This window comes from Triturus cristatus, chromosome 12 (assembly GCF_964204655.1).
Source record: "Triturus cristatus chromosome 12, aTriCri1.1, whole genome shotgun sequence".
Taxonomy (NCBI): Eukaryota; Metazoa; Chordata; class Amphibia; order Caudata; family Salamandridae; genus Triturus; species Triturus cristatus.
In genome coordinates, this window is record NC_140595.1 from 506,774,525 (window position 1) to 506,846,613 (window position 72,089).

A 72,089-nucleotide genomic window follows, 5' to 3' on the forward strand; every position below is an offset into this window, starting at 1 on the left:
AGGCCAACCTGGCAGTGCTCAACTAAAAGGTGTGACAGGGAATTTACCATTTAAAATTGGATTGTAGAAAACGAGGGCTTGCTTAATGTAGGGTTTTATGAGCCCAACATAGTGCCTTGAATCTGATTCTTGTCCTGACAGTCAGCCAGTGAAGCTCTCTTATGACTTTGGAGACTAAACAGATTTTAGGTAGATTGTTAAGAGCCCTGGCTGCTGCATTTTGGATCTTTTGTAGTTTTTTCAGAAGGCGAGACTGGACACCAAGAAAAAGCGCATTACAGTAATCGATCTTTGAAATCACAAGAACTAGTATAACTGTTTTCCTAGATTCAAAATGAGTATAAGGCGGGGTTTTCTTTAGAATCCTTAGCATAAGAAAGCATGAAGAAGTTACTTGCTTCGAATGATCCAAGAAAGTGAGCTTTGAGTCGAAAATTACCCAAAAATGTTTTGCCTTCTGAACAGGACACGGAAGCAGCCCAAGACTAAGTGGCCACCAGGAAACGTTCCAAAATAAGTGTTCTCTACCAAACAGTATTACTTCCATTATACAAGAATAAATCTTTTTAAATATTTCCGCATCCAGGTGACGATCATAAGCATGAATGATCTAACATTCCCAGCCGCTCTGTTGGGGTCAGTAGACATACACACCACAGCTTGGGTGTCATCGGCATATGATAACACTGAGAACCCAAAGGAACGCACTAGTGTGATTAAAGGAGAGATGTTTGCATTAAATAGAGTCAGACTCAGTGAGGACCAATGCGGGACCCCATATGGATGTGAAAGAGAGTCAAAAGTAAAACGCCTCCCAACTCCACTGACTGCTTTCGGTCAGAAAAAAAAGATTTTAGCAGTCTGAGGAAGGGACTGCAGTACCCATATCTTTTAGAAGATTTTATCAGATAGAAGTGATCCACCGTGTCAAAAGAGGACAAAAGATTGAAAAGGATCTAGGGTGCTTTGTTATCTTTGTCCACTATTGTTTTTATGGTTTCTGATGCAGCTAGTAGGGCAGATTATGTAGAATAAATTGACCAAAACCAGTGTTGAGAAGGGTCAAGAGAGTTAGACTCTTCAAGAAAGGGAGATTTTTTGGTTCATACTCTTTACCAAATTGCAGGCTGGTAATGGGAGCCATGTGATAGGCCTATATTATTTTACATTGGTAGGATCAAGAGAGGTTTGTTTTTTGTAAAGGCAGGATGGATGCTTTCTTCCAGACTACTAGAAAAATGCCTGTCTCAAGTGTAATATTAATCAATGGCATAAGATGAGTTGCAATGGCTGTTGCAACTGGGTGTAGAACCGGTGCGGGGCAAGGGTCTCCTGGGGTTCCCAATTTAATAGAGTTGATCAAGTTAGAGACCTTCTCCTCTGTGAGAGGTGAAACAGATTGCAATACCACAGGGAGAGGACTATCATCCTGTGCTACGGGGTCTTCCACCAAGGCAGATCCTATATTTACATCAGAAATATTGGGAGTTGTTTTAATGTCCTCACAGATATTGTTTCCTTTGGGAAAAAAATAATTCTGCCATTTCATTACAGAACGTTTGACTGGGGGATACTGCCTTTGTGTTACCTTAAGTAGAAAGAGTTGTAACCGTTATGAACAGTTCTTGGGATGAATTTTCAGCTGCTTTGATTTTTTCGGTGAAAATATTAGTTTTAGCTTTTAGAATCAAAAGTTGGTAGTTTTTTTATCATGGCTTTATATATTATTTTTTCTTCCAAGCTATAGGATTTTCTCCAGATCATTTCTTGATTCCTCCACTTTTTTTTTAATTCCCTAATCTTATGCAAATATCAGGGAGCAGTTCATGGGCTAATTTTAGTTTTGAGAGGTGCTACTTGCGTGATCCCCTAACCAGATTTCGTAGCCATTAGCCACAAGCCAAATGTTGCTATGTAAGGAGGGTGTCGAACTGCATAAAACAGTGCTTAGTATCTTATTATCAATTTGTGTCCATGCCTGAAGATTTAATATACTAGTGGCCAGATGTACGACCATTTTTGGCCGTCGCAAACGGGAAATTGGGCTGTTTGCGACCACAAAATAGGTCTGCTGCATGTACAAACCGTATTTTGCGAGTTGGTAATAGGTTACCGAGACGAATAATAAGGTTCGTAACCCACTATTAGGAAGGTGGAGTGCCAAGGACGTCCCTTCCTAATAGCGAGTCACACTTCAATGTACGATCGTTTTGCGACCGCAAATGTGGTCGCAAAACACTCACAGTTTACCACCTACTTCAAGTAGGTGGTAAGCCACTCGCAAACTGGAAGGGGTCCCCATTGGACCCCTTCCCCTTTGTGAACGTATGCAAAAATATGTTTTTAAGAGCAGGCAGTGGTCCCACTGACCACTGCCTACTCTAAAAAATGAAACCGAAATGTTTAATTTTTCTTTTTTATATGCATCCTGTTTTCCTTTAAGGAAAACTGGCTGCATTTAAAAAAAAAACTGCTTTATTTAGAAATCCGTCACAGACATGGTGATCTGCTGACCCCCCGGAGGCCAACATCCCTGGGAGCGCTAGCCATTCCCAATGGGGTCGCAAATTGCACCTGCTTCATAAATATTAATGAGGCAGGCAATTTGCGACCACATTAGGAATCCCAAACAGTGTCTGAGACACTGTTGTAAATTACATTATGCGAGTCGCAAATTGCCAGTTGCAAAACGACTCAATTTGCGACTCACAACTTGTCAAGGTCGTACATCTGGCCCCATATGTTTTAGGACCAAAGAAGGTTTTGAGAGGTGCGAATATTTTAAATACAATGCAGCAGAACCTAGTGGGACAGAAATTGCGACCTACCTCATTAAAATGCATAAGGTAGGTCTATTTGCGACCCACTAGGAATTGTTCTTACCTTAGGAATAGCGATTTCCCAATTGAGATTCACAGGACATCGTAATAAGGAAATAGCTGTCCCTAATCTTCGTTCATCTGGCCCCAAGTGCCTTATTAGCATGGGAAAGTTAATGGATATCCCTCATATGCACTGGAGGATATAGAGGAAGGAATTCTCAACAAAGGAAAATGCAAGATCCACCTACAAGAAAATTCAAATAAATACATTTCAGCAGAGGCTCTTACTATAGCTAGTGACTCGCATGAAAAAAAAAACTAAACCTGCTCCCTCTTTATGAGTAAAACGTTAGCAGACCCTGCAGGAGTTCCTTTTTGCAGGGCTTTGCAGCGTGAACCTTCACACCAAGGAAGATGCACCGCCAACAACAATTAGATAAATGAACTAAATGCAATACTTGTACCTTCATTCATATGCTACTTAACCAGGAAGAGCATGTGTTTAAATAATCATTCGCCCGATTGCAAATGAAACATGATTGACAATGTGTTGTGATGTCTTGTGCAACATGAAAAAGAAATACGAATACACTTGTGATTGTATGAGAGAGCTGCCCTTTCACTTGGGCTGATTTTGTATGCCACTGCACTTGAATGTTTTGTTCAGCAGGAAATGTCAGCAGGAACTTTGAAGTACAAATGGATTCTTTGAAAGACTTTTCGAAGAAAGGAAAACAAGAAAACTAATTAAGTTCAGCAGAACTCTTCTGCTTTATAAAACAACTTCATTCGTCACTGTTTGAAACATCAACTGGCAATAAGTGGTTTGCATGGATGTATGCTTTTGACTTACTTCAAGTCTATTAAGAGCATACTTCTTGAATGAAATACCTAGAACTTGTTTATGGATTCAGAAGAACTAGCAATGCATTTTAATTGACTAAATCATGGCATTTATAATTGTCGTGCTATGCCGAGGTTAGTACCCTAAAAATGATACATACATAATAATATGTCAGAGCTGTTCTTGTTTCATTACCTGTAATACAATAGCGATGAAGCAAAACTTTCTTTATTGTGTCTTTGAACTGTAGAGTATCTAGGAGCCAGGAACATGTTCTGGTCAATAGAGATGTTATTATGAATACTAGTCTTTTATTATATCAGTACGAATATATCCAGGCTGTTCTTCATATGAGGCTGTAGGGATTTTATCAACACATTCATACATTGCAAAGAGAGGAGAATAATTAGGAGAGGTCTTAAGGAGGAATGCAAAAACCGAAATGTTTGAAAAGTATGTAGATGAGGCTTAGAAGGTGTTTAGCCACTCATAGCGACCTGGGATGGGACGAGACGATTCTTGAGGTCTCCAAGAGGGCCACGTACAGCGTTGACCAGTAATTGTAAGTTATAAAATCCTCTCTCTTTGGGTCCAAACTGTTACATTTCCATCTCATTGGCTATTTTAGCTTGGGTGTCAGGAAATAGCCTCAAGATTAAGGAATCCCAGTCCCTGTTACCAAATGGTCCTTGGTTTCTCATGGCATTTCTTTTTTACAAAGTTTCAAGACTCCCAATTCAAACTACCATTCAGTTCTAACAGTTCATCAAAAAGTCTACCCTCTCAACATTCTTTCACTGACTTGAGCAAACAGAAAGTCCGCTGAGGTTCAATGAAAATCCAACTGTTAGACCTGGCATCATTGGCGTGAGTCTCCCTTCCATTTTGTCGGATTGCCTCCTCTGTTTTTTATATGTTTTTGCTGGTTATATGCTTTGGCCGCTGTGCCACTGCTATTCAGTGCCACAGTGCAAGTGACCTCTATGTTAAATTGATGTATTGATTAGCTACTCCATGATTGGGTTATTTGATTTACTTGTCAGACCCTAGTACAGTGCACCATGTGTGCCCAGGGCTTGTAAATCAAATGCTGCTGGTGGGCTTGCATGGATAAAACCCAGATCTGTTGATTGGGTTCTGATGCTCCGTCCATCACCACCCACTTTTGTACCGCTGGCGGGCTTGCAGCACTGGTTGTGTCACCCACAGAAGCAGCTTGTAAAGTGTGTCTCAGGTCTGCCATTGCAGAACCTATGTGCAGTCTGGTACTGCCATGCTGACTGACGAAGTGCACCCAATTGCCAGTCCCTAAACTATCCCTTTTCTTCATATCAAACGCCCCTATGGTAGGGCCAATTGCAAGGCTACCTGTTCTCCATAGGCCAGAATGGGTAGTTAGATTATTACATTTTTTAATCCTAACTGACTCAGGGAACATGGTAGAAATTCGAATTTAGTATGCCTGAACTCAGAATGATAAAATACATATTTTAGTAAAGTTGGTTTTAACATTCTGTATTTGAAAATACCACTTTTAGAAAGTAGGTATTTTCTTGTCTAACTATCCAAAGCCTGCCTTTGCTAGGTTGTGTATTGCTTGTCTGGAGTTTGAGTGACAGGCCTGGGGAGTTCCAGGAGACAGAATGAGTCAGCCCAGTGGTGAATAGGGAGATCTGCATCTAGATGGGAGGGAGGAGTTGCACCTGGGACCTGAATAGGGCTGGGCCTTCCCTCCACAATGCTGGCTCCACCCCTGGGGTGTGACTGATATCTCTGCCCTGCACTGTGAAAGAAGAGAAGGAATCATGTCAACAAAGTGCTCCAGGGCTGTGCTTTCCCTCCACAATGCTGGCTCCACCTCCTGTGGGGCGTCTGATGTTTTTGCCCTGCACTGTGAAAGGAAAGAAGGAGTCCTGTAAACAAAGTGCTCAAGAACTGGCTTGGACTAGGCAGAGGACTCTCTGCCTTCAGAGAACAAAATATTTTTGGGTATAAATATTGGGACCCTGACCCAAGAACTTTAGATCACTTCTGGGAACAAGACAAACCTTTTGCCAAAGAGAAGAATCAAGGAAGCTGCAGTAGTTTGGACTGCCCCTCTGCCAGTGTGCTGTTTGCTGGGGTGGCCTGCAGTGGTGTCTTAATTGCCAAGGAAAGGAGAAGGAACTTTTCATCATCTTACAGAATATTTCTCCAAGGGCTTGAACTTGTGCTTGCCTCCTGCTGAAGTCTCAGGGACAAAAGACTTCACCACCAGCTCCCCTCTGAATTTCCTTGCTGGGAATTCTATCTGCAGAAGCCTGAGTGTTGCTGGGAGCTGGAAGCACGACGCAATGAGAAGAAGCGTGTCGCCGCCGCAGCTGTAGTCGTCGCATCGCCGGAGAAGCGTGCCACCGCCGCATCTCCCAGGAAGCGTGTCTTCGTCGAAGCTGTCTGCTGTCGCATCACCGGAGAAGTGTGACTCCATCGAGAGGGTAGCCATCACATCGCCAGAGAAGCGTATCGTAGGGCCTGTCGCGGCTCCAAAGTACAAAGTCATCGCAAGGCTGCCAGGGTGTGAATGCATCACCGTCGCATCGTCGCATCAAGGGCGCCATCTTCTCACATAGCACCAGGATTGTTGAATCGCATCGAGGCGCCATCTTGTGCATCGCAACCGGGCCGCAGGCCGAGAACCTATGCATCAACCCCGCACCGGTAAGGATCACGACGCATCCCCTACTCTGCGCAAGCATTGAAGCACGATGCGTCATCTCCCCCGGAGCACGGAACCGACGCATCTCCCTCCGCGAGACTTTTGTTTATTTTGCGTTATGCATCCAGGTTCTTTTGTGAGAACTGTGTCGCATTTATCATCAACTTGAACAAAGTAACTTTTACCATCTTTAAGTCAATCTTAAGTACAGTATTGTGGATTGTTGTCGTTTGTGGTCTTGTGTTAAGTATATAAGAAAGCATACTTATTTTTATAAAGCCTGTGTGGTGTCCATCTGTAGTGTTTTCACTGTATTACTGTATGTGCTCACAAATGCTTAACACACTGCCTCTGAGATAAGCCTATCTGCTCGTGCCAAGCTACCAAGGGGGTGAGCAGGGGTTATCTAGGAGTGTAATCCCCTTATCCTGACTTAGAAGCAAGCGTCCCTATTGTACAAAGGTGTATACCATTGCCAACTAGAGACCCCCAGTTCTAATACCAACCATAACCATTCAATCTACCAGCAGTCACGTCACACTAGTAGCAATCCATAAATGTATTCCCCCACATTAGAGGTCTCAGTCATAGGTCTTAATTATGAGTGCCACAGCATGGTTGGAGATAATTTTCACACAGAGTAAAATAAGACACTCCAGAGTTCAACATTTATTGGGTTCAATGATTAGAAACCTTGATGAATTTAGGGCCTGATTTAGATCCTGGCTGTAATTGTCCTGTCATCACTTTTCCGTCAGATTCCCTGCCCGCTCTATTTAGATGCTTGTGGTCTATGGACCAAAAACTGTTGGATTGCCACTGAATCTGTCAGGTATGTTCGACCACATCAACAGTGCCATAGGGAAAAGCAGCCAGAGGATGGATAGCAAGTTTGTTCACCTAGCCAATCATGATGCACCTTCCTCCCGATGTCACTGTGGTGGCAAAACCACCACACCGAGTTAGAGGTTTGGTTGGAATATAAAGAAGAAACTCACCTTTTCTCACTTTCACACTTCCTTTTCCACCATGGAGCCGATATTCCATGTCCTGCCTCTGCTGAAGCTTGATGATAAAGAAAATCAGCCCCATCGTGGCCGGAATCAAAGGAATGCTCCATTTTTATCTGTAACCTTTTGACCTGTCTGTTCTCAATGGTTATGGATGCTAGCATTTTTAAATCTCACAAGCAGTAGCATACCAATGTGCAATGCATATGTGTATATTGTTGATGTTTAAGAAATTTAAAGAAACACACCGGCATGATTACGTTGTATTCTAAATTTGGTGCAAGCTGACTTCAAACAAATGGAATCTTACACAAAAAAGGAGATCAGTCTAAAAATCAAAAAGTGACCATACAGGTGTGGTGAAATAAACTGTGTAAATTGTAAAATTGGAAACATATATATTACACATCATAGTGATAAGTAAAATGTAACATAATGTAGAATTGCACTAGACAAGGTGTAACGTTTGCATTATTAAATGCCTGTAAAATCAATGTCAGTCCCAAACTTTAATCAGTTAACATATTAATCCATGGAACATATCACCTTGTCTAGTGCAATTCCTGTATGTACCAAATTTCAATTGTCACATTATTTTTTAAGGTGTAATGCATGCGTGTTTATTCCTATTGCTTCTCAAGTTGAAATAAACACACCTGTATCAACACTTTAAAAAAATAAAAACATCTATTTGTTGGTGCAAGTGTCCATTATCATGATGAATAATTGGACCTACTTTAAAATGACCAACACATACAATTTTAACAAGACTTAACAAAGTAGACATTAAAAAAATCAGATGCATTTCCTGCCATAATGGTAAATGCAAATATTTACTTCATATTTTAGCCATAAACATTTCTAGGAATCAAACAATTGCAAAGGAAAATTAATGTCAGTACAGACTTGGTGAAATGAAAAAAATAGATTGCACTGTTGTACTCTTGTTGCTAACTTGATTCCTATGGAAATGCCAAAGTGAGCATCCTCAGGAAGGGGTATCTAATGGGTAGAGAGCAGGCACCTCAGTGATCTTCCTTGGGAGGGGAAAGTTGGAAGAGGTAGAATTAGGATCAGGGGGCATGGGTTTGGGTATTGTGGTTTTGGGTTTGGGAGGAGTGGCTTTTGGTTTGGGAAGGTGTATTTGGGTTTGGAAGGGGTGTGCTTTGGTTTGGGAGGGATGTGTTTGGGTTTGGAAAGTGTGAAGATCAGAACATCATTATAAGGTGAACTAGTATAAAGGGTAGGAGGGGTAGGAGAGGACTGGGTTTTGGAGTTGGTGCTCTGGAGTGTGTGATGTGCATGTGGCTGTCTGTTGTGCAGTTGTTGGTTGTGGGTGTGGTGATGGTCATTGGATGAGGTAGTGGGTGTGGTGGTGGCTGTGCTGTGGTGGCTGTGGTGGTTGTGGGGGTGGTGGTGGTATGTGGGGTGGTGGTGGATATTGTAGTTGTGGGTGTGGTGGTGGTTGTGGTGGGTGTGGCCTCTTGTTGTTGTTTGGGTGTTTGCGTGTGTTTCTTGGTGTGTTTGCATTCATGTGTGCTTATGCTGCTGGTGTTTGTTGTAGTGGGTGCGTGCAAAGGAGTGAGTGTGCTTGGGACCAGTCAGAAAATTGGGATGGGGAAGGAGCCTAAGTTGGGGCACAAGGTTGGGCTAGTTGGGAGGCTGCTAGTTGGGAGGCTGCGGTCAGTGAGGAGGATAGTCCTGTATATGCTCGCCTCCTGCCAGACATAGTACTGTGAATGCCTTCCAGATATGTTACCATTTGTTGCATGTGACAACTAAGCACCTGGATGGTACTCAAGAGTACAGTCTGGTCTACAGAGATGTTTTATAGGAGGTCAATAGCCTTCTCACTCAGCGCAGTCCGGGGACAGGGGCAGGGGTTGAGGTGCCTGCAGCAAAGGAGACGTCACCCCTTTTAGGGGGTTGGTTTGGCCAACTGAAGGGGGCAAGAGGGAGGGTAGAGATGGTTCTCTGGGGGTTGGACAAGCATGCAGTTGGTAAAGTTCATGTAGGGTCTGGCATCACTACGGACTGCTCACTTGTGGAGGTATCCGAAGATCATGTTGAGCTGATGACCTCCGTTTCAGTCCCCTCACCTTTCATGCCACTAGGTCCCTCAGTGTCGGTGGTCTCAGCACCCAAACCATAGTAGGCAGTTGCTTCCCCGCCCTCCTGGCCAACGTCTCCTTTGCCTTCTGCTAAGATTCTGTAAAGACATATACAATAGCTTAATAGTACCTCTGTAAATAGAAGTGATCATGAAGTTTTTCCTCTAAACATTTTCATTTTTTTTTTTATTTCACCTGCTTCAAGCCTTACAAACTGTGGGTCTTTATTTGCAGGATCTCATGCATGTAGAGGACTTCTTAAGAAAACATTTGGTCACACTTTTGAAATTTACCAATACTGCTCCTGTATAATATATGACCTTTTTACCCCTCTAAGAATGGTTTAACACCTCTAAATGCTTCTGATATGTTTTTTTAAAAAGTGATCTTATGTCACAAAAATATGCCAAGCGAAAATACCTTTGTGCAGTGTGTGTACAAGGCAGAAAGGAGCTGAATTATATTCATGGGTAAAAAATAAACTATTAATCAATGTGTGCCTACAATTACAGCAATGTTGTGCCAATATTTGTATAAACTGAAAACCTATTTCCTTTGTTTGACCATTTCACAATGGTAAAATTTACTTCATGTGACCTAAGTATATTTCAAATGCTCAAAATATGATATGCATTATGTACTGAATGTGCTTATCAATGTATTATGCACTATTTACATACCTATGCTATTGAAAACATGAACAATAGTTTTGGGGGATGGACAAAAGACTTCTACAGCAGAAGTAAATACATTGGGCTTCATACATTTCTAATCCACTTTAGTGCAGAGCAAAAGATTTGTACATCAGACTCCAAAACATCTCAAATTATTTCCAGTTTGTTTTACAATAGTGAACATTTAAAAAATATACATGTACTGGCTTTCACTTTAGGCCTACATTGGTACAAAAACATTTGTATATCTGACTCCAAAACATCTTAAGATATTTCCAGTTTGTTTTACAATTGTGAATATTTTAAAAACAAATATGCTGGCTTTCACTTTAGACCTTAGTTGGTACAATATCACTGTAAACGTTCCATACACTGATTCATATATAACTTTTAATTCTAAAATAAAAATGCGAATCGCAGTATGCAACAGATTACACCGTGATGCATTTCCAAAAGTTCCTAATGAGTCGTGAGTTGTGGCTGATTGTAAGTTATCCTGATGGGACACCCCAACATATATGTGACAAAACATTTAATCTGCTAAAGTCCCTTTAAGTATCCTATTTTTATGTAGCATTGATTAATCATCTGTACATAATAAAGCACATGTGACAAATGTTTATGGGAATCTGTTACTGTCACCAATGTGTACACATACCTGTCTGTTTTTTCAAAAAATGATATGCCTTGCAAAATATTTTAGCAACAAACAGATTGGCTTACATGCACGTTTGTGAAGGAGTGAGAAATCATGCAAATCAGACACTTTTAACATGAATTCAATTGTATTTCTGATTCAAAACACATTTGGGATAAGTTTGAAATAAAAAGTGCAGCCATTAATTCAGATGTTCCTAGTCATTTGGGCTTACATGATCACTCCTGTCTGGTAATAGTACCACCACTGTGACCTTTGGGGCATCCACTGTAGAACAAATTAATTTTATGCTATATCACCTGTAGTAGGGCTAAATTACCATCATCCACAATAGTGAAGGAGCTTCACACCTAACACAATAATGTCCTGTGGCCTTTTTGGTTAAGCTGCCCCTCATCATACCAAATAATCTCATGTATATTTCTCGTTTAGGCAGGCATGTGTGCTGAAATCAGTTTTTTAGTGATCAGAAATCAGCTGTTAGATCATCCCACAATTTAATATACAAAACACGTCATCATATACCTTGTGCAAAACCTACACCTTCAAGAACTCTTCTTGTGTGTTTGACATGTGTCGACCCTAATGTTGATGCCATATTTTGTTGCGTAACAAACAATGTTATTTAACCTGTTAAACTCAAACAAGAAATTACCCTCTTGATGCTGCTGTTGACCTCCTAACTGCCTATCAAGCACTAAATTGGCCACTGCAAGTATGCAGGCAATTAGGGGTTCAGGATGCAGCGGAAGTGCCTTCCATGTCGGGAGGACTACCAAGCTAGACTGCAGATCACATTTTGGCCTTTTTAGACCTCCAGGGGCCATGCCTACTTGGCAATGGCCTTTCTTATTGTTTTCTTCTGATGGCTGTTGACCTGCATGGATTCAAGAAATGAAAGAAAGAATGTTTTTTTGTGACTTTTTGTTTTTCTGATTTGATATGACATATTTCTCAGAAATCTATCACATGCATTGCTCAAAATTTATAACACAATGTTTTGTTTTCTCAATCTGATAAAGCAATAAAAGCACATTTCTAGAAACATGTTGTGTACCTTTATCCCTTGTCATGTCATAACTTAACAAACATAGGCCAGTCACGTCATCTAGTCCAGGCGTCCTCAACATTTTCTGTAATGAGAGCTACTTCAGTGAATATCACTGTGAAATGCTAAAAGCTAAACAACTTGTATATTGTAATCAGAAACGCCTATGCCCAGCTACATTGCCTTGCAGCTAAATTTCCATGGAGCTGGGTACTATGGTTTTAACTAAATATATGAAGGGCACTATGAAAGGACAACCATGTTTATCAGTGAGAGCGTGGTCTTTGGGGATGTATGAACATGTGTACGTATGAAGGATATATCTTTATATGGGTGACAGAGAGCCTGTTCCATATGTACTTGCAGCGCAGGACATACATTTCTCCATATGTTGCACCATTACATGGATGACACAAACGTATCATTTTATATTTTTGTTAATTTGGAGAAATTAAAAGTGCAGATAAATATCCTACCAAACACTTCATATCATGGAATATTTTCCTGCGCTTAAAAGTTCTCTCATGTTAAAAATGGGCTGTATTGTTCCTATATACCAAAGGCACAATGTATACCAGACCACTGGGAGTAAGGAGCCTGTTTGTAAATGCAACACATTCAAATGTGAGGATATTTGAACTGAAGTGTTAACTCAATAATTATGTAACTCTCCACTTCATGTTTTCTTCCATTTAATAGCATTCATAAGCATAATTTTGTTCACAATTCCAATTTTGTCTAATAGTCAAATACCTCAGTGCTTCAGTTGTTCTCCTCTGTGACTCAGCACCAGCCTGTCCCACAAATATGACTAAGCACTGCCTATTGTCAGGCCCTGCAATCTGAAGCCTAATGATCATGATGTCACATGAACACAGCCTTCCCCAAGCTTTGAAATGAAAATATGACCTTGTGCTCATTTAAAAAATAACTCAAGGCTGTGAGCTACTTTGACGGTGTCTGGAAGCTACTGGTAGCTTCCAAATGACTGCTGGGAGACATCTGATCTAGGCTAAGTGATTTGTGGGATAATACATACATCAAATATTTCCATTTGTATGTAAAATGTTACATGTATAAGTATATTGGTAAGGAAAATGTACATGATGGTAAATTTCTACATTTCAAATGAAAAGCATATATATATATATCTCCACACCAAAATTCCTCTATGATAAGGAAATCACCGCACTCACAGGAAATCTTTCAAAAAACAGGATTTATTTTCTTGTGCAAATGGTCACCACTAACCACCACCAACGTGTTTCAACCAACAATAGGTCTTGCTCATGGTATGTGAGTCTGTTCTCTATGTCCTTTTTATAGTTCCTCCCATTGTAGTTGATTAGGAGGCATTCTGGGAGTCGTAGTTGGTAATTCTCATACCATTTTTTAGGCATTCTGATATGTTTCTTTATCACAATCATAGTTTGTTTGTTTATATTTTGGGTTTTTTTGGGGGTTACTTGGACCAGTTCTTAGTTGTTGTTAATTTCATGCATTGTATTAGCATACATTTGAGGACTCAACGATCGTGCTTTATTGACAATTCACAGTACGAGCACACTAGTTGCTCGCACTGTACCCCACATGTATTTAAAGTCATTGCTGTCAATGCTTGGTGCATACCACAATGGTGTCACTTGAACGCATAGTGCGTCCTTCAGCTGCTTCAATGTTTCACCACTTATAGCTCTCGATGCCCATATAGTTATAGTGCTCAGTGCACACATTTAGGAATGTATTAATTCCATTGTTTGTTATAGCTGAGTGCTAGATTGTCAATGAATGGCACTATTGATTAAGTTTCTTGTATATCGTATCATCACTTAATATTCTCTTAAGTTTCTTAGGTCCACCCTATCCATCATGTCCCTGTTTTACAGGTCTTCTTAGCAACGGATAATTACAAGTGACTGTACAGTTCTTCGTCTCCATTCAGGCCAAATGGAGTCTTGGTCTTGAACCTAATAATCATTTTCGACTCCAATCTGCGTAGTTTCAATGTTCTATTCCCTCCTCGTTCATTTTTGGCCACAGTTATCAATCCAAAGTACTTGATGTCTTGTAGCATTCAATGACATAAACCACATATGTTGATTCACAAGTGATTCACTCTGTGATGTTGAAGGTTTTACCCGTGAAGTCTTTTACCTCTTTCAAGTTCATGCCATATTTGCATGCCTTGCACTTATTTCAGTGTACAAATCCTATTTGTTGATTCAGCAACCAATTTTTCTTCTCTTTCTCTTGATTTTCATGTGACTCTTGATTAGTTTATCCCTTAGGGATGGTGCTTGCCGATATGAAATACTTGGTTTGTCGCCAATCTTGTATCCGATGTCTGGATCTTTCATTAAAATATTCCAATGTTTGTTTAGAATATTTATGATTTGATAATTTTCATTACTGTATGTGAGTACCACTCAGATTGTAGTATATCTTCTTGTTTCTTTTCATTTCTTTCCAAGGTTTTGGCTCTTGTTATAGCCCTTGCTCTCTCTTGACCTGGTTTGATATCTTTCTTCAGATATCCTCTTTGCTGGAATCTATTTTCTGTTTCCTGGAATGATCTTTCCATTTCTGCAAATTCCGAGCAGTTGTGTCTCATACGCAAGAATTCCCCATATAGGATGCTTCTTTTCAGTTGTGGCTGATGAAAACTGCTTCTATGCAATATGCTGTTAGTCGAGGTCAGTTTTCTATACATTTTTGTATTCAGTTCATCATTCTCTATGTACACAGTTACATCAAGTAATTGAATTTCTTTGTTGCTGATATTATAGGTGAATTGCAGGCCAACTTCATTGCTGTTTAAGATATTCCACAAATTCTTTCGGGCTGCCACGCCAGATTGGGAATAAATCATCTATGAAGTGCAGCCATAGTTCTGTTTTGGCAGTGTACGCTTCATTCTCATCTCCACAAGCTATCAGTTTTTCCCACCAACCCATGGTAAGGTTGGCGTTGCTTGGAGAGAAACTCCCATAGCAGATCCGCACGTTTGGGAGTAAATTTGACTATTGAAGATGAAGATATTATTGCGAAGACACAGCTCTATCATCTCCAAGAGCATCCTAGTATGTTTGAGTTGTTGTATGTTCCGTTGTTTTAGGAAGTATCCAATCGCTCGCAATCCCACCTCGTGGTCAAAAGAGGTATATAATGATTCTACATCAATTGTAGCTAGATAAAACCCTTCTGTCATCCTGTGTTGGACAAGATTCTTAAAAAGTCCCCGCTTTCTTTTATGTAGGAGATTAGGTTCATGACTCTTGGTGCCAGAAAGAAATCCACATAATCGGATAGATTTTCATAGAATGAATTACAACTAGACATGATTGGTCTTGCCGGTGAATTAATCAATATCGTGTGTATCTTCGGTAAGAAGTAGATCGTAGGCATCACAGGGCTCTCATTTTTGAGAAATATTGCTTCTTCTTCTGTTAGCACTCCTTCATCATGCCACCGCTTGATTCTTGTTTCCAAATACAACATTAAATAATTTTTCGGATTAGTGGGTAATTTAGAATAGTTCTTTTCATCCTCTAGTTGTCTTCTTGCCTCTTTAATGTAGTCAACTTCATTTTGAATGACTACATTACCCCCTTTATCAGCAGGTTTTAATATTAACTCTTAATTTTTCATAAGGGTGTCAATTGCTTGTCTTTCCATTTTGCTTAAGTTTTCCTTCTTGTTGATGTTATTCACTCTTTACATTGTTTCTAAATCACTTACCACCAGTTCATGAAATACATCTATTTTAATGCCAGGGCTTAGCATGGGACAGAAATTGGATTTAGGTTTAAGCTACCAAGTCCGAACCAAAAAGGTGGCAGGGTCCTGCTTCGGACTCTTACAGGGGCTTAGACCCCTACTGGGCTTTTTTGACCCACCCACACGTCAGACCATCATTCAGGCATCTATAACCCAGATTGGATTATGCCTGCTCTCTGTATTTAGGGCCTAATAAGGCCGAGATTGCGCGGCTACAATGGGCCCAGAATGCAGCAGCCAGATCCCTGATTGGCCTGCATAGGTCATGCCTGGTGTCAGCCACCATCCGTCGGCTACATTGGCTGCCGGTGGCCAGGAGAATTTAATTCAAGGCCCTCTGCATCATTTTTAAAGCCCTGAAATTTAACACCACCAGCATCCTGGCCAACTTAGTCACTCCCTACGTCCCCACACGTCAGCTCCGCTCTCTAGATCAGCACCTAGTGGGGGTTCCAAGGTTTCGTAGAATGGGGGCAGGAGGCCGCTCCTTCTGCAGAAGGGCGGCCCACGTCTGGAATTCACTGCCTACCCACATCCGGAGCCTCACCAACTACTTAGCATTCAGGAAGGCCATTAAAACATACCTGTTTCCCACCGTGTAGCCTTTGCCTCACTCCTCCCTCCGTGTCAGTTGCTCTGCTGTCAGTGCCGGGACGCCCCTTTGCTGCGGCAGCTGTTGCGCTGTACAAATTGCAGTAACATAACATAACAAATCCACTTGGTTCTCTTGCACTCGTGTTTATATTCAGGTCTTCCATAACTTGTGACTCTGTTATGTCTTCATTATTTGTCATAAGTTCATGTGTCACTCTTAAGACAGGTAGATCATTTAGCGTGAGAACACTTGCTTCTGATGTTAAGATTTACTTCTGCGTTTTGGGGTTTTTCAAACTTATTGAAGAATTTTTCCAGTTTTAGTTTTCTAACAAACTTGTAGCTGTCAATTCGAGTATCTACATCATTGTAATGTTGTTCGGGACAAAATGTCAATCCTTTATTTAAAATGTTTCGTTCATGGGAGTTAAGTTCATAATCTGACAGATTGATAATCTGATTCAGTTTTTCTCTCTTCATTTTTGACTTAATTACTTTTTCAGACGGTTCCGTAGTGGGTAGCTTGTTGTTTGTTCCGCCCCCTCTTCGCGTCTTTCTCCTTCTCTTAAGCCTGATTGATAATCTCTGCCTCTTCTTCTCCCTCGACCTCGTCCCCTCCCCTGACCTCTTGGGGTTTTCTGGTCGATGTACATCAACTTCATTTCGTCGAAAAAAGACAAGTGTCCTATTCTTGTTGTTCTTTCTTCCTCACTCAGATCTGACTCTGAATCACTTGTTGCAGGAACATTCAATTCAGTTTTCATAGTTTTGCCCATTTGTTCTTTAAGTACCTCAAACCTTCTTGCGAAGGTAAGATAGCCCCTGTCTCACAATCCAGTTTGTACCTTCTAAATTTTCTCTGTTTCTCTTGCTCCACTTCATTTTCCTGTTTATCTAGATTTTTCTCCATTTCCTTCCAGAGTTGTTTCCTTTCTTCTTCTTTTTTGAGACTGGCAATTTGTTCTTAAATTTCACCAATGGCTTTGTGTAGTTCCTGTAGTAGAGTAGGAGCTGCACTTATGTTGCCCCCACTTCTTTTCTGATGTTTACACTGGTTTCTGGCTATAGTCTGGCGGGGTCCCTGCTAATCAGGGCCCCAGCCTCTCTGTTCTCTCTAAACAACTTGGAGTGCATATTAGATGAACTAGTGATTGGATACTGTGGTACCTTATGAGCCCCTAGTATATGGTACCTTAGGTACCAAGGGCATAGGTACTTCACAGGCCTACCAGGGGCTGAAGCATGTATTATGCCACCCCTGGAAAGCAGACTAAATCTGACACCACAGGCCTGCTACTGCAGCCTGAGTGAGGTAGTGTTAGCACTCCTCAATGAGGTATAGGTTCCTTATATCTCACCTTACACACACATATAAACCTATCAGTCACCCCTAAGGTAGGTCCTATCAATCCTGAGGGCAGGGTGCTTGGTTTCCATGTGAGGGGGTGCCTCTGCCTGAGCAGGGTCCCTCTGCAGCTCTCAGGGTCTATTCTCTGTAGCTGTTTGTGGATGCGGTTAAACCATATACTCTTAAGTGCATTATAACCTAGCGGTGAATGCTAACTTTGGGATGGCTGCATCAAAACATGTCGTGTTTGGTGTCAAACACCTTGGAATCATACCCCCACACCAGTAACTGGTGTGGGAGTATGATCCCACCCTTCTAGAGGGAGAGACATGTACCTACTGTGGAAACACGGTTGAAATCTGAAAGAGCCTGGCATCACAAAATGGATGCCACCAGCACAGACACTGGGATGCCCTCCTGCTGCTGACTGAAACTTGCGGTGGAGGAGGCCCAAAAATAGGCATCCTGTCACAGGGAGGTGTCACAGGGAGGACTCCCCTGCTTGGCAGGCACCAAAACTTTGAATCAACGGTCACAAACTTTCCCGCTCCCGCCAGAGTCCGAAGTCCCTGCAGCCCCAGAAGTAGATTTCCTGACTTCTTGACAACCATTGTGAGTCCCCAGCAAACCTGAGGCGAGTGGACCCCACGAGTGATGAGGAACAGCACTACCCGGGTACTGTGCACTATTGTCGAGTGCAACCCCTTCACGACGTTCTATGAACTTGTTCGTTGGACCACATGTGGTACAAGCCTCCAGCAGGATTTCCCTTCAAAATCAGAGGCCTACCTTGTCCCGAGTGACCGTGGGCTTCTGTGAAGTGAATCCTCCTGAGGCATCTTTGCAATCCCTTGCCGGCTGGCTTGTGGGTCCCCTGGAGACTTCTTCATCAAACCAAAGGGCTCCCCTAGTTGCTCCAGGCCTGCCCTGACTTACCCTTGCTGGGTGAGTCCCTCAGACCTTGCTGGTCTGCACCGCTGACTTTCTTCACATTCCACAAGACTTGCTGTTGCTAAGGCTTGTTGGCTCCAATCTGGTTGCCGACACCTCAGTAAGCTGCAGACTTTGTGAGACACTCCGAATCCAGCTCCTGGTTGTTGTCGATGCCTCCTGGATCTCGTGGCTGAAGAGTCAAGACAGCCGTGAATCACCTGAAATCACCCAACTTCTGTGGGCATCCATCTTCCTGGCCCCGGGTCACTGGAAAGTGACTGTGAACACTGTCCCTTCTGCTTTCAGGTCTTCCTTCTTCTGAATCCAGCCTTGGATTCCCCCAGACACTGCTCCAGTCTTCACAATCAGCAGATCTTCTTCGGCTTCCATTGAATACGACGCCGCGACCCAACACCAAAAGACACCTATGCACCCGGCTTCCCTGGGTGAGGTAACTTGTGCACTCCGGTGCCTCTGTGTGTGTTGGCCCTCGAAGTACTTACCATGTAAGTGGCTTGCTTGTAGACTCTTCCGGAGTACCCTAAAACTTTAAAAATCCAACCGCGACTTGCTCCATTGAAATCAATAGGGAACCCGCGGCTGTGTTCTCACACTGCACGCGTCTCCCGTGGGTCCTTTACTTACCTGCCTTGGGTGGATAAGTGAGGCCCCAGCGATTCTAAAGGCCCTAGGCCTTGTCCCCTTACAAGTCGACATTCCTAAACCTCTTTATTAGTATATGGTCTGGTACGCCCCTAGGGCCCCCAGCCATATAAGTGCTTAATTTGTTGTGAAACATTGATTTGTGCATATGTTCCTGACTTCTAATATCATAAAGAGATTAGTAGAGTGTGTCTAGAAATAAATACATATATATTATATATATATATACCTGTGTGATGTCCTTTCATTTGGTAATTCAAGAGATTATAAGGTAAAACAAGCTGCTTTACATTCCTCTGAGACTTAGCCACAAGGCTGCTCTCCACAGCTACCACTAGGATAGCTTTCTTTAAAAGGTTGTCTTAAACCTATCTACCATAATGTGTGCACTAAGCACTATAACTAAATGTGCATCGAGAGCTATAAGTGGTGGAACATTGAAGCAGCTGAATGACGCACTATGCGTTCAAGTGAGATCATCATGGTATGCACCAAGCATTGACGGCAATGACTTTAAATGCACGTGGGGTACAGTGCGAGCAACTAGTGTGCTTGTACTGTGAATTGTCAATAAAGCATGATCGTTGAATCCCCAAATGTATGCTAATACAATACATGAAATTAACAACAACTAAGAACTGGTCCAAGTAACCCCCCAAAAAAACAAAAATATAAACAAATGAACAATGATTGTGATAAAGAAACATATCAGAATGCCTAAAAAATGGTATAAGAATTAACAACTACGACTCCCAGAATGCCTCCTAATCAGCTACAATGGGAGGAACTATAAATAAGGACACAGAGAAAGGACTCACATACCATGAGCAAGACCTATTGTTGGTTGAAACGCGTTGGTGGTGGTTAGTGGTGATCATTTGCACAAGAAAATAAATCCCATTTTTTGAACGATTTCCTGGGAGTGCGGTGATTTCCTTATCATAGAGGAATTTTGGTGTGGAGATTAATTGTGAGGACTGGCCCGTCCTCGACATCGGCACCCCTTATGAAGAGAGCACTCTCCTATACATATTTATAGGTGTGTATTTTGTATATATGTGTATGTGTGTAATATCTATATATATATATAACGAATACACACCAGATAAAATGTAGAACAAATCAATTGTTCTTTTTGCATTTGTCACCCCGAGTGGGACGGGTATGCCCAGACGTGGGTCCCGTGCTCTCCATGCCACTGGAGTCAAGCTTTCCTGTCTGATGAGGGCTGAAAGCCTGAAACCGGTCCTGGGATGCTTGTTTCCAGTCCAGGGAGGACCTGGCCTGACAGTTCGAGTTGGACTGTTCCCATTGGGCGCAGGGTCAAGACTGATTTGCATATGGCTGGGTCCAAACTGGAATGGCATGGTAAGCAAAAAAACAATGGATTTAGGCCAAGATCTCTGTACTGGGGTGAATGTATGACATTGTTCTGCAGTCTGTCCATCAATTGTTCTTTTTGAACTTAAAACAAATCCCACATATTAATGTTGTTGTTTTTTCTAAATATAGAGTGCTCAAAAATTCATACAATCATTGTTTTATGTAATGTAAAAAATAAATCACACTTCTCTTCAATCCCTACACATCACTCAGGAACTCAAAGGGACATTCTAGCCTGTGTTTAAAAAAACTGACAGATTTACAAATTCATTTTAAACATGTACCTGTTCCTCTGGTGAGGCATAGAGGTGGCAGTACCGGGACAGAACCTCAGTTGCCAGCAACCCCAGCTCCTCTGGTGAGAGAGCTAGGGCCCTGTAACCTGCTCTTCCTTGCATCGTGGCTCACAGAGGTGAAGCATGCTTTTGGGCTCCTAAAGGGCGGATTTCGATGTCTAGATGCGACTGATGAAGCCCTTCTCTATTCACCCAATAAGGTGTTCAAAATCATCATGGCATGCTGCATGTTACACAACATAGCCCTGCAACCTAACTTCCCATAGATTGCAAATGAAGAAGATCAGGAAGTGTCACAGGGTAAAGATGTTGAAATGCCAAATTAAGATGATAGTAGTGAAGAGGAAGGAATTGACGTACAGCAAGCTGTCATTGACAACTTCTTCACATGAGTCTATGGGACATTTGTATCAAGTATTGCTTTTGCGATTCTTAAATAGCAAATTTTACTGATTCGCTATTTAAGAATCGCAAAATGCAATGTATGTAGGATTCTCAAAAAAAATAGCGAATCCTTCATATTCCTTAATAACGAATCGCAAATTGTGATTCCCTATTAAGAAATATCTTCCCATTCATTCCAATAGCACTAGAGGCTCATAGGAATGAACAGGATTGCATTTGCTATTTACGAGTACCAAATAGGTACTCACAAATTGCGCATGCAATTTTAAGAGTGCAATTGTGCCAAAAGACACCCTGTTGCACCCCTGAAATGTGCATGTGTGCACATGTGACACACATACATGCCCTAAGGGCATGCATGTGTGCCACATGCCACTTCGAAAATTGCTAAAAAGTAAATTTTGAAGGAATTAGCAAATTACCACCAACTAGAAGTTTGTGGTAATTTGTGATTTCTTAAAGCCAAGTCGCAATTTTTTCTTGCTTCCTGCATTTCATTTAAGGAATTGCAAATTACGATTCCCTAAATGCATTTAGCAAAATAGGTAATCGCAAAAATTGTGATAGCCTATTTTGTGAATTCCTTTTGGGATGATACATCCTAAAAGGCTTTTTCCCGTTTGCAAATGGGAAAATGCTTGATACATCTGGCCCTCAGTAATTAATTACATTTTATTAAATTGAATTTTAAACCAACTTTTACTGTCATGAGGATAAAAGTCTGTGTTGGAAATGTTTTAGGAAGGCTAAGTATAGTGACATCCAGGGCAAATATGTTTGTTGATCAAAGTTTTGACACATTCAAAAATGTATCCTCAAATATATTCATTTGTAAGGTGTCAACTTTAATAACCTTCTTTGTTTTTCCCTGTTTTAGGACCCTTCACTATGTCTTCTTCATTTGGACTTTCCAAAGTTGTGACATTTGCTGTTATATGCTATTGTTGTGAAATACAAAGGAAACATGGATTAATCCTCTGGAAGACATGCACAGACTTTGTGTGTTCATATCTTGTACTGAGACAACTTACACAATGATTAAATGTACGTTTTTGAGATTGCATTAGACGTTTTTTCTGTTGAATGTTGGTACCAAGCCAATATGTGCTGATTGAATTGTTCTAAGCACATGTGGTAGTCGGCCCAAAGCACACCAATCTCCCTTCACACTGACAACATGTTCTTTTTGTGTTAAGTATCTAAAGCTATAGATTTGTCTGCATCATTATAGAAAGAAATTCTTGTAGCACACCAATTAAAGTTGGTTCAGACATTAACATTAGTGGAGAAGTGTGGCTCAATGATTAGAGCGGCAGACCCTGATGCAGAGGTCTAGCCCGGGACCAGGTTTCAATTCCCCGCCTCGGCAGGTCTTGGGCTCAAAAATTCCACGGACCTGATAATTCTCGCCTCGGTGCCTATTCCAATCATGGAGTCCCACTCTGCAACTCTGGGCAATAGCTTGCTTAATCTCCACAACGGCCCCCACAACTCTAAGGATGCCTGGCCTCCACCTTGGGGGTGCCCAGGAGTGGACGCCTCACAGGGAAAGCCAGGATGGGTTCCACAGCGGTATTCGTACAAGCGCCTTGAAGCCCTTGCGGGTGAGTGGTGCGCTATACAAGTATCAATTTACAATACATTTACATTTACCCCAGATACTGCAACAGTGCAATGAAATGACCCTGTCACCCCAAAATTGAGTACTGCCTGGATTTATGACTGTTGCTGGTATTGTTGTGCAATTCCTATTGTGAGGCAGAAGATCTGGCTCCAGCTGATGACATCATTGAAAATGTAATTGTCTATTGAATCTGATTGTTTTGATTTGATCCCCTTCTTCCATGGTGGCAAGGTGAGGAATTGGAAATGTCAAATAGGCAATGAGTATTTCTGTTATGTATGGTTTTTATGTTTAAGAAATATTTGGCAGATCAATCTTTTTCAAATTTAATAAAATTCTTGTGTATGCGTTGTTGTTATTTGTATTTTGTTGTCATGGTAGACAATTGTGAGAAACATTATTTGCAATTCATTCATAAATACACAAAAATGAATTGCTTACATTTTAAAATATATGATTGAGGAAAATAATGAATGAATAAAGAAAATAACTACAAAATACCTTGACTTTGTTAGTTTTGCTTTTATTAAACAAAACTAAATTAACTAAAACAGGATAAAAACCAAAATGCATACAAAACATGAAAAAGTCAGTCATGGTGAATGAAACCATTATTGAAGAGACAAAATTGTGTGACGTTCAATGCCCAAAATACAACTAGCATCAGAAACATTCATGTGTGCAGAAAATAGTCCATAAAGTGAATGTTAGTCACACACTGGAGGAAATTAGGGTCTGCAACTCTTAGTGGTGGTGGTCTTGTCACCCTCTCTTTGTGGTCCACATAAATGTGTGCTTCTGGGGTGGCTGGTGGATCCACAGTTTCAGGGACTGAGGTGGGTGCAGGTGTTGCCTATTGTGGCAGAGCCTCCCTTTCTGTGGCTGAGGCCAATGTAGTTGGCCCAGATGCTGTTAGAAATGGGAAGATGGTTCTAGAAAAGTCTTGCACATATGTATGTAAATGTCATGCAGCACTCCAGTCAGTAAGCTCAAATTGAAGTTCAGATTCTCCATCTGTACATTGGGCCCCCACTGCAAGTGCTTTATCTCTGGAGCTCTGTAAGGAACTGGCCCATCATGTCTTGGGACTGATGGATGGATCCTAAGACTTGGTTGAATGTGGCCTGGCTGACAGTTAACCCAGTGGCCTAACTTTACTGGCCAACACATTCCCTCCCATGACCCCCACTACCCTCTGCCCTTGATCCAGTGTGCCCCATCACACTGGGTCCTGACTGAACTGTCGGTGGCAGTGTCTCAACAGCAGCCAGGACTAGGGGGCATAAGATTGGCGTGATGTTGGCTTGAACACAGGAAGTGAATGTATCTGTAAGCTAAAGTGGTGTAACAGCTGGGATGGGAGGTGTAAGTGTGGGCCAAGTGAGACTCACAGTGACAGATGTTGGGCCACATGTTCTGGCTGCTGGAGCTATTACAAATGTAAAAACAATAATATATTGTAAAAATCTGTATTACACATCTAATGAGTTTTAAGTAAAAATGTAGCAACCAAAAAGTGAAATGAAATGGCAGATCATGATTAAACTATTCTGTGGTATTGTAGTTACATAAGCAGTTTAAATGTCAGATAAAACTACTATCAATAAACAGGTAAAGATGACCTGAAATGACAAGAATATTAGTAACTATGCCTGAAATGTACCAACCATTCAGCACAACACAGCAGAGAGATGAGAAATGTGAAATTAACTATTTCAAGGCCTAGTAGGCTGGAGAACAGACAGTTACACAACTTAGAAGGATGTTAGCATTAGTCATCATATAAAGAGGATTTTTTTCACATATACCACTTGTATGCATCATACAAATGTACATGCCTTAAACGTTTTAGGTCCACAAACTTGGATTTGTGAAATTAATGACATAAATTAAATTATATGATGAGAAAAGGACAACAAACAAAATTCAATGCAAACAATTTTCAAATAGAGAACATTAAATAGCGATTAATCAGCAAATGACACTTTATGATATGTGAAAATATGATAGAAAAGGGAGAATGAACAAATTAAAATTGCAATATTATTTTCACAAACCAGAAACAAGGCATCATGGTGGTTGTAGTTCTTTCAATGAAACATTCACAACACTTGCAAAATTGTAATTTGAACATACCTATTGAAAATCTGCAAAAAAAAAAGAGAACAGACATTTACTTTATGAAATAAATATGTCATTTGTTAGTTGGTATACAAACACTTACAAGCCCCATCACATCATGTTAAATGGAATGGAGATTGAAACATGTTTTCCTAAATATAGCATAGTATATTCAAACAAACAAGCCAAGGAAGAATTTACTGATATATTTAGGTTTCTATGTAAAAAAAGAATGTGCTGAACACCATAGTAGTAGCTAACCCTTAAGCAGCCAGGACAGTTAGGTTTAGTGACACATTCCAAAGTATAACTTACCAGTCTATACTCCACCAGGGATTGCTGTCAAGCCTTTAGGATGTAGGATCTGCAAAACGTTCTCCTCTGAGGCGAAGAGTTGTAATGGCGGGCTGCAAAAACGACCACCTGTCCTCTGGGCTTCCAGGAGATGCTTGGAGGCCACGGAATGCACTCTCCTCTGCAGGTTGTTCTACTAATTTCCTTGTGTGTACGCAATTTGTTTCCCACAGCAATTACTCGGTCAACTATTCTGGCCCATATTTCTCTTCTTTGGGATATGGTTGTATTTTGGACTTAGCTTCCAATCAATTGTGGCTCTACTCTTATAATTTAATTGACCATGACTGACAATTCTTCCTCTGTAAAACAGGAATTTCTCCTCCCTGGCATTAGGGAGAGGATGTGGTCTGACGGCTAGAGCTGCTGACTTTAGAGCTGGTAAACCAAGCCTCGGGGTCAAGCCCACATCCTGTGATTCTGGGCAAATCACTTAATCTCCCCATGCCTACCAAAAACAAAACAAAATTTAATGCGTCCTTGTGTAACGTAACCGGTGCTCATGTAAAGCGCTCCTTTCGGGTCAAGTTCGAGCTATATAAATGTGCAAAAAAATTATAAGTAAGAAAAAGAAAATGAAACATCCACAAGAAACAGACAGAGCCAAAAAGAATAACTTAAATACTCAGACAGAACTTCTCCTGCAAAATTTTGTGGTGTGCCAGAACGGCAAAGGATCATAGTCTAAAATGGTGTGTGTTTTGTAGTTTGGAAGGGGCAGATAATTAGGCAAAACACATCAGGTGTATGCATCCTTCCTACAGCCACAGGAATAGTGCAATTTTGTCAGTAAACTGCTGCTAGAACACCGCCAGTACAACTGGTAAATCTTAATAGGCTCAGCACATTTCCGCCACCCTGATGGCGACAGAGTAATTAATGTTAGCCAGCAGTGAAGTCTGCTGCGTCGACGTGAATGGAGTTCAGCCTGCATAAATACATCTAAATAGGTCAGGCGGGATTCCGCCACCTTGTTAGAGTATTTGGAAAACTCTGTTGTGGGTGATGACGGTAATTCTGCCAAAATCTAAATCAGGGCCTTAGCATTTAAAATTGATCATCACATGCCGATATTGATGCTGCCCCCTCATAATCTGCATTTCCAATTATTGCTCATGCATTTTCCTCTAGTATATTCAAACAGGTCTGTCCTGCTGGTATGTACATGAGGAAAAATAATTGCACAGATGTGGACTTTGTTTTACAGTAAATAGGTATGTGTGTACGGGTGAGAATTGTCCAGCCAGCTTGTGATCATGGCTAAAGCCTGGTTCATAAATCCTTCAGCATGCAACTATAATCTTGCTTCTCATTCATTTATTTCAGGCATATTTCCCAAATAAATCACAAAATTACAATACATCAATACATATTATGACAATATAAATTTGCCAGGTACGATGAACAATAAAACATTAAGAACAAATAGTATTTACAATATAGTTCCCTATCTGATTTCTCAAAGCAGTCTCACAAAATCGTGGGATAATGTCTTATTCCAATGGTATGACATTTAGGATTTCTTCAGTGATTCCTGCAATGATGATAACTTGGCAAAAGAACAGATGTATTCCACAGTTTCAACTGCACTCTCACATGCAGGAAAATTTTGCTTGAAGCTACACCCAGTGACTACGAAAAAATAATAAAGTTAATAGGTAGACTATCCAACCAGGAATCTATATAAAGATTCTTTGCTAGGACAGCATAATATTTTCCACATACAGTTCCAATCCATGTATACACTTTGAACTCCAAAAAGTGGTCAATGAGTCCCCCTTCCATTGCTTTGCACATCCACTTGCTCCTAATATGATACAAATGTTTACCATTAGAAAGTTTATATGCACCAGAAACAATTTATCAGGGGATGACCAAATTCTATTTTAATACAGTGGATGTAACCATAGTTTCATATGTGCAAGCCAGGGAGGGGTGCAACAGGAGCAACAAGCTGAAAGATCCTTCAGTATATTCCGATAGGGCTCAATATAACCTGGGGGCCATATACAAACAAACTCAACATGAAAAGGGGAAAGCTGACCCACCTCAAAAATCCTATTCATGGCCAAATCAATAAGTAATGGTAACATTAGTGTGCTTTGGAGACGGTTAAAACAAGATCTTATGAATACAATTTTAACCCCCATAAATGGCGTAACAATACCACATCCTCAGATGTCGGCTCCACAAAGAGCTCAAAAAAGACCTTTTGCATAGTACAGATCTGGTCACAGTTTTCCTAAACGCTTCCCTCAGAGCCAATGTTCTATGGTTTAAGACTATTTCACTCTTTGTAATTTGTGGAGACAATGAAAGAGGATCACTCAGTTTGATCCCCAAATAATCAAAAAGTTTTACTCTCCTGAGAAGTGATGTATTGATTCTAAAACTACCATGAAGAAATTTGTGGGGATTAAAGACCATACCTTTAGATTTTGCTGAATTAATTCCCAAACCACACAAGGATAGGGAATCCAGCCCCATGGGAGTTCTAGAGATCAGAAAAATATTATTGCATTTTTAAGTGACAGTATTTTACAGCTTGCGAGTTTCAGGGCATCAGTGTTCTTAGTTGTTATAAAATCAACAACATAAATGATGTAGAGTGAAAATAGGGTTGGGGCATGGATGCATTCTTGTTGGACCCGCCTTTGTACTCTAATATGATCTCATAGTTCACCCTTTGTCTCCCATCTGACATGAGCTATGCATCAATATGTATCTGATCTGTACATATTCTCAATAAAGAGAGGCAAACCAAAACACTTGATCTGGTGTACTGGTTCTTGACCTGAACCCAGCCTGAAAATCACGTAATAGGTGTTGTTTGTATCTACAACCATGACCCTTTTTTAAATTTCCTGGCAGAAAATATTTAGCAAATTATCAAGAAGGCTTATTGGCCTATTGTACGCTACCCCTCTTGCCCAAGTGACAGTCAATGGTGGTACATCCTCTGTGTTTTCTCTACAATGTGGGACACGCCAAGGCTGACCTTTGATTGATACTCATATTTGCCTTAGTCCTTGAGCCTCTAGCAGTCTGGATTAGGCGGGACCCCTTGGTTTGGAAGCTTAGGTTGATGGAAGGATGGGAAGACCGATTCTCCTTATATGCGGATGACATTCTTTTTTACCTCTCTAACCCTCCCCTCTCCATCGACAGAGTAATGCAAATCCTCATAACATGCAAACACAACTCAGAATACAGAATCGATTGGGATAAGTGACTCATATATACCTTCTACATGAGCATGTCCTGAGACTGCCCCCAGATTGTACCATAAATATAGCGACAGATGGATTCAAATACCTGAGGATTCACATCTCTGCAAAATTTGAGACATTCTACGGCAAAAAACTAAGTCTGTCCCTGAAGCGCCTTAGAAGAGATATCCAATATTTGGGGGCTCTGCCTCTGTCCCTCTTAGGGAAAGCTGACCTGTTTAAAATGCTCGAGTTGCCCTGATTTCTGTATATAGTCCAAAGCACATCTTCCCCTGTACCCCCTCCTACTTTCAGACCATAAACAAAGAACTCCATACCCTCTATCTGGGAAGGGGGCCCTTGATTGTATCGCCCTACAGAAATTAACAAGGAGGTGATATGATGGAGGCATACCATTGGGCTGAAAAACTCACTGTGATTAACCATTTGGCCCATCTCCCTGATGAAGAACCAGCTTACCAACTCGACAAGATGGCCATGCACCCGGGACGTTACATCAATGCCCTGTATGGCAACTTACGCCCCCAGACCTTTCATTCGCTTCAGCAACCACTCTTAGCCTTTGGCGTTCAGTACCTCAGGTCCGGGGCTGGAAAGACAAACTGACTTCTGCATCCCCACTTTGGGATAATGCTCTACTGAGAATGCTGGGAAAGGGACAAGGATTTAACAAATGGAATCTCACTTACATTTCCAAAGTGGGTAACCTATTGCGACAAGGGGGAGTACAGATACCTCCAAATCCGCCATGCACTCCAAGCTGCAACACAGAAAAGGGAGGAACGCCCTAAGACCTCCACACTGGAAGATCGCCTCCTTCATGAACACATGCCTAGAAAGGCAATTTCACTCACTTATAAGAAGTTGCTCCACAACAGACCTGATACACTAGTTTGATTACAAGAGAAGTGGGAAAGAGACATGGGAAGGATGGAGGATGAGGTCTGGCAGGAAACGCTAGCATCCCCACGAGAACTGGCCATTAGGGCCAGATTATGTCTTGTGCAATTAAATATTTGACATTGAAGCTGCTATGCCTATTCCACCCTGGTACAAATGGGCAATGCGACCTCCTCACATTGTCATCGAGGTTGTAATCGGAATGGGATATTTTTCCATATGATCTATACCTATTCAGAACTATTGGTGTTCCATGGTTCCTTTTTTAAATTAGGTATGAGGGGGGACGGGGTGGAAACAGTGGAAAGGTGTTAGCTCAATGTGTGGGAGGCCACAGACCTCACCCTCATGGACCAAATATTCCTGACTGTGGAGTTGATGGTGGTAAAACATAAAATTGCACATGAATGGAGGGCCTGTAAAAAATATATGGATTGGTGCATGCTGGCGAAAAGGGCCGTCTACGAAAAAAGGGGCTGCCCTGAGAAATGTGTCACGTTTTGGGGGAAATGGAACGACTTTAGAGGCGGCTTGTGTCCTATGCCTCTCCCTCCTGATGCTAATGCTTAAGGCTTGGGACCCCCCACATACATCAGGCTCTGATTTTCAGCAGGGGATGGGCGGGGCACAGAACTGGAAAGTACTGTATGACCTTTATACATCACTGACTACCAAAATGTGCTGTGTTGATTCTTCTTTCAATAAAAAGATACACATATAAAAAAGAAGGCTTACTGGTTAACAATTAGCTGGATTGTATTTCTCCCCTTTTTATGAACTGGAATAATCATCACTGCTTTCTAAGAGTCTTGAATTCCTGCACCAGCCATTATGGCATTCGAAAAAATATTCAGGTTCAGGCCCAAAACAGTAGGTTGAGATTTATAGAAGTCCCTCAAAAAATCTGGGCCAAGTGCTTTCCCTGATTTCACATCTAAAATTGCTTTCGTAGTATCATTCAACAAGAACATTTCCACTTCATAAAAAATAACTTTAGGTGCAGCAATGGCCTTTTCCTATACATTAGAATTAGTATATTTAGGGGTCTTGTTACTTGAAATATTTCTAGAAAATGAATAGATCTCAGAAAAGACCATTTGACATCTCAGCAGCTGTTTATAATTGTCATGGGGTCAGAATTCTGTAACATTTCAGCATTGCTGTTTAAAGTCCTCTTTTCACCTGGCAACAAAACAAGGGTTTTGTGGTCACTGTCTTATTCTTTCATCAACACAAAGTTCAACAGGTAAAACCAGAGACGTAAACTTGCAGTTTTTCCAGAGAACGTGATGAAGAGGAGGAGGGCGGCCCAGGGATGCCCCAGCTAAGGTAAAGTGTTTTTATTTACTTTAAAGTCATTTCATTTAACTTGTTAATAGGGCGGGTGGGAGGCGGGTGGCTCCACGGAGTTCCACAGAGTTTGTTCTCATCTCCGTGGTCCCCTGAATAGCCCCGCTACGCCCACTATGTCCAGAGTTAATCTTGTGTATGTCGAGCACTAATTTTGTGTTTTCCTATATTTGTATCCCAAATATAACCGTCATGTCTAGTAAAGCTGTAGAGACACTACCTTGTTCTGGAGTCCGTGATCCAACATATGAGTCTTTTGGTTGGATCCCCGTCTGTTATTTATTTGTAAATTAACTATGGAATCATTATCTGAGGCTCTGAAAGGAGTATCAGAGACCAAGGTGCCGATTACGATCCGGTAAAAACCGGGTAAGAACCGTCGGTCGGAGCGTTTTCTCCGTTCGACTCGTACCCGGTCGTAAAACTTTACAAACATGGAATTACGATTCGCACGGAAACACCATTTCCGTACGAATCGTAAAAAACACCGACCGACGAAAATATACATACGAATGTGATCCGGGAATGCTGCGACGTGACGTCGGGACGCTTTCAGGCAGCGTTTTACGACCCAGGAACCACGATTCGAACCGACAGCAGTCCGGCTGGCAATATTTTCACAACACCCAAAAAGTGCCGGAAAAGCGAAGTACGGCGCGAAACGACCAGAGTAGGTGGCCCGGTACGTGCCGTACCCCCCCCACACGTACGCGCTGACCCCTCCCGCCCCCGTATGTATGTGCCGACCCCCCCAGCCCCCGTATGTACGCGCCGACCCCCCCAGCCCCCGTATGTACGCGCCGTACCCCCCCAGCCCCCGTACGTTTGAGTCGTACCCCCCCAGCCACCGTACGTTCGAGTCGTACCCCCACCCGTGTACGTGTCGAACCCCCGTGTATGTACACCCTTGTACGTGTCGAACCCCCGTGTATGTACACCCTTGTACGTGTCGAACCCCCCGTGTATGTACACCCATGTACGTTCGAGTCGTACCCCCACCCGTGTATGTACGGTGCGTACCCCCAGCGCGTAGCGTACAAGGGTGTACTAGGGTGTACATACACGGGTGGGGGAACGACTCGAACGTACACGGGTGTACATACACAGGGGGTTCGACACGTACAAGGGTGTACATACACGGGGGTTCGACACGTACAAGGGTGTACATACACGGGGGGTACGACTCGAACGTACATGGGTGTACATACATGGGGGTTCGACACGTACAAGGGTGTACATACACGGGGGTACGACTCGAACGTACGGGGGCTGGGGGGGTACGACTCGAACGTACGGGGCTGGGGGGGTCGGCGCGCACATACGGGGGCTGGGGGGGTCGGCGCGTACATACGGGGGCTGGGGGGGTCAGCGCGTACATACGGGGGCTGGGGGGGGTCGGCGCGTATGTGGGCACATGTCTCCATGGTTGCTATGGGAGTTCGGTGCGGACTGTGTTTTTTCCATACGGTTGTAACATCGGACGCACGGGATGGATCGTAATTCCGCGGTCGGACTTCACTTTTCACATTTGTACGGTAAATCGTCCGGAGACGTGTCGGGCACATTTTCCGACCCGAGGACATGTGGGGAATAATTCCCAATGCGATTCGTATGGACTTTTTACCATGCGAATCATAATTGGCAGTTTGTACGGCACTTGTACGATTCGTACGGTAAAAAGACCGGATACGAGTCGTACGTGGAATTTTTTTACCGGATCGTAATCGGCACCTATGTGTGTTTGCTTTGGGGCACCTTGTCATTTGATAGTTTTTTAACTGCTATACACCATAACTTTGAATGTAATGCAATCTTCATTTCTTTCAGTGCCTAATCTCATTTTTCAGCTCTCCAATATCCTTCAGAAAACAAAACAGGGTAGGAGCACACTGCCTTGAAATCCCAGCACCATGTTCTGGTAAATGCAGTGCATGGTGAAACTTACTTCCATTAAACACTCTTTTGATTTTCATTAAGCCTGGGCAAAGCACTACGCTACGCTCGCGTAGTTTGCGAAGTTCGCGCTACTTCGCACTACGCGAACTGCGGTAATTTTTTGCTTGCTCGCGGTCCTCAACTTCAAGTTGGCGACCGCGAGCAAGCTGCAAAATGACATCCTGCAGAGACTTTTTCCTTGTTCGCAATAAGCAACATCAAGTTGGCGATCGCGAGCATGGAAAATAAACCTCCGGGCGAGATTCCCAACGCGAGGGGGTCAGGTTTCTCATTGCGGGTGGTCGCGTATGCTCGCGACCGCTCGCGATGAGAAACTACCAGTTCACGTTGAGAAAGTAAAAATCTACTCGAGCAGCAGAAAACTACAGCTCACACTGTGCAAGATGCCATTTTCAATGATTGCACAGTGCCGGTTGCTTGTCCGCACTGTGCAATCATTGAAAACGACATCTGGCACAGTGCGAACAAGGTACTACGCAGTTCGCGAAGTGCTACGCGTAGCTCGCATAGTGCGAACTGCACTTTGCAAGAGCTTCGCGAAGTGCTACTTCACGAACTACGCCCAGGGTTAGTTTTCATGATGGTTGGTGCAGCCAGTGTCTCTAGGCATAAGCCCATGTGTAAGGATAGTTACCCTTCATCAGTAGAGAGTAATACATACACTTAGCAGTTCTGGAACTACTGCTCAACAGAAATTGCTCAATTATTTAGATTGGCTTCCATTGGATCTGATTTTATATTGGAGAGACATTGTGGCTGCCAGTACAGGTGTGAGTTTAGGGTCAGTAAATGTGGAAAATCTATTTAACAGATTATTGCTCAAACTGCAGGATTTTCAATGACATTAGGGCTATCACTGTGAACATAATTTTTTGGGACAGATTGGTCACTAACATCACAGGAATGAGTTTGCTTTAGTGACTTCTCTGGATGCGTTGTTGCAGTATATTTATGAAAGAAACACTTGTTTGGTTTGTGAACTGGTTTAGGATATGTATTATCACTACTGGCAATAACATTAAGCAGAGTCTCCACCTCCTTTGATTTGTGACAATAAGGCCCCATGAGATTTTCTTTTTTCCATATCTCACAGTAAGGTAATCTAGCCTAAATACAAATACAATCCATAGTATCAAATCAAATCATATAAATCTTTATTCGGTTTCATGTATTAAATCCATAAAAACCATAAAATGAATATGATCCACACGGGGACATACCACATTTATCAATCATATGTACAGGTACAAAATACAGGGTTAACAAGACTCCAATAATACACAGAAGGTACCAGATAGACGAAACACTCGAAATAGTACAGTGGATCCCCACACATGATCTAGTTGATGGTTGAACAGGCGATCTAAGCAAGGCAAAGTGCATGGTTTCAGGGAAAGTATCAAGGGTCAAGCTAGTTAATCACAGCTAGCCCTGAGCCAGAGAGCAGATTAAAAAGAAAATAAGCACATAAAAACAGTGCTACCTGACAGCATTTTAAAAAATATAAAAGCGCGTCTTACTTACCTAAAATTGGTCTTTTTCAAGATAGGAATTTTAAAAGATTTTCTGGGGGTATCATAAATTGGGCAAAACATCATAAAATGAACCATATCCTGTGGAGATATTCCATCGCAGTCACAGGTCGGCATAATTTTTCCCTTGGTCTGACCCCTGGGGTGGGCGAGGAGAAGGTGGAAAAGATCAAACCGGAACCTTTGCAATAAAAAGCAGTCATATGAGTTTAAGAACCCTAGTAAGTACGGCTCCACTCTGTAGATGGTCCTTAACAAAATGAAGAATTATACACTGTGCTTCAGTAACTCCTTCTCCTCCCTTGCCATAATCTGCTGCTCAAGGAAGGCCACCTTGACAAGGTTCAGATCCTTCTTATGTGTCACTTCGGGGTTAATGAAAAGATCTCCTCTTCCCAAACTCGTTAAACGTTTTTCAACATAACTGAGCCATGGCACCCGGGAGACATGGTCAAGACCCAAACAATCATTTAGGATCGCTTTATATTATGTGATACCCTTCTCAACCTTAATTTGTAACCAGAGAGACACAGGGCAAAATGCTTTCAAGCCGGTGATATAGATCATACCAAGCTCCTCAATTCCAGTCAAGGAGGGAATACCATAGTATCAATCAAATACATAATGGATAAAATGATCAAATGTGAGAGCAAAGATGTTTACAAAATAATATAGCTGAATGGTCTAACAATAAAATGGAACAAAATACAATAATTAAACATCTTTGTTGCTTCTATAGGAAAATGTTTGGTTGAACTTTCTGCTCAAACATTCCTACTCAAATTCAGATTCCAAGGACTCTGCTAACTACTACTGACAGTTTTCTAATCTCCTGCTACCTAACAAAATTCTAGAACCTGAAATTACTTTACAATTCTGACTTTTTCTGCAAATGTACAATGACCTTTCATAACAACAAATCGGATGTATGTTGGAACCACAAAAGCCATTAGCATGCATGGCTTTACAACATGGTCATTGCAATGGCCACAACACTACCACACATATGCCTTTACCACTCAAGCCTTTACAACTAAATGTGGGTTGTTAAGGCATGTATGGTAAGGGCATATACATGGTAAAAACTTACCAGGTAAATATAACCTAAAATTATATACATCAATGTGTCCCCACTTCAAAGACGCACTCCACAGCAGAGCTAGTTAAAGCAAAAGGCAATTTCATTTAGAGTTCTTTGTTTGCCTTACGCGTTTCGGAGCACAGCGCCTTGATCGCAGGCTGCACACAGACATACTCAAAGGCAAAACTTCTCAACACATTTCAATTGACCTTTAGTGGTTTCGCAGGTGAGTTAACTTGTGTTTGTGCTGGGATATGGAGTGCGTCTTTGAAGTGGGGACACATTGATGGATATATATATATATATATATATATATATATATATATATATATATATATATATATATATATATATATATATATATATATATATATATATATATATATATATATATATATATATATATATATTCACTTAAAAAACCATAGGTTTCACACATTTTATAGTTAGCTGGGCATTTTCCTCATGAAAAACCAATGAAATTCCCCCGTTATAGTTAGTGCAGGCAACTATAACTCACGCGACCGTAATCCGCTGCTGATGACTTCAGATATTACATCACTGTATTTACACATTTATATACCCATGTCTTCTTCCACATATATATATTTTTTTTTTTTCAGAAAGACACATATGTCATCAGTGATGTAATATCTGACGTCATCAGTAGCGGATTACGGTCGCGTGAGTTATAGTTGCCTGCACTAACTATAACGGGGGAATTTCATTGGTTTTTCATGAGGAAAATGCCCAGCTAACTATAACATGTGTGAAACCTATGGTTTTTTAAGTGAATTTGCAAGGTTTTTTAAATGCTAATTCCTAACTATAACGTGTGTGAAACCTATGGTTTTTTCAGTGAATTTGTACGGTTTTTTAAATGCTAAGTTACTTTACGCCGTTCGTGCCGTGCGCGCACGGTGGGCACGCGGTGCGCTTTGCGCACCGCGCGCCCACTTCACGCAGTTCGTTCCGTGCGCGCACGGTGAGCACGCACGTTACGCTTAATGGGCCATGTACGCACGGTGCACTTCGCGCTCCGTCCGCACAAGGAGGACACATGATATGCTTTGTTGTTAAGGGTTGTGGTATACTTTGTTATTTATAGGATAAGCCATGCACACATGCTGTGCTGCTCACAGCATGTGCACACGGGGGGCTTGATACTGCAATTTTATTTTATAGCATAAATACCGTGCGCGCACGCTGCGCGAACCTCGCGGAATTTTTTTCATTTCGATAGTGCGCGCACGCTTCGCGCACTCGGCCATTTTCAGAAAAAATTCAATTTTTTTAATTGCCCTAGGGGGACCTCCTGGGACCCCTTGACCCCTGCTAGGGGGTCAGGAACTGTTCAGCTTGCCCCCTTTACATGTTTTTCTACTTTATGTTTCAACACCCTCTCAGTGCGAGAGACAAAATGGCGACCGACACTTCCTGGTTTCGACCGATTCGAATGTTTACTAAGATGTAACAACCAATCAGAAGTGCGCTCGCGGACGGCTGAGTGCGCGCACTCTGCGCGCACGCTGCGCGCGTACAGATATATATATATTGATTTAAATGCTATTTTCTCATAAAATACTGAACAGATTTACACCAAACCTGCAAAAGGCACCAAACGGACCTTATGGCTACCTCTCTGCCAAATTTCACGTAATTCTGTTCAGCCGTTCGGGCTGTAGCTGCGACTAAAGTCCCTATGGAAAAATCCATGGGGAAAACGTGTTTTGGGACCCCCCTTTTTTCTCGGCCCCCGCTTGACGAATCACCCCGAGACTTTCAAGGTAGGAGCGGAGCGGAGCGCCCCATTAGTTTTGAAAATTTCACGAAGATTCGTCAATCGGCGCCAAAGTTATTCAAAATAGAATTTTGAGATTTCCTATGGAAACTCGGTCCTAACTATAACTATCTACTGGCGACCGCCAGTAGATAATATATATATATATATATATTTTCACTGAAAAAAAGCACAGGTTTCAGGGGCATTATAGTTAGGAATTTGCATTTTAAAAATCCTTAGAAATTCATAGAAAAAAACAAAGATTACAGGGATGCTATAGTTTGGCTGACATTTCACATGCTCAAAAACAGAGAAAATTAACTGTTATAATTAGCTGAGCTAATATGTGATATGACATCACATATTACATCACTTATGACATGGTCAATGACATCACTGATAACATTTCAAATGACATCACTGACAACATCATCCAGTGACTGAGTGATTCTGGTAAGTTTAAGAATATATATATATATATATATTCACTTAAAAAAACCATAGGTTTCACACATGTTAGAGTTAGGTGGATATTTCACTCGTAAAAAACCAATGAAATTCCCCCGTTATAGTTAGTTCAGATAACTATAACTCGCGCGACCGCCACTCTATCACAAGGATGATGTCATCAGTGATGTCATGAGTGATGCCACTGACCATGTCATGAGTGACGTCATGAGCAGTGGATTGCGGGCGTGCGAGTTATAGTTATCAATTTAGACACTTATATACTCATTTATTCTTCCATCGACCTTGAGATATACATATATAAAACATATTTAATTTTCAGAAAAACACACATTCACTGGATGATGTCATCAGTGATGTCATTTGAGATGTCATCAGTGATGTCATGAGTGATGTCACTGACCATGTCATGAGTGATGTAATATGTGACATCATCAGTAGTGCATTGCGGGCGCGCGAGTTATAGTTAGCTGAACTAACTATAACGGGGGAATTTCATTGGTTTTTTACGAGTGAAATGTCCAGCTAACTATAACATGTGTGAAACCTTTGGTTTTTTCATTGAATTTCTAAGGTTTTTTAAATGCTAATTCCTAACTATAACGTGTGTGAAACCCATGGTTTTTTCAGTGAATTTGCAAGGTTTTTTAAATGCTAATTCCTAACTATAACGTGTGTGAAACCCATGGTTTTTTCAGTGAATTTGCAAGGTTTTTTAAATGCTAATTTTTTTTTTTTTCTTCTTTTTTTTTACATATTTTTATTTTAATTTTCTATCCTTTTTTAAAGACTATGGTTAAATTTTTAAAATTCTACAATATGTTTTTTTTAACATTTTTTATAAAATAAACAGGTAAAATTTATTAGCAATACATTTTTTCCTTTTTTTTAATTTTTTTTTAGTACGCGTACCGTAAGCTTACGGTAAGCGTACGGTTTACGCAATGTCCGTAATTTATCTACGCTGTTTGCGTATAGTTACGGAATTTGCGTAGCCGCGCGTACTCCGCGTGGGGCGTGTACGCGTGTACGCTACACGCGCACGTTACGCGGAAGTGTCGGGGAGTGACTGTTATGCGCATGCGCGCGAGCGCGTGTCTTTTTTATGCGCATGCGTACTTTTGCCGTAAGCGTACCGTAAGCGTACGGTAGGTCATGTGATCATGAAACACAACTTTTGATTGGTTGAAACTACTTTCAGTTCTAGAACTCTCCTACACCACACCCATTCCCCTCATTTCTGCTTGTGATCCCTTAGGAGAAGGAGCTGGGTTGTCTTTGTGATACGATGGCAGAACAGCAGAGCTCTTCTGAGAGTGAGGCTAGCAGCACTACCTTGAGGCAGAGAGCGAGGAAACAAAAGACCTCTTACGTATGGGAGTATTTTACTTTTCCAGAAGGCCAGCAAAAGGTAAATGCACCCTTAGTGACTTGCAAGCTGTGTAAGCGTGTACTTTCAAGAGGTAATCCTGACAGGAAGTATTCCTTTGGGAATCACACCATGATGAGACACCTTAAGGATGTACACAGAAGGACACATGCTCGACTTACTGAAGGTAACCCTTCAGTAAATCAACCAAGCACATCCACAGCAGCTCAGCCTGGACCATCATCTGCAGAGCCGAGTCCTTCTTCTGCAGGTCAGGTGAGCCCTTCATCTGTGGGGGGAGCATCTCCTTTTTCTGGTCCTCTGGAAATTAACCCTCAGTTTGCGAGGGTTGAAGTACGGTGCGCCAATTGTCACGATCTAATTACTTATAGGGAGACCAGTATTTCCCTAGTGAACATTAAAATAGATCAGCACACTTGTCGTACCGTCTAATATTCCCAATATTTCTTTCCTCTGTCCCTGCATGAACACAACGGCTCTTTTAAGAGCCAACCTTACCTTTCATCTATTTTTTATATATTTTTTTAAAAACTTTTTTTTTATTTTTATTTTTACCGTACGGTACGCGTAATTTTTGTTTTTTGTTTTAAAAAACACAAAAAATCAATTATCACATTACAAGGTCCTTGAGAGACTACAATTAAAAACTGCAAATGTGATTGTAGAGAAGTGGAAAAAAGGGAACATGACATTATTGACTTACCATACCCACTCAAAAAAAGATTTATTCATTTAATTTTTTTTTAATTGCTTTAAAAATGGTTCTAGTTTTCGAAAATGTTCTATCTCAATCTGAAAAAAAAGAAAAAAGTAGTAATATTTAATAAAACATTTAATAATACAGTACACATTTTCAAAAAATATTTTTGCCTTTTTTTTGCTGTTTTCAGAAAATATTGCATTTCACTATAAATTGTGAAAGCAATTGCATTCATCATTTAACAACAGGCAAAAAAAAAATTAACAATCTCAAAGATTGTTTTTAAAAAAGCCCACAATCTCTTTTTGCATAAACATAACTTTATAGAAATGCATAATATTCTTAAAAAATATCATCTAATATCAATACTTATTTCTTTAAAATACCGTCTGATATTTTTGTTTCAGAAGTATAATCACAATAATATATGTCAAATAACTCCACAATACATCTGGTTCCATTCCCTTTAGGCCAAATAGTAATTTTAAAATTCTTTTTTTGTTTAATTTCCAATGGTAATCCAATAAAAAACAAAAGTTTAAATTGTACAGATGTCACCGATTCTCTGTAACATTTTGGTTTCCGAAAGATTAATTAATAATTAAATAAGTCCACAATAGAATTGTTTACTTTTCCGCATGGCCAAATAGTAATTTTAAAAATCTTTTTTGAAAAAATTTCCAATGGCAATCCAATAACATTCCAAAATTTAAATTGTGCAGATGTTACCGATTTTTTCTAAATTTTTGGTTTTCCAAAGTTTCCTTAAAAAATGGAAAAATTCCACATTACAATTGGTTACCTTTCCATTAGGCCAAATGATAATTTGTTAAATCTTTTTATTTGTAAATTCCAAATGGTAATCCAATAAAATGGTAAAATTGTTTTGTCCAGATGTTGTCAAATCTCTCTAAAATTTAGGTTTCAGGAAGATTAGATAGGAATTTGCTAAATCAAAAGGCAAACGTTGCTTAAAAATCAATTGGGAATCATTACACAGTGTCCAGCCTTTTTCACATTTAAGATAAACTGTGTAATGACCAGAAGTTACAGTAGGTCCATCATGGAAAATTATTGCAACTGTTACAAAAGTTTTTCCTGAAATTGATAATTGCTGTCCTGTAAACTTCTTTATTAAAGTATCCAATTTTGAACCATCAGCTCTACATCGTTGCATCATTAAAATTACATACTGTCTGTTTTCCTTTAAAATTAATGTTGAAAACATGTCAGATTTACACTCACCGCATTGCATGCTATGATTAGCATCTTTAACTAATTTAGCAAAAGTGACTGTTTTACTCTCTGGCAATGTTAAATAAATAAACCTTTCAGAATCAACATTAGAGCCACATATATTATAACAGTTTTCACAACTATGTTCCCATTTATAAGAGAGACCAAATAAATTTTCAATGTTAACCCCTTCTTCTTCCAGTACCTGAAGAAAATAAATCAAGAATTCCTGTGCGTCTTGCTGTACATTTTGAGAAAACTGTGTTCGTCCTGAACATACATCTAAAACTTTTCTAATTTCAGTAGCACTTTCTATTTGAGTTTTATCATTACTCAGATTTTCAAAAAGGAGACTCAGCACAGAACAGAATCTTTTTCCCTGATTTACTATTATCTGCTCTTGCAAACTTTCCAGATAAAATGCAACATTCAGCACTACATTAGCGTAGCAGTTGACACCAGAGCTATTTTCAAAATAACATCCTACAACCTGTTCTTCATTTTCCTTATTCTTTTTGCTTGCAATTACATCACTCCTCTTTTTTTTCCTCCTCTCTACATCTTCATTACAGATATTCTCATTTCTCCTTTTACGAGAAACTACACGTTTCTCCAACACAGGATACTGACCTAAATGAGGAGCATAGCTTCTTCTTAATCTATTATACTCCTTTACACAATTTGTATCAGCACTAACTTTTGAATCATCAAAGTCTATCATGAATAAACCTGATAATGTTTTCACTCGTGACAAAGCAACATATGCCATACCTTCTTTGAACACAGTTGAACCAATGTTCACAAATGCACAATCTACAGTCAATCCTTGAGACTTGTGAATAGTTACAGCATATGCTAGCGAAAACGGAAACTGCTTCCTACGTACATATAAGTCTTTCACAAGCATGAAACGAACTGTACAACGACAAATGTCTTTAACTTCTTCTATCTGATCAAATTTTATTTTTAAACATTCAATTCCATCTTTTTTCTGATAATTAATAAAACCCACAACTCTTCCCATAGCTCCATTAACTAAACCTTTTTCAACATCCAAATTTCTCCTTAAAAATACTCTACAGTTCATGCAAACATATAGATTTTTTTCTAATCCAGCTGTTTTGGAAATCTTCTTCTCTAGTGAATCCAATTTATTTTTCAGTGTGCCTGTTAATGTGACAGTAATTCTTCCATCCTCAATTTTTCCACTGCTTCCAATTTCCTGATATCTTCCTTTTCCAATTTCAAAAGCTCCTCATTGAATATTGAGCATTCACGTAGAGTTGGCATTAAGCAGATGACACTTTTGTTTTCTGCAATGTTCTTGTATATCTTCTCTGCAACTATTTCTTCCTTTGGAAATAAATTATGTAGCAGCCGAGTCTGTAATGCTTTTTTGCCAGCTTCTGTGAGTAGTCCAATCCTGATATCTTTCAGAATACTTCCATATTCTTCATCGTTTGCTTGCCTCATATTAGTTGTATGTTCCTTGTACTCAAAGAAGGACCAAATATTTGTATTACCGATGCTTCCCAATGACTTCTTCGTATCTTCATGTGTCACAGTATTAAACACTGGTTGTCCTTTAACTGGAGTAAGTTGCAAAAGATCTCCAAAAACTATGACGTGTTTTCCTCCAAATAACACGTCATAGTCTGACTTCAGAATTTGCTGCATTCTTAAATGCACAAAGGCAAGCATTAAGTTCGATACCATGCTCACCTCATCAATAATGAGAACTTGCATCTTCTTCAATACTCTTGAAACTTCCAAGCATGCTTCTCCAGTTAGCTTGTTGTATTGTATTTTGTTCTCATGCTCCACTGGTAACATTAGCAAACGATGTAAAGTGATTCCTTTTATGTTATATGCTGCTAACCCAGTTGGAGCAGTAACCACACAAGACAAAGTAGAATCCGTTTTTTGCTGTTGGTAGCTTCTGATGACTTTTATTAGGAAACTTTTTCCAGTTCCAGCTTGTCCGCTTACATACATCCTGATTGGATGAAATGATGTGCAGGAGCACTCTTTTTTTTCATGTAGAAATCCGTGATCAATTTTGTTTCTGATCTCTTCATAAATTTGTTGCTGCTCTTCGTTCAGTTGTCTTTCCAAATGTTGTAAGTCTATAAATTCTCCTTGAGCTTGATTCATAGCCGTTTCCACTTCATTCATGGCTATTGATGCTTCATTTTCAACGATTGGTTGTCCTAGGGGATCTTGACTGAGTGTTCCTGAACTTTGGCTGTCCTGAGAACTGTCTCTAGCTATTTCTGCTGCAATTGTAGTTTCCTGTTCAAATTCTTCATTTAACATTTGCAGATAAGTTGTGAATGTATTGCATTGTATGCTGTCTTTGCAAGCATTAAAAGAATCTTCATAGCTTTGAAATTCTCCCAGTAGTTCATCCTCTGTACGCCATGGTTTAAACAGCTGTAAAAGAGCCAAGTAGTAAAATTCCTTTTTGTCAGTAGTGTCGCAACTCAGCTTCCGGTGATTTATCAAACTTCCTTTTGTTTGCTTCACCAAACATCCTTCCTCACCAATGACTTTATATTTTCCATTGTTGATGTCTTCTGCGGCTTTCCGTGAATAAATGTAGTTCTGCAGCACTTCATAGAGACACATGTTCTCCAGATGATGACTTCTCTTTGGGTAATATGTGTCCAACATGTTTGATTTCAAAATATCTGTACTTTCTGGGTCATTCTCGGCCAAATATTCAATTTCTCCAACAGATTTCAGTACCCGATTTCTCATTGCTGCAAGGCCTAAACTTGCCCAAATTATTCTTCTTGATTTCGAGTAGAGACTTGCAGAAGATAACCTATCTGAACATTCGTAGGATCCAATTTCTCGATGCGATAACATCTTAAACTGAAACTGTACAGCTTCTTACTGACAGTTTTCTCGTGAGAAATCTCTTCCCACATTTCCTTCAATTCTGTTTTTTCTGATTTCGTAATGTAAGACGTTACATATCGAGCAACAGCAATGGAATTGTCAGCTACATACTGTATATCCATGTTAGCGTTCCACATGGATAAAATCACTGGGTTGTAGTCATTTATATTTTTTGATTCTTCTTTTCTTTTAAGGTTGTAGGTATTCTTAGGTGATTTTCTTGTGATAGTATGTCTCACAGATGACATAAAACTGTTAACTCTTCCATTTGAAAGAACAGGTCTAGGAAATCCAAATCGACATTTAGTGTAGTATTTATCTTTGCTCTTGTATTTCCGTCGACAGTATTTTCCACACCGATGACTTTGGAAACGTAAAACTTGCTCCTTTAACTTTTTCTCGTCTGTGCTTTTTGGTATAGCACATGTTGCATATTCTTCAATGTAAGATAACACTGCTTCATCAGTATCTGTTCCAAACTTTGGGGCATCCTTGATCCACAACAGCATATGAATATGAGGAGCACCTCTTGCCTGGTACTCTTTTCTCCAAAAGAAATCCACTACTTCTCCTAGAGGTGGATTTTTTTTTTTGCAGATGAAGGACATCATAGCCTCAAATCTATGATTGAAATATCTGCAAACATTAACCGGATCCAATGAGCACAGTTCTCCTGCTGTCTTGTATTCGATGTTTTTAATGTTTGAATTTGCCTCTCGTAGAAAATCCAGTAAATCATCCCAAGCGTACTCGGCACAGCTTAGGGTAAGGAACCATGTTGGAGTTCCTAAATTCCGTAACATGCATTTTAATTCACAATGGCGTCGGTACCAATATTCATTTGTCCCACGATGACAAGCCATCAGATTGATCAGTTGTGTTTCCAAATGATCATCTCGGTGCTGCACTTTCTCCATAAAATCCTTAGCAGACACATTTTGTAAATGTACTCCACTTTTTAAAATGTGATTTACTGCATAAGACAGTGCAGACAAGTCGCTTTCAAATAAAAGATGGAACAAATAAGGAATACTTTGTCGAAATCTGGGATCTTCAGCATATAGTCTTGTAGTCCGATACTCAGAAGCTGGAATCTGTTCCGGACGTTCATCGTATCGTCCTCCTTTTCCTTTAGGAAACAGCTGGGGAAAACATCGAGCTTCCAAGCTCTCCTCCCATACACTCACGGGAGTTCCTTTTGCTTTCTTCATCTGAAATAGATCAATATTGTCTCCCATAACTTCTTTTGAATGAAGAGGATGTATGCTAAAATGTTCATAAATTTCTTCTTCCTTTGACTTGTCCACTTTTTCAATTTGTCCAGTTGGTGTTTCTGTGTCTTCTTGTAAATCTTCTTCTTCTTCTTCTTCTATATAAATTGATTCATACCATTTGTTATTCCTTTTCAAATACAAATTTGCTCTTTGTACTTTCCGTACATCTACCAGCTCCTGCCAAATCTTCTTATTCTTTGTAGGTACACCATTAACCAGAATAATTAATGGTTCAGTTTCCAAAGTATCCGCATCAATAGTTTCCATATTTTTTTTCAAATCCAAGGGCAAATACACCACTCTACCTTTTAAACCTCTCAGTAAATCTGAAGGAGGTAATTTACCAGTTTTGGGCTCCATACGTACTATGGTCTGGAACGGATGAACACATTGAATGAGTATAGACTCATATGTATTTAATTCAGAAAGTTCAGCAGGAATAGCATCCAATTCTAAATTATTATGTACAGCTCTGGTCGGCATTCTATTTTCCTCTAACTTGTTGTAACAGTATTTACAAATACGCTGAACTTCACCCAATTCAAAACAATTTTCAAGAAATATATATGTGGCAAAATCCTTCCACTTATAATTATCTTCATTTTCACTCTTTTTGTAGAGATCAACATACCTGGTTTGTTTTCTATAATGAGTTCTGCGGCAACAAATACAAGTAATATTTGGTCTTTCATTAGAGATTATTGCAATTTTTGTTATGTGATCATTAAATGTCTTACTTACAGAGGGTTCTACATTTTCTTCCACTTCTTCCTCATTTACTGTGTCCTTCTCTGCACTGTTTTGTTCAGGACCAAAGTAACAAAACTGAATTTCATCAACAACCTTCTCTACATCTGATACCGTTCCACGGAACAGAGCCCTATTCAATTCATCTAACTTTATTGCTGGACTTTTAGCAAAATACAACCGTCTCACAAACTTTCTCATTTCAGTATGATGAACAGCCAGCATCCTAAAATGATGGAAAACACTATTACACACTTTTCTAGATAGACAAGCCAGAGAATGACCCTGCAAACCAGTATTCTCTCTCACTCTGCATGGATCTAGACTTTGAAGCACCTTAATCTTCTGTTTCACACTTTTTTTGCTATATTCTCTTAGAAACTCACGAAATTTATCAATAGATTCCTGACGCACAGTGCAAATACTACTACAATTCCAAGTGTACACTGGGGCTTTAGGACGTCTCCCCATAGCCTCATCCGCCATCACTTGTACCTCATCTCTTGGAACCATTATCTCCTTCTCCATTATGCAACCATTTTTCACTTCATAAGCACGACCTCTGGTGTCAACTGCATGCAGCAAACTATTACTTTGAAAATAACTCTCTTCATTAAAAAAAGGTTCACTACTTGAACTATGCATCCATTTTCCTAAAAACACTTTACAAAAGTTTGTTCTGTTCACTACTCTTTTCCTTTTGCTATGTGATTTCAGTACATTAACCATTTTGTCTAATGTACGCATCCTATTCAAAATTAAAATGAATAGTTTCCTTTTTAATTCTAATGCCTTTGCTGCAATGGCTTCAATTTCTTTTTTTCTCTTATAAAACTTTGCCTTTTGCTTATATTTCTTCACATCCTTTATCAAATTGGACATAACTCTTCTCTGAAACATTTTTCTACGTATCTCTTTAAACGCTGTTTTTCTGTTTAAGTTTATCTTTTTAGTTGCAGAAGGTATATTAGCATTAACTAAATTCTCAATTTTTTCCTGTCCTTTTCGATTGAAATCATTCTTTCCAGTACAGACATTTTGTACATTTTTCCTTTTTTTGAATATGTTCCTTAGAAAATCTTTTGTTTGCTTACCAGAAGATTTTTTCTTCTTCCCAACATGAGCATCTTCAACTAACTTAGGTCCTCCAGTTGTCTTCAAATATTGGTTTTTTTTGTGGTCTTTTTTTACTCTGGATTTTGAAGGCATCTTAAATTTTGTTCACTGCTCTTCAGCAATACCTGAAAAAAACTAAAAAAAAATTTCTTTATTTTATTTAAATATATTACTACATTTGTTTTCACATTAGTCACAAAACGAAATTTCTTTGCCAATTTGAAAGCACACTTACTGCTCTTTTTTTGGGCAAGTGATAAACACTTTTACAGACTGACACATTATGAATCCACTTTTCAGATTTTTTAAAAAGCACATGTCCAAACTGCTTTTTCAGACCATCACCATTTGTAACCTGGGTGACTGCCTACACTCCAGCAAGGGCAACCAGCCTTAGTGATGCTGAATGTATTTGCATTACTGACTGAAACCTCAAACCCCACTCGCTTGTGAATACTGTGCATGATTCCACATGGTAAGCAGCTGGGTGTGTGCTAAGAGTCTGCTTCTGCACCAAAAAATGGCTCCCCCTTTCCTTCTAATGCAACTGTGAAATCACCAGAGCAATACGCAATAAATCTCTGCCTGTAATTCCTATTTGCACACAGAGTCATGTTTTCACATTAGGCACAAAACGAAATTTCTTTGCCAATTTGAAAGCACACTTACTGCTCTTTTTTTTGGCAAGTGATAATCACTTTTACAGACTGACACATTATGAATCCACTTTTCAGATTTTTTAAAAAGCACATGTCCAAACTGCTTTTTTCAGACCAGCACCATTTGTAACCTGGGTGACTGCCTACACTCCAGCAAGGGCAACCAGCCTTAGTGATGCTGAATGTATTTGCATTACTGACTGAAACCTCAAACCCCACTCGCTTGTGAATACTGTGCATGATTCCACATGGTAAGTAGCTGGCTGTGTGCTAAGAGTCAGCTTCTGCACCAAAAAAAGGCTCCCCCTTTCCTTCTAATGCAACTGTGAAATCACCAGAGCAATACGCAATAAATCTCTGCCTGTAATTCCTATTTGCACACAGAGTCATGTTTTCACATTAGTCACAAAACGAAATTTCTTTGCCAATTTGAAAGCACACTTACTGCTCTTTTTTTTGGCAAGTGATAAACACTTTTACAGACTGACACATTATGAATCCACTTTTCAGATTTTTTAAAAAGCACATGTGCAAGCTGCTTTTTCAGACCAGCACCATTTGTAACCTGGGTGTCTGCCTACACTCCAGCAAGGGCAACCAGCCTTAGTGATGCTGAATGTGTTTGCATTACTGACTGAAACCTCAAACCCCGCTCGCTTGTGAATACTGTGCCTGATTCCACATGGTAAGTAGCTGGCTGTGTGCTAAGAGTCTGCTTCTGCACCAAAAAGTGGCTCCCCCTTTCCATCTAATGCAACTGTGAAATCACCAGAGCAATACGCAATAAATCTCTGCCTGTAATTCCTATTTGCACACAGAGTCATGTTTTCACATTAGTCACAAAACGAAATTTCTTTGCCAATTTGAAAGCACACTTACTGCTCTTTTTTTGGCAAGTGATAAACACTTTTACAGACTGACACATTATGAATCCACTTTTCAGATTTTTTAAAAAGCACATGTCCAAACTGCTTTTTCAGACCATCACCATTTGTAACCTGGGTGACTGCCTACACTCCAGCAAGGGCAACCAGCCTTAGTGATACTGAATGTATTTGCATTACTGACTGAAACCTCAAACCCCACTCGCTTGTGAATACTGTGCATGATTCCACATAGTAAGCAGCTGGGTGTGTGCTAAGAGTCTGCTTCTGCACCAAAAAATGGCTCCCCCTTTCCATCTAATGCAACTGTGAAATCACCAGAGCAATACGCAATAAATCTCTGCCTATAATTCCTCTTTGCACACAGAGTCATGTTTTCACATTAGTCACAAAACGAAATTTCTTTGCCAATTTGAAAGCACACTTACTGCTCTTTTTTTCGGCAAGTGATAAACACTTTTACAGACTGACACATTATGAATCCACTTTTCAGATTTTTTAAAAAGCACATGTCCAAGCTGCTTTTTCAGACCAGCACCATTTGTAACCTGGGTGTCTGCCTACACTCCAGCAAGGGCAACCAGCCTTAGTGATGCTGAATGTATTTGCATTCCTGACTGAAACCTCAAACCCCACTCGCTTGTGAATACTGTGCATGATTCCACATGGTAAGTAGCTGGCTGTGTGCTAAGAGTCAGCTTCTGCACCAAAAAATGGCTCCCCCTTTCCATCTAATGCAACTGTGAAATCACCAGAGCAATACGCAATAAATCTCTGCCTGTAATTCCTATTTGCACACAGAGTCATGTTTTCACATTAGTCACAAAACAAAATTTCTTTGCCAATTTGAAAGCACACTTACTGCTCTTTTTTTTGGCAAGTGATAAACACTTTTACAGACTGACACATTATGAATCCACTTTTCAGATTTTTTAAAAAGCACATGTCCAAACTGCTTTTTCAGACCAGCACCATTTGTGACCTGGGTGTCTGCCTACACTCCAGCAAGGGCAACCAGCCTTAGTGATGGCGAATGTATTTGCATTACTGACTGAAACCTCAAACCCCACTCGCTTGTGAATACTGTGCATGATTCCACATGGTAAGTAGCTGGCTGTGTGCTAAGAGTCAGCTTCTGCACCAAAAAAAGGCTCCCCCTTTCCTTCTAATGCAACTGTGAAATCACCAGAGCAATACGCAATAAATCTCTGCCTGTAATTCCTATTTGCACACAGAGTCATGTTTTCACATTAGTCACAAAACGAAATTTCTTTGCCAATTTGAAAGCACACTTACTGCTCTTTTTTTTGGCAAGTGATAAACACTTTTACAGACTGACACATTATGAATCCACTTTTCAGATTTTTTAAAAAGCACATGTCCAAGCTGCTTTTTCAGACCAGCACCATTTGTAACCTGGGTGTCTGCCTACACTCCAGCAAGGGCAACCAGCCTTAGTGATGCTGAATGTGTTTGCATTACTGACTGAAACCTCAAACCCCGCTCGCTTGTGAATACTGTGCCTGATTCCACATGGTAAGTAGCTGGCTGTGTGCTAAGAGTCTGCTTCTGCACCAAAAAGTGGCTCCCCCTTTCCATCTAATGCAACTGTGAAATCACCAGAGCAATACGCAATAAATCTCTGCCTGTAATTCCTATTTGCACACAGAGTCATGTTTTCACATTAGTCACAAAACGAAATTTCTTTGCCAATTTGAAAGCACACTTACTGCTCTTTTTTTGGCAAGTGATAAACACTTTTACAGACTGACACATTATGAATCCACTTTTCAGATTTTTTAAAAAGCACATGTCCAAACTGCTTTTTCAGACCATCACCATTTGTAACCTGGGTGACTGCCTACACTCCAGCAAGGGCAACCAGCCTTAGTGATACTGAATGTATTTGCATTACTGACTGAAACCTCAAACCCCACTCGCTTGTGAATACTGTGCATGATTCCACATAGTAAGCAGCTGGGTGTGTGCTAAGAGTCTGCTTCTGCACCAAAAAATGGCTCCCCCTTTCCATCTAATGCAACTGTGAAATCACCAGAGCAATACGCAATAAATCTCTGCCTATAATTCCTCTTTGCACACAGAGTCATGTTTTCACATTAGTCACAAAACGAAATTTCTTTGCCAATTTGAAAGCACACTTACTGCTCTTTTTTTCGGCAAGTGATAAACACTTTTACAGACTGACACATTATGAATCCACTTTTCAGATTTTTTAAAAAGCACATGTCCAAGCTGCTTTTTCAGACCAGCACCATTTGTAACCTGGGTGTCTGCCTACACTCCAGCAAGGGCAACCAGCCTTAGTGATGCTGAATGTATTTGCATTACTGACTGAAACCTCAAACCCCACTCGCTTGTGAATACTGTGCATGATTCCACATGGTAAGTAGCTGGCTGTGTGCTAAGAGTCAGCTTCTGCACCAAAAAATGGCTCCCCCTTTCCATCTAATGCAACTGTGAAATCACCAGAGCAATACGCAATAAATCTCTGCCTGTAATTCCTATTTGCACACAGAGTCATGTTTTCACATTAGTCACAAAACAAAATTTCTTTGCCAATTTGAAAGCACACTTACTGCTCTTTTTTTTGGCAACTGATAAACACTTTTACAGACTGACACATTATGAATCCACTTTTCAGATTTTTTAAAAAGCACATGTCCAAACTGCTTTTTCAGACCAGCACCATTTGTGACCTGGGTGTCTGCCTACACTCCAGCAAGGGCAACCAGCCTTAGTGATGCTGAATGTATTTGCATTACTGACTGAAACCTCAAACCCCACTCGCTTGTGAATACTGTGCATGATTCCACATGGTAAGCAGCTACCTGTGTGCTAAGAGTCAGCTTCTGCGCCAAAAAATGGCTCCCCCTTTCCATCTAATGCAACTGTGAAATCACCAGAGCAATACGCAATAAATCTCTGCCTGTAATTCCTATTTGCACACAGAGTCATGTTTTCACATTAGTCACAAAACGAAATTTCTTTGCCAGTTTGAAAGCACACGTACTGCTCTTTTTTTTGGCAAGTGATAAACACTTTTACAGACTGACACATTATGAATCCACTTTTCAGATTTTTTAAAAAGCACATGTCCAAACTGCTTTTTCAGACCAGCACCATTTGTAACCTGGGTGTCTGCCTACACTCCAGCAAGGGCAACCAGCCTTAGTGATGCTGAATGTATTTGCATTACTGACTGAAACCTCAAACCCCACTCGCTTGTGAATACTGTGCATGATTCCACATGGTAAGCAGCTACCTGTGTGCTAAGAGTCAGCTTCTGCACCAAAAAATGGCTCCCCCTTTCCATCTAATGCAACTGTGAAATCACCAGAGCAATACGCAATAAATCTCTGCCTGTAATTCCTATTTGCACACAGAGTCATGTTTTCACATTAGTCACAAAACGAAATTTCTTTGCCAATTTGAAAGCACACTTACTGCTCTTTTTTTTGGCAAGTGATAAACACTTTTACAGACTGACACATTATGAATCCACTTTTCAGATTTTTTAAAAAGCACATGTCCAAACTGCTTTTTCAGACCAGCACCATTTGTAACCTGGGTGTCTGCCTACACTCCAGCAAGGGCAACCAGCCTTAGTGATGCTGAATGTATTTGCATTACTGACTGAAACCTCAAACCCTACTCGCTTGTGAATACTGTGCATGATTCCACATGGTAAGCAGCTACCTGTGTGCTAAGAGTCAGCTTCTGCACCAAAAAATGGCTCCCCCTTTCCATCTAATGCATCTGTGAAATCACCAGAGCAATACGCAATAAATCTCTGCCTGTAATTGCTATTTGCACACAGAGTCATGTTTTCACATTAGTCACAAAACGAAATTTCTTTGCCAATTTGAAAGCACACTTACTGCTCTTTTTTTTGGCAAGTGATAAACACTTTTACAGACTGACACATTATGAATCCACTTTTCAGATTTTTTAAAAAGCACATGTCCAAACTGCTTTTTCAGACCAGCACCATTTGTAACCTGGGTGTCTGCCTACACTCCAGCAAGGGCAACCAGCCTTAGTGATGCTGAATGTATTTGCATTACTGACTGAAACCTCAAACCCCACTCGCTTGTGAATACTGTGCATGATTCCACATGGTAAGTAGCTGGCTGTGTGCTAAGAGTCAGCTTCTGCACCAAAAAATGGCTCCCCCTTTCCATCTAATGCAACTGTGAAATCACCAGAGCAATACGCAATAAATCTCTGCCTGTAATTCCTATTTGCACACAGAGTCATGTTTTCACATTAGTCACAAAACGAAATTTCTTTGCCAATTTGAAAGCACACTTACTGCTCTTTTTTTTGGCAAGTGATAAACACTTTTACAGACTGACACATTATGAATCCACTTTTCAGATTTTTTAAAAAGCACATGTCCAAACTGCGTTTTTCAGACCAGCACCATTTGTAACCTGGGTGTCTGCCTACACTCCAGCAAGGGCAACCAGCCTTAGTGATGCTGAATGTATTTGCATTACTGAGTCCAACCTCAAACCCTTAAACTATTCTTTTATTATACCAGTACACCTTAATTTATTGTGAAAACATAGTCCATATTATTTTACTTGTTCCTCACATTTAAATTTCTCCCAAAACAGAAAATAATAAACACAACTTCAACAAAAAGAATTGCATTTCTATTATTCATTTCTTAATTTACCATATACATCCCCTCTCAAACTCTAAACTCACCTTTAAAATTTGTTAGTTGTGAAAGAAATGTGGCACTCAAACAGCAGATTATCAGAGCCAGGATCTCTGTTCTTTACACCTCTCTCCTCTCAGCAGAACCAGATAATGGCAAACTTTCCCTCTCTTTTTCCACACATATACATGTTAGTTTCAAATCTCAGTGCTTGCCCCTTTTTTTCAAATGTAATCACACATTTCTATTGGATGAAAACCAACCCTTTTCCAAAAGTACCCTTCCCCCAACTTGACTTCTGCCTAGTACCCTTCCCCCAACTTGACTTCTGCCTGCTACCATAGCAACAGCTCATGGAACACTGCTGTGTGGAGTCAGGTCAGAAGTTCGCCAAACAATGTTTCAATTCCACAGAGCAAGAGTGCTTGACTTTTCAAACCTAACAGCAAATCCATAGTACTGTTCTTTGGTAACACATTTTTCTGTACCAATACAAAACATGCTTCTATTAATTTACACATACAGCCTAGTTTTTATTCTAGAATGGTATGAAACAGCCAATCAGTTCTTTTTTTTATGAAAAAAATATGTATGCCTCCATTTCCAAACTGTCTTTCTTTTCATATTGCCATTCTACTGAATTACACCTCCTGAGTGCATCCAGTTCTCCTTTGAAGATGTTCACAGTGTGGATTGTAGGGCACAGCTATGTCTTCTGGAGTGAAAAGTTTGCAGAGAAAACAGGTATGGTGAGAGACCTTGCTTTGCCAAATGTAGACATTAAATGGATTGGTCAGAGAGGGTTAAAGTGGCACCAATTGATGCCATTGGTGAAATCCTTCATGCACATCCAACACCCTGACCTCATAATAGTGCACTGTGGTGGCAATGACCTAGGCACTTTGACTGGGGTAGGTCTGGAAATGCTAATGAAGGACACCTTTGCACAACTGTTTTCACTTTTCCCTAAAACTGCCTTTGTGTTTTCTAACATATGCCAAAGGCAAAAATGGAACTGGTCCAATCATTTCTGTCCGCAGATTGACAAAGCAAGAAAGCACGTCAACAAATCTGTTTCTGCTTTCCTCCGTGACTATGGTATGGGTTCCATTTACCACAACAACTTGCGTTATGACATGCAAGACATTTATAGAGGAGATGGTGTGCACTTCAATGATGAAGGGAACAGAGTCTTCCTCTTGAACCTTAGACTCTCCATCGGTACTTACTTGTAGGTACCACTAAAAAATCACTTCATAAACACAACGGCTCTTTTTAGAGCCCCCTAATATCTAAACACTTAAATCTGATTTTCATTTCTTTTTTTTTTTTTTTTTACCGTACGCTTACCGTACGCGTACCCCGCGATTTTTTTAAAAATCAATAAATGTTTTCTTTGTACTTTTCTGTCCTTCTTTGACCCCCTTACAAATGTTAGGGGGTCTGTAACTCTCCTCCTTGCCCCCTTTTCTTGTTATCACTCTTTTTTTTCTGAGTGAAACACACGAAATGGCGGCCGCCGCTTCCTGGTTTCGACCGATTCGAATGTTTACTAAGATCTAAGAGCCAATCAGAATCGCGCTCGCGCACGCCACCGTACGCGTACGGTAAGCGTACCGTAAGCGCACCGTAAGCTGGCTCAGATATATATATTGATTTAAAGGCTATTTTCTCAGAATCTACTGAACAGATTTACACCAAACCTACAAAAGGCACTTCCTTGACCTGAGGACTACCTCTCTGCCAAATTTCTAGTAATTCTGTTCAGCCGTTCGGGCTGTAGCCCTGTCTAAAGGTCCTATGGAAAAATGCATGGGAAAAACGCGTTTTGGGACCCCCCTTTTATCTCAGCCCCTGCTTGATGAATCCCCCCGAGACTTTCAGGGAAGGAGCGGAGCGTAGCGCCCCACCTATTTTGAAAAATTCGCGAGGATTCGTCGACCGGCGCCAAAGTTATTCAAAATAGAATGTTGCGGATTTCCTATGGAAACGTGGTCCTAACTATAACTACCTACTGGCGACCGCCAGTAGGTAATATATATATATATATCTTCAAAGCAACTCGGCAGTGTCCCCCACCAGAGTATCCACAGCACAGAGGGATTCCACAGCACGGCAAGGTAGTTTGTTTTGTGTTTATTTCATTTTCTTCAAACACCAGGTGCAAAACAGCAGGGATGGTCGACGCGTTTCGGCGAATGCCTCCAACTGGACCGTAGAGTCCCATAGTCTTTTTTAAAGTGGTAGAGTGCAAAAAAAAAAAAGGGATTACCTTGTTTGTTTCAATAGACTAGAATGTTAACCCCACATTCAACTTGTGTGAGTCTGGCATGAAATAAGTGCCATTTTTCTTTTAGTTTTACTTTTTTTTGTTAAATATAAATATACAAACAATATTGGCGGTATTTTCAGTAAAGTACTCATCCTTATATCGGCATGAGAGGAATTTGGAAAACTTTCACACATAGACATAAAACGTGATGAACTCGAGAATTATTCAAATCATACTCATGTTTGTATATGCATTCACACAAGAGAAGACTACTGGGTTGAAGCTGTAACTAGATTGTGGATCGAGCTTTAGACTGAATCTATATTTAAGAAAATACAGTTAACACTTGATACCATGGCCTCAAGTGGCACTATCCCAAGCAGATAAGTTCCTAAAGGTGTGGGATAAAATGAGAAAGTGACCTGTGCAATGTGCAAATTGCATATCAACAAGACAGGGTGCTATGATCTCATGAGGCATGTTTTTAAAACCTAAAGATTAAAGTAATAGGCGCTAAGTGCGAGTAATATTGTGCAAATTAGCAGGTTCAAATTCGTAAGTGCAAATTGCAATAACTGTCGCATAGTGCAAAAATATTGTGCAAAATAGCAGTTGCGGCCTCATAGGATATGTATATTTTTTGTGTAAGATGTATTTTTAAATCCTACAAGTTAAAGTAACTAACACATAGTGCAAATATGTTGTGCAAAATTGCATTTTCAGGATTAAAAAATACTTTGTCATTTTCCAAATTTGATATTTTCAAAATTCCTCATAACCTTTAAAAACTTATATTTTATATATATTGACTTGGGATATGTCACAGTCCAATTATTCAATGTATATTTTTTCAAATTCAGTCTATGTTCAATCTTGTTCTTACAGCCATGATTTTTTCAAAACTCATACTTGTCATTCTCCCTGATTTTTCCATGAGCAAATTAATTTAAGACTAGGATTTCCATAGGGTTTATAGGTGAACATGTAATTCTGCATCCAAATTGTGGCCAAAAGGTTTTTCTCTTCCCAGAGCTATTATGAATTTGGACTCTGCTCTTCTGAGTTCCAGGGTTTTATCACCACCTCTTTCATTTTGTTTGATCACTTTGGCTCCGAAATAGCCTAACCCTTGCGCATTCCCTTGATGTTTTTCGGAAAAATGCTTTGCCATTGGGTATGCCAGATCTTTATTTTTTATTGCTCGTAGGTGTTGCAGGATGCGTAGTTTTAATTTATTGATGGTGCTCCCGACATACAATTGTTTGCAAGGACATTCTAAAACATATACCACGTATTTTGTTTCACACGTGATATGTGCAATAATACATTCCTTTTTTCCGTTTGCCAATGTAAACGAGAGTGTATTAGTTCCATGTTCACACGCTTTGCATTTGGAACATTTCCAAAATCCAGGCGTTGTCAACCAGGTTCCTTTTTCCTTTCCGGGTCTGTTAAAATGAATTTGTGTTAGGATGTCACCTAGTGAGGAAATCTTCCTATAGGTTATTTTAGGAGTCAATGGTAAATTTCTCTTTAACGAGTCATCAAGCAAAAGTATGTTCCAATTCTTTTTGATGATTTTCCTTAGACACTTGTTGTCAACATTAAAATCCAGAATGATCCGAATTGTTTCATCATCATCCAGATGATCTCGTTTTTTCAGTAATTCTGATCTAGGTTTTTCCATTATCCTGTTCTTTGATTTTTCTATGACTTTCAGGGGATAATCTCTTGCCAGAAATCTAGCACCTGTGTCTTCTATATTTCTCTCTATAACATGGGTTTCTGAACAGTTCCTCTTAATGCGAAGCATTTCGCCGTATGGAATACTCCATTTTAGATGTTGTGGATGTCCGCTATTGGCATGGAGGATGCTGTTCGTTGCCGTGGGTTTCCTATGGATTCTAGTACAGAGCTGCTGTTTCTGTATGAATACTTCGACATCCAAGTAGATACTTGATTTTTACTCCAATTGGACGTGAAGGATAAGTTGAAATGATTCTTATTCAGGCTCTGGATGAATTCTTGCAATGTCGATTTGTCTCCTTCCCACACTAAAAACAAATCGTCTATGTACCTCATCCACGCTTTGATATTGAGCCTGTATCTGCTCTGTAGAATACCATCTTCCCAGACTGCCATGAATAGATTGGCATATGTCGGGGCAAAAGAAGTCCCCATTGCTGTGCCTTGTCTCTGGAGAAATATCTCCTCATCGAAAAGAAAAACATTGTGTGTCAAACAATAATCCAACATGTCTATGATCATTTGTGAATGTTCCAAAAAGCTCAATGATCTAGTTTCCAAGAATGTACTCACTGCTGCAAGACCATCTTTATGACAAATGGATGTGTACAATGAGGTCACATCTATTGCGATCATGATCTGATGTTCGTTCCAATGGATAGATTTCAATTTATAAAAAAAGGCCGTCGTATCTTTTAGGTATGAAGACAATTTCATCACATATTCAATCAGGAACACATCGATGTAATGGGATGTTCTTTCCAAAAAGGAACCCATGGTACTGACAATTGGCCTGCCTGGGGGGTTTACAGTTGACTTATGCACTTTCGGAAGAAAGTAAATTGTGGGTGTGACTGGATTATCAACCTTGAGGTACATAAATTCCTCAAAGTTGATTAGCCCTCTCTCCTTCCAGGTCACTAGTTGTGAATGATATTCCGTGGTCCATTGTATCATCGGATTTTTGTCTAATTTTTTATAGTGATCCTGATTCATCAGTTGTCTGTGGGCTTCAACAATATATTGCTCACGATTTTGTAGGACAATATTGCCGCCTTTATCGGCGGCCTTTATAATGATGTTGTGGTTGTCTCTTAGTTCTTTCAATGCTTTCTGTTCTCCCCGTGTGAGATTCCATGATGATTTAGTGTTCCTCCTCAATTTTCTCACGGAAAGTTGGTTGATTTCATCTACTACAATTACATGAAATAGGTCGATCTTATTTCCAGGGGGTAGCTGTGGACAAAATTTAGACTGAGACTTCATTCCACTTTCACCACCTAAATGAGTGTTGATGCCTTCTTCTTGACAGAATTTTAAATCGTCTGCAATACTGGAACTAGAATTAATACATCTGTCAGGGTTCGAACATCCAAGGTTAGACAATGTTTTTAAGGCTGTCAGATCTTTACGATTGAGTGGGGAAATGTCCTGAATTTTGGAGGCCAATACCTCTCCTACTGGTGTCAATTTTTCTTCAAAGTATTTTTTTAGCTTGGCTTTGCGACAGAACTTGTATAGGTCAATGCGTACATTTGGGATATCCAAAGTTGTATTAGGGCAAAATGTAAGTCCTTTATTGAGCAGGCTGATGTGATCTGAGTTTAGGATCATACTGGAGAGGTTGATGACCAGATTCTTATTGAGTGATGTCTTTTTTATTTTTGCTTTTTCTTTTCTTCTCCTCTTTTTGGCCTTGCTCCTTCTCTTGCCACGTCTGATTGGGGTGGGTTTTGTCCCCTCCCCCTTCCCCATGTTGTTGTTCTTGTTCGACCTCGTTGTCGCGTTTCCATCTGAGCTAGTCTCATCTCCCCACAAAAATCCAGTTTGGAAATCTCTGTGTCTTCATCTGCCGAGCTCAGATCTGAGCTATCATACATCCCAAGTGAGTCGTGACTGATACACATGTCCATTGCCACTCTATTCCTTAAGGAATCATATTTCCTGGCGAATGTATAAATGCGGCCATTAGCATAATCGATGCGATCACGATTAAATTTACTGGCTTTTCTTTTTTTTACATCGATTTCATGCTTAGTTATTTTATTCTCCATTGCCTCCATCAGTCCTTTTTTCTCATCATTGTTTGGAAGTTTATCTAACTCCTCCTCCATCGCTTTAATTCTTTCCAGAGTGCCTGCCAGTTTGCGTTCAGCATGTATGATTAATGTTTTCATTAATCTGAGGGAGCATTCATTAGTGTCCATTTGCCATTGTTTGATAAGGTCCGTGTCTAGATCATTAAGTGTGGGCATGATCAGAATTCGTAAACTTCTCGGTACTCTTTTAATCTCGTGTACTTTTCTAGCGTAGTTTTCTCCCACCACTTGTTTATTTCCATTATCTTTGCCTGTTGTAGTTCTTTAACCAGGGTTTGGACCGTTTTGCTCCTCCCATCTATGTGCACGCTATTGGGACGAGATGGATCTATGACAGCCGAGTTGTCATCCAAAAGCTCATTGGCTCTCTGTGCTCGATTAAGGTTTCTGTCCGCCATGTTTGTTGATCGATTCTGTGTTCGTCAGTTGCAATTCCTCAATTTTGATGTTCAATTATGTGACAGACGTTAACTCAATTTAGTTGCATGGGGTTATTTAACATTGTTGAGCATCTGGTGTAAAGTGTCAGTTATTAAAAATAAACATTATATATTTATTAATTTGTAGCGCTGTGTTCCTCATATACACCTCGTAATTTTTTCGAGTGTGTATTGTTCCATTGTATGCCACAAGCAATTCCTTTGTTATTTGTACTGCTTTCCTGTTACGGGCGCAGGACACTGTGAGCTAAGCGGTTTCACTTTCAACCGCTTTCGCTGCATCTCTCGTGAGGTTGATACCTGTTGTGATTTTCCGGTATAGACCGTGTTAGCTATGCGTTAGCCCCTCCCGCCGTCTCCACAGCGAAGTTTGAATCCTGCAAGGCTTCCCACGGTCTCCCCGTACTCACCAGGCAGCTCTTCCTCACTATCGCCATCGGCATTTCCCTTCACAGCGACGTTGGGTGGTCGTTCTTCGCTGCTCAAAACGTGTGACAGAGGCGTTAGTTCAGAGGTTCCGTATCACGGAGCAGGGCTGGCTTCACGGAGGAAAACTGTTTCACCTCAAGAATGGAGTGCCTGCGGTGTGCAGATCAGCCACTGCACTAATATCTTCAAAGCAACTCGGCAGCGTCCCCCACCAGAGTATCCACAGCACAGAGGGATTCCACAGCTCGGCAAGGTAGTTCAATTTGTGTTTATTTCATTTTCTTCAAACACCAGGTGCAAAACAGCAGGGACGGTCGACGGGTTTTGGCGAATGCCTTCAACTGGACCATAGAGTCCCATAGTCTAGAAAGTCTTTTTTAAAGTGGTAGAGTGCAAAAAAAAAATTAAAAAAGGGATTACCTTGTTTGTTTCAATAGACTAGAATGTTAACCCCACATTCAACTTGTGTGAGTCTGGCATGAAATAAGTGCCATTTTTGTATATGTATATTTATATATATGTAAAGGTATATTCGAAGAATGAGTGGGTGTATGAGTGTCTGTATGGATGATTTAGTGGGTGTGTGAGTGATTGTATAACTGAGAGATTAAATGTGCCTCAGTGAATATATGGGTGAGTGACTAATCTGTATGAATGTGTGTATCAGTCTGTCAGTTGGTGAGTAAGTGGCTGCATGGGTTTGTGAGTAGGTACATGAGTGTCTAAATGGGTTATTGATTAGTTGCCTGAGTAACTGTATGGGTGCCTGAATGTCTGTGTGGGTGGCTAAGGGGATGTGTGACTCCCTGCATGGATTTGAGTGGGTGAATCCCTGGGTGTATGGGTTCATGAGTACATCTGTGAGTGACTGTATGGGTGAGTGAGTGTGCGTGTGGCTGTGTTGGTGAGTGAATGGATATCTCAGTGGTATATGGGTGAGTACCTGCATATGTGAAAGGCAGTATAAGTGAGTGTTAAAATATATAAGTGACTATGTGTGAGTGAGTAATTGTGAGAGTGGCTTTATGGGTGAGTGTGTGCTTGTGTCAGTGACTGTGACGACAGTATTTGTTAGTATCTGTAAGAGTAGTGAGTGTGTGTGTGTTTCTGTATGTGTGAGTATGTGTTTAGGTGAGTGAGTAGGTGGGTGAGTAGCTCTATTGGTGACTGATGGTGTATGAGTGGCTCTATGGGTATATAAGTGGTTATATCAGTGTCTGTATTAGTGAGTGACTGGCTATATGAGTGCCTATATGGGTGAGTGAGTGGATGTGCATCTAGACCAATGACTTAGTGAGTGGGTATGTACCTACTGGTATTGGAGTGTCAACAGTTTAAAGAATGGTAGTCTGAAATTTGGAGTGGGTGCACAAAAGTTTATATTGGGGTGTGAGTAGGTACATCAGAGAAAATGTGAATGATGTGTCATCAGTGATATCATTAATCCTGTCATTTGAGATGTCATCAGTGATGTCACTGACCATTTTATGAGTGATGTAATATGTGACGTCATCAGCAGTGCGTTGTGGGGGTGTGGTTTATAGGTAGAGAATGAGTGTTGATGCCTTCTTCTTGACAGAATTTTAAATCGTCTGCAATACTGGAACTAGAATTAATACATCTGTCAGGGTTCGAACATCCAAGGTTAGACAATGTTTTTAAGGCTGTCAGATCTTTACGATTGAGTGGGGAAATGTCCTGAATTTTGGAGGCCAATACCTCTCCTACTGGTGTCAATTTTTCTTCAAAGTATTTTTTTAGCTTGGCTTTGCGACAGAACTTGTATAGGTCAATGCGTACATTTGGGATATCCAAAGTTGTATTAGGGCAAAATGTAAGTCCTTTATTGAGCAGGCTGATGTGATCTGAGTTTAGGATCATACTGGAGAGGTTGATGACCATATTCTTATTGAGTGATGTCTTTTTTATTTTTGCTTTTTCTTTTCTTCTCCTCTTTTTGGCCTTGCTCCTTCTCTTGCCACGTCTGATTGGGGTGGGTTTTGTCCCCTCCCCCTTCCCCATGTTGTTGTTCTTGTTCGACCTCGTTGTCGCGTTTCCATCTGAGCTAGTCTCATCTCCCCACAAAAATCCAGTTTGGAAATCTCTGTGTCTTCATCTGCCGAGCTCAGATCTGAGCTATCATACATCCCAAGTGAGTCGTGACTGATACACATGTCCATTGCCACTCTATTCCTTAAGGAATCATATTTCCTGGCGAATGTATAAATGCGGCCATTAGCATAATCGATGCGATCACGATTAAATTTACTGGCTTTTCTTTTTTTTACATCGATTTCATGCTTAGTTATTTTATTCTCCATTGCCTCCATCAGTCCTTTTTTCTCATCATTGTTTGGAAGTTTATCTAACTCCTCCTCCATCGCTTTAATTCTTTCCAGAGTGCCTGCCAGTTTGCGTTCAGCATGTATGATTAATGTTTTCATTAATCTGAGGGAGCATTCATTAGTGTCCATTTGCCATTGTTTGATAAGGTCCGTGTCTAGATCATTAAGTGTGGGCATGATCAGAATTCGTAAACCTCTCGGTACTCTTTTAATCTCGATGTACTTTTCTAGCGTAGTTTTCTCCCACCACTTGTTTATTTCCATTATCTTTGCCTGTTGTAGTTCTTTAACCAGGGTTTGGACCGTTTTGCTCCTCCCATCTATGTGCACGCTATTGGGACGAGATGGATCTATGACAGCCGAGTTGTCATCCAAAAGCTCATTGGCTCTCTGTGCTCGATTAAGGTTTCTGTCCGCCATGTTTGTTGATCGATTCTGTGTTCGTCAGTTGCAATTCCTCAATTTTGATGTTCAATTATGTGACAGACGTTAACTCAATTTAGTTGCATGGGGTTATTTAACATTGTTGAGCATCTGGTGTAAAGTGTCAGTTATTAAAAATAAACATTATATATTTATTAATTTGTAGCTCTGTGTTCCTCATATACACCTCGTAATTTTTTCGAGTGTGTATTGTTCCATTGTATGCCACAAGCAATTCCTTTGTTATTTGTACTGCTTTCCTGTTACGGGCGCAGGACACTGTGAGCTAAGCGGTTTCACTTTCAACCGCTTTCGCTGCATCTCTCGTGAGGTTGATACCTGTTGTGATTTTCCGGTATAGACCGTGTTAGCTATGCGTTAGCCCCTCCCGCCGTCTCCACAGCGAAGTTTGAATCCTGCAAGGCTTCCCACGGTCTCCCCGTACTCACCAGGCAGCTCTTCCTCACTATCGCCATCGGCATTTCCCTTCACAGCGACGTTGGGTGGTCCTTCTTCGCTGCTCAAAACGTGTGGCAGAGGCGTTAGTTCAGAGGTTCCGTATCACGGAGCAGGGCTGGCTTCACGGAGGAAAACTGTTTCACCTCAAGAATGGAGTGCCTGCGGTGTGCAGATCAGCCACTGCACTAATATCTTCAAAGCAACTCGGCAGCGTCCCCCACCAGAGTATCCACAGCACAGAGGGATTCCACAGCTCGGCAAGGTAGTTCAATTTGTGTTTATTTCATTTTCTTCAAACACCAGGTGCAAAACAGCAGGGACGGTCGACGGGTTTTGGCGAATGCCTTCAACTGGACCATAGAGTCCCATAGTCTAGAAAGTCTTTTTTAAAGTGGTAGAGTGCAAAAAAAAAATTAAAAAAGGGATTACCTTGTTTGTTTCAATAGACTAGAATGTTAACCCCACATTCAACTTGTGTGAGTCTGGCATGAAATAAGTGCCATTTTTGTATATGTATATTTATATATATGTAAAGGTATATTCGAAGAATGAGTGGGTGTATGAGTGTCTGTATGGATGATTTAGTGGGTGTGTGAGTGATTGTATAACTGAGAGATTAAATGTGCCTCAGTGAATATATGGGTGAGTGACTAATCTGTGTGAATGTGTGTATCAGTCTGTCAGTTGGTGAGTAAGTGGCTGCATGGGTTTGTGAGTAGGTACATGAGTGTCTAAATGGGTTATTGATTAGTTGCCTGAGTAACTGTATGGGTGCCTGAATGTCTGTGTGGGTGGCTAAGGGGATGTGTGACTCCCTGCATGGATTTGAGTGGGTGAATCCCTGGGGGTATGGGTTCATGAGTACATCTGTGAGTGACTGTATGGGTGAGTGAGTGTGCGTGTGGCTGTGTTGGTGAGTGAATGGATATCTCAGTGGTATATGGGTGAGTACCTGCATATGTGAAAGGCAGTATAAGTGAGTGTTAAAATATATAAGTGACTATGTGTGAGTGAGTAATTGTGAGAGTGGCTTTATTGGTGAGTGTGTGCTTGTGTCAGTGACTGTGACGACAGTATTTGTTAGTATCTGTAAGAGTAGTGAGTGTGTGTGTGTTTCTGTATGTGTGAGTATGTGTTTAGGTGAGTGAGTAGGTGGGTGAGTAGCTCTATTGGTGACTGATGGTGTATGAGTGGCTCTATGGGTATATAAGTGGTTATATCAGTGTTTGTATTAGTGAGTGACTGGCTATATGAGTGCCTATATGGGTGAGTGAGTGGATGTGCATCTAGACCAACGACTTAGTGAGTGGGTATGTACCTACTGGTATTGGAGTGTCAACAGTTTAAAGAATGGTAGTCTGAAATTTGGAGTGGGTGCACAAAAGTTTATATTGGGGTGTGAGTAGGTACATCAGAGAAAATGTGAATGATGTGTCATCAGTGATATCATTAATCCTGTCATTTCAGATGTCATCAGTGATGTCACTGACCATTTTATGAGTGATGTAATATGTGACGTCATCAGCAGTGCGTTGTGGGGGCGTGGTTTATAGGTAGCTCCGCTAATTATAATGGCTGAATTTCTCTGGTTTTGTGTGAGTAAAATATCAGCCTAACTATAACGTCCCTGTAACTTTTGTTTTTTTCTATGAATTTCAAAAGTTTTTTAAATGCTAATTCCTAACTATAACATCCCCGAAACCTTAGGTTTTCTCAGTGAATTTCTAAGGTTTTTTTTAAAACAGTTTTCTTTAGTAAAAGATTTTTGCAATTTTTTGTGGTTTTTTGGTACAATTTTCTATGTATTTTAAAACCACTAAAAAATTATAATCACTTCTACAAAATATATATAACATAGCTGATTAAAGATTTATAGTGTTATTTATTTGAATGATTAGCATTTTTAGTAAATTGAAATATTGATCTACGTTCATAGTTTTGTAGAGTATGATATTATGTGACAGAATTAGGAAAAGAAAAAGAAAATGTAACATTTTGGGTAATTTCTTTTACAATGTTTTGCTAAATTAGGTTTGTATGATTCATTTTAATAGTATAAAAGATGTATTGTTTAGTCGTTATGATAAATTTCTTCTTTATATATTATCATTTTCTGTTTTCAAAAAAGGGTTGTGCACGGATCGCGAACCTATGGGGTTGGTGCGTGAATCCGTTATACGAATGTAAGTATAAAATATATAATTACAACAAAATAATATATATTTTTCATGAAGGGATTTATTACTGAGTATAAAAAATGAGTATTAGTGTAGTTGTAAAATATTTTTAAGACATTTAAAACCCATTTTTCTGTACACAGCACCATCGTGCACCGGTCACGTAGCAGTCGCGAACCCAGCAGGCACGTATTTCTGGGATTACGTAGGGGTCTTGACTCTGGCATAAATTTAAAAAGCATGAAATATCAATGTGCCAAGTTTAAATATCTGTTTTGCTTAAAAACTTTCCACTACAATATTTTCAAACACAATTTACAAATAGCAATTTATACTTTTTATTTACATTTAGCACAATTTACGGTTGCGCGATGTATACGCAATGGGTGCTCGACTTCTACACGACTCCATGTGACATGGAAAGAAAGCTTTTCATTGGTTAAATAGGTTGTCATTCTCTTAGAAGGAAGATCCAACACCTGTTCCTTTTTTCTTGTTTTGTGTGTGTCCGCATCTGTGTACGTCTTTTTTGTAGGCTCTACTCAAATTTGTATTTTTTGGGTGTTTTGACCTACACATTTTTCATAATGGCATCTTCACATCCAGAAGAAGAACAGCTGGAGGACGTTGAAGATATTAAAGGGCCCATCAAAAATCACAAGGAGATCATTGTCTGGGCCTTTTCCACTATGCCTGAGGGTGAAAAAAAGGTGAACGCTTGCAAAGTCACCTGCTTCATATGCCAGAAAGTTCTCTCCAGAGGATCAGAGAAAAAATATTCTTGTAGCACATCTTGTATGAAAGAACATCTTGAGATGATGCACCCAACTCGTCTTGCGCGAGAAGTGCTGGCTCGGGAGAAGAGGGAGCAAGCTGTAGAAGGTGACCCAAATCAGCCATCAACATCGGCTGGAACTGTACTCACCACTCCTCAACCCCAGATCTTCCCCGAATGGCAGATGCAGAAATACACTGCAGGAAGTGCTTAGCTACTCTCTGCGTTGGAGAACTTTCTATTGATGCTATAATCAACATTCTCAAAACACACAAGTGTTATTTATTTTATTTTTGGGGAGTTTTGTGTTCCTTTGTTCTTCAGAAACCCTAAGGTTGGACTTCATAAGTTTTATTTTATCCTTAAAAATGTCAATAACACCCCAAAAAATAATATTGTTAGAAAATACAAAAAGTCAAAATAGTTAAAAAAAGAAAAAGGTTCTTACGGAACCAACTATACTGGTTAAACATAGAACAATTGTATGTAGTGAAACTGATTGCTTGTATAAATGTGTGTGTGGGTGAATGTAAGAATAGTGCCTGGATGATTGAATGAGTGCATAGGGAGTACCTCAGTGAATGCATGAGTGAATGCTTGAGTACAGGGTTACTGCCTGGGTGATTGTATGAGTGCATGGATAGTACCTGGGTTAATGAATAAGTGTATAGGTAGTTCCTAGGTGATTGTGTGAGTGAATGGATAGTGCCTGTGTGATTGGAAGAATGTATGAATAGTATTTGGCTGATTGTATGAGTGCATGAGTACTGCCTGAGTGAATGCATGAGTGTATGGGTACTACATGAGTGAACAGTGGGGTTGAAGGATAGTGTCTGAGTGATTCAATGAGTGCGTTGGTAGTGCCTAGGTGATTGGATGAGTACATGTGTAGTGCCTGAGTGAATGAATAAGTGAAAGGGTAGTGTCTGGCTCATTGGGTGAATGCATGGGTATTGTCTGTGTGATTGGATAAATGCATGGGTACTGCATCAATGATTGCATGACTGCATGGACAGTGCTTGAGTGAATGGATGAGTGCATGTGTAGTTGCTGGATGAATGGGTGAATGCAATAGCAGTGGCTGGGTGACTGCATGACTACATGAATAGTGCCTGGGTGAATAATGGGTGTATGGGAACCTGGGTGAATTAATAAGTGTATGGGTAGTGCCTGGGTGATTGTGTGAGTAAATGGATTGTGCCTAGGTGAATGGAAGAATGTATGAATAGTGACTGGCTGATTGGATGACTGCATGAGTAGTGCCTGGGAGAATGGATTAGTGTAAGGTTAGTGTCTGGGTAATTGTATGAGTACGTGGGTAAGGACTGAGTAAATAAATTACTGCAAGGGTAGTGCCTGGCTCATTGGTTGAGTTCATGGGTAGTGTTGGAGTTATTGGATGAGTTCATGGGTTGTGCCTCAGTTGCTACAAGAGTGGAAAGGTAGTGCCTGGGTGATCAGATGAGTGAATGAGTAGTGCATGGGTGATTGGATGAATGCATGAGTTCTGTCTGAGTGAATGCATGAGTGCATGGTACTGGATGATTGAACGGTTGAGTTGAGGGATAGTGTCCGAGTGATTCAATAAGTGCATGGATAGTACCGGTGTGATTGGATGAGTGCATGGGTAGTGCCTCAGTGAATGGATAAGTGCAAGGGTACTGCCTGGCTCATTAGGTAAGTGCTTGGGTAGTGTTTGTGTGATTGAATGGATGCATGTGTAGTGTCTCAAAGATTGCATGACTGCATGGACAGTGCCTGAGTGAATGGACTAGTGCATGGGTATTTGCTGGATGAATAGGTGAGTGAAATAGCAGTGCTTGGGAGAATGCATGAGTACATGGATAGTACCTGGGTGAATGAATGAGTGTAAGGGTAGTGCCTGGGTGATTGTGTGAGTGAATGGGTAGTGCCTGTATGATTGGAACAATGTATAAATAGTGCCTGGCTATTTGAATGAGTGCATGAGTGCTACCTGAGTGAATGCATGAGTGCATGGTTAGTGACTGAGTGAATGGTTGAGTTCAAGCATAGTGCCTGAGTGATTGGATGAGTGCATGGGTGATGCCTCAATGACCATATCAGTCCATGCGCAGTGTGTGAGTAAATATATGAGTGAATGGGTAGTGCCTGAATGAATGGGTGTGTGCAAGAACTCTATCTGGGTGATTCCATGAGTGCATGGATAGTAGCTGGGTTAATGAATGATTATATGGGTAGTCCCTGGGTGATTGGATGAGTGCATGCATAGTGCCTGTTTGGCTGCATGAGTGCATGGATAGTCCCTGGGTAATTCCAAGAGTGCATAGATAGTGCCTAGGTGAGTAGAAGAGTACATTGGTAGTGCCTGGGTGAATGGCTGAGTGTATGGGTACTGCCTGGGTGATTGGAACAATTCAAGAGTTGTCTCAGGGTGATTGCATGAGTGCATGAGTAGTATGTGGGTGAATGACAGGATGAGTGCATGGGTTCTGCGGTATGCAGTAGATTAACTCTATCATATATCATAAAATACTTCTTCAAATGAGAATTTACATCATACTTCAAAACCGTCAAATTTTCAAATATATTAAAAGGCAAGTTCAATACCCATCTGTCCTGTATAAGGAGGAGAAAGTAATACATACATCTTCTTGTATGCAAATTTCGAAAATATGTGATGTGAAACAAACATATTCTACTATATATAAGCTTTTACATGTATTTTGACACGTGTTGTGCATCTGATGACTCTAACTTCAAAACTATGCAGTTTATCATACAGGTGCACAAATCATATTAGTTCTACTAGAGTATTGATTCACAAAAGTAGACATCTTTTATCTATGCATGCGTCTGAGAAATCCTTGGATAGAGAGTTAAATAAACACCTGCGCTGTATAATGAGGAGTAAATAACTTGCAATAAAAGCACTTTTATTGGTATATGCACTTTAGTAAAAACTAGTGTGATACTGCTCCTCATAAATATGATGATACTTTACAAATACTTTAAAGTATGGACATAATTTAAATTAGAAACAAATAACATATAATTACATTTTAAACATTTTTCCAGGTTATCATGCATATTTTATTATTTGTTCTTACCTTTCAAATATTTTATTACATTATTCAGTGGATCTATTTCAGAGTAGTAATATCCTAAACAGAATTAACACTGTTTTCAAAATTCAACAGTAGCTACCATAAAGAAGAAAAAGAAAAACTGTTATTTAATGATCATATATTAGAGAAATTATAATATATTTTTGAGAACTAATTTAGAATTACATAACATTCTAAGTTTCACTTTTTTGCTGTTCTCAGACTAAATGTAACTTCACCATACACAGTGATTTCATTGTACCATCATCATTGAACAGCGGTGAAAAAACAATCTAATTGATTGTAGAAAACAAATCAGCATAGAACATCATTATCATTATGTGTGGTAATGCATTCTCCTTTCTATACTTTCTTAATCGTTTTTTTCATCTTCATTAACTCTATTATTTATCACAAATACATTTCACAAAACGTATAATGTCATTTACATCTAGAACAATACAGACAACAAATATATAAACTATTTGCTTTTAAACACACTTTTCCAAATATAATATCAATTAAGACAAATAATAATTAAAACACTAATTATAAACACTAATAGTTTGCAGTGGTGTCTACTGTCTGCTGACATCTTCTCCAATAGGCCGAATGATGTACTCAAAACACTGGATGGAGAAATAACATATAACAATTTTGTAATTCATAAGGCAATCTAGGTTTGAATTCCAAGTGGGCATCATTGCAATGCGTCCATCCATTGTAAAGTTCTTCCTGAAATAGATATTTGACTTCCTTTAAAACGTGTAATTTGTTTTCTAATTTTCCTCTATTTGGTCTACAACGTTGTAACATTAACATGTGATCTTTTCCAAATCTTTGTATATGTAATGTAGACAACATCTCCGATCCACAATGTGAACATGTCACATCCTGATTTGCTGTTTTTATCAATTTGTTAAAAGGTACTGATTTGCAGTCTGGTATTGTCAAGTATAGGAGTTGTTCTTTTGTATTTCAGTGGTAGAAGAAAATGAACACTCTCCACACTTATGGTCCTATCTGTAACTTAGTCCAAAAAAGTTATCAATGTGTATTTATTTGTCTTCTAGTACCCCAAGCATGAACATTAGAAATTATTGTGCATCTTGTTGTATGTTTAGAGTAAATATCAATGAACCAGTAGATATATCTAAAAGATGTCAAATGCCAGAAGCAGTATGCATTTTAGTTATGTCACTTACCAACTGTTAAAATACATGATGTAGTGCAGAACAGAATCTTTTTTCATGATTTTCCATGATTTCATGATGAAGATCTGGTAGATAACACAACATTCAGAATCACTTTAGCATAACAGTTGATACCTGAACTGTTTTCCAACTGGTATCCTACAAAGTCATCAAAACGTTCTATTTTTTTTCTTTTCCTTCAACTTTCTCTTCAAATGTTTCCTTTTTTTGAACCCCAGTTGAACGTTTTACATATTTCCCTTTTGGACACTCTACACATTTGTCAATAATGGGATATTCACCTAAATGAGGAGCATAAAGTCTTCTTAAACGATTGTCATCTCTTACACAATTTGCATCAGCACTAACCCTTTTCTCATCCAAATCTATCAAATACAAACCAGACAATGTAACAAATGCCATTCCCTCTTGAAACACCGTACTTCCAATATTTACAAAAGCTCTGTCTATACTTAAACCTTGAGATTCATGAATAGTTACTGCATATGCTAGAGACAGAGGTTGTCTATGAACATACAAGACGTTTACAAGCAAAAAGCATACAACACTACACCCAATCTGTCTTACCTCATCAATCTGATCAACCTTTATAATCAAAAATTCTATTCCATCTCTATTTTGAAAATTTACAAAATAAACAAATTTCCCATTTCTCCATCTACTAATCCTTCTTCTAGATTTAAATTACACTGCAAAATTACTTGACAGATTTTACATACATGTAAAGACTTTTCTAATCCTGCAGTTTTAGATACAGACTTTTTCAAAGAATCCAATTTAGCCTGTAGCTGCTCAATAAGAAGAATTGTCACTCCCTGGTGTTTGATTGTGTCAATAGTTCTAATTTGTACAATTTGTTTTTTTTCCAGTTTGAGAACTTGTTGATTAAATGTAGAACACTTTTTCAGTGTAAGCATTAGACAAACTACAGACTTGTTTTAAAAAAGCATATTGTACATTACTTCTGCTGCTGTTTTTCTAGTTGAAAACAAGTTATTTAGTAGCTGACTTTCTAAAGCTTATGTACCTTGTTCCGTCAAGACACCATTTCTTATGTCTTTAGGAATATTTCCATAATGTTCATCACCTGCTTGTCTTTTATTCTAAGAAAATTCTTTAAATTCAAAGTTTAACCAAATATTTATATTTCCTATACTTCCCAAATATTTTCTTGTGTCATCATGGCGAAGTGTTTTAAAAACAGGTTTTCCTTTAACAGAAGTAAGTTGTAGTAGGTTTCCAAATACAATTTTCCTCGAAACAGAACTTCGTAATCTGTTTTTAAAATCTGTTGCATTGTCAAGTGAACAAAGGTGAGCATTAAGTTTGGGACGATGCTCACCTCATCAATGATTAAAAGTTTAATT